Genomic DNA, 71,322 nt, shown 5'->3' on the forward strand with positions numbered 1-71,322 from the left:
TTTGGCTAGCAAAATATCCTAAGCAAACACCACATGTTGGAGGATCCATAGCAATATAACTTCTATGCAAATATACACAACCATAACTCATTACGTTCTCTTCCTTGTCCAACTTCAAATAATTTGCTCAAGTTTGAAAATAATTAATGGGTATTCAAAATCATAAAAAGATGTCCAAGATAATATATTTGTATGTGAAAGTTCTCTTCCTTATACTAATCATTCATGAATTGCTTGTATGACCAATATTGTGATTGTCAAGCTTCAATAGATTTCACTTTCTAACCCAATGTGAAGCTACTACTAGGCATGGTATGAACATATCACTTCAACTTCATGATATTCAATTCATTCAACAATTTACTCATACGATATAAGTGAAGCACAAGAGTAAATGACAAACTACTCCAAAAAGATATAAGTGAAGATCAAGCGAGTACTTAAGTAAGAGTAGCTATTTGAGGACTCTCTCTCATTAAAAAGACTTTCAGATCTACGTATTTTATTAAAACAGCAAACAAAACAAAATAAAATGGCATTCCAAGAATAGCACACATCATGTGAAGAAGCAAAAACTTAGGCTCAACCGATACTAACCGATAATTGTTGATGAAGAAAGATGGGATGCCTACCGGGGCATCCCCAAGCTTAGATGCTTCAGACATCTTGAAATATTATCTTGGGATGCCTTGGGAATCCCCAAGCTTGAGCTTTTGTCTCTCCTTAATTCCTTTTATATCACGGTTTCCCTAAATCTTAAAAACTTCATCCACACCAAACTCAACAAGAACTCGTGAGATAAGTTAGTATAAATCAATGCAATAACCTTATCATTCTCTACTGTAGCAAATCACTAAAATTATAATGTAACATTGCATACTAAATGCCTCTTCACATTTAATACTCCTATCCTCAAATAGAATCATTAAACAAGCAAACATATGCAAACAATGCAAACATAACAGCAATCTGTCAAAACAAGATAGTTTGTAAAGGATGCAAGAAGATTCATACTTCTTTAACTCCAAAAATTCTGAAAAGTTACCACACTGTAGAAAATTAGTTGTAGCTTATTGTGTAAAAATTTCAATATTTTATCACGTTCTGACTTTTCTGAAGAATTCAGACAATGATAGAAAACTTTCCGTTTTCAAACAACAACATGTAGACTTGCAACATAAGCATGGTAAAGGCTATACTTGACATTTTTATTGAAGTAAAAGATATAAAACAATATTCTAAATAATAGCAAGCAAATCCTATCAAAATAAAATGACGCTCCAAGCAGGACCATATTGGTTCCTACATATTCCACGAAGATCTTTATCGGTTGAACCTTTATGACAACATACGTAGTTCCCTTTGTCTGTCGGTATATTACTTGCCCGAGATTCGATCATCGGTATCTCCATATCTAGTTCAATCTTGTTACCGACAAGTCTCTTTACTCGTTCTGTAATACATCATCCTGTAACTAACTCCTTAGTCACTTTGCTTGCAAGCTTCTTGCGATGCTGTATTACCGAGAGGGCCCACAGACACCTCTCCGTCATACGGAGTGACAAATCCCAGTCTCAATCCATGCCAACTCAACAGACACCTTCAGAGATACCTGTAGAGCACCTTTATGATCACCCAGTTACGTTGTGACGTTGGATGGCACACAAGGCATTCCTCTGGAGTCCGGGAGTTACATGATCTCATGGTCGAAGAAACATGTATTTGACATTAAGAAAGCAGTAGCAATAAACTGAACGATCATATGCTATGCTAACGGTCGGGTCTTATCCATCACATCATTCTCCTAATGATGTGATCCCGTTATCAAGTGACAACACATGTCTATGGTTAGGAAACCTTAACCATCTTTTGATCAACGAGCTAGTCTAGTAGAGGCTCACTAGGGACACGGTGTTGTCTATGTATCCACACATATATCCGAGTTTCCGATCAATACAATTCTAGCATGGATAATAGACGTTTATCATGAACAGAGAAATATGATAATAACCAGTTTATTATTGCCTCTAGGGCATATTTCCAACAAATACTTATCTCTACTTTGCTGCATCACCCTTTCCTCTTCAAGGGAAAAACCAACGCAAGCTCAAGAAGTAGCAATGATCGGTTCTCCATACCTAGTTCAATCTCGTTACCGACAAGTCTCTTTACTCGTTCCGCAATACAAGATCTCGTGACTAACTCATTAGCCACATTGCTTGTAAGCTCTTTACGATGTTGTATTACCGAGAGGGCCCAAAGATATCTCTTCGTCACACGGAGTGACAAATCCCAGTCTTGATCCTTGCCAACCCAACAGACACCTTCGAGATACCTATAGAGCATCTTTATGATCACCCAGTTATGAAGTGACGTTTGATAGCACACAAGGTATTCCTCCGGTATCTGGGAGTTGCATGATCTCATGGTCTTAGGAATAGATACTTGACATGAAGAAAGCTATAGCAATAAACTCAAGTGATACGATCAAATGCTAAGCTTACGGTTGGGTCTTGTCCATCACATCATTCTCCTAAAGATGTGATCCCGTTATCAAATGACAACTCATGCCTATGGTTAGGAAACCTTAACCATCTTTGATCAACGAGCCAGTCTAGTAGAGGCTCACTAGGGACATAGTATTTGTTTATGTATTCACACTTGTATTTAAGTTTTCAGTCAATATAATTCTAGCATGAATAATAAACCTTCATCATGAACAAGGAAATATGATAATAACCAATTTATTATTACCTCTAGGGCATATTTCCAACACCTCGCCCATCACCCGTTGCAGCTCCTCCCCCCTTAGATCGCAGCTTCCCCTGCTCCTAGGCCGGTGCCCTCGCCATCACCAGTTACATATTTCCTCGCCTAAGGTCGCAACCCCCGCCATCATCGGTTGCAGCCTTTCCCGCCTCTGGACGCAACTGAAAGGATCGGTATGGTCGACTAGAGGAGGGGGGGGGGGGTGATTAGGCGACTAACAAAATTGTATCATCTTTTACAAATTTTAGGCTTAAAATAAAAGTAGGTTGTCTAGATATGCAACAAGGTGGACAGCCTATATGACAAACAACACAAGTAACAAGTGCAAGTAAGGGTAAAAAAGAGATATAAATTTGCACAAAGTAAAGGAACAAAATAACCGAGTGGAGTCGATGGAGACGAGGATATGTTGCCAACGTTCCCTCCTTTGGGGGAGGTACATCTCCGTTGGAAGGGTGTGGAGGCACGATGCACTCCAAGTGTCCCAAGGACTCACCCTATTCTCCTCACGCCCTCGCATAATGCAAGATGTCATGAATCCACTAGCGGTGCCCTTGAAGGTGGCAACCGGAACCTTTACAAACAAGGTTGGAGCTCTCTCGACAACTTAATTGGAGGATCCCAGCACCACCACGGAGCTTCACCACAATGGAATGTGACTCCGAGATGACTCTTCCGTCTAGGGTGCCCAAACACCCAAGAGTAACAAGATCCACATAAATGAATGAGGGAATCAAATTTCCTTTGGTGGAAATGTAGATCTAGGTCTCCTCCCTCAATCCTTATCAAATCAACAAGTTTGGTTGTCTAGAGAAGGACATCGAGCAAGAAAAAACTTCGGGAATTAATGGAGGAGAGAAAGAAAGAGGCAAGAAGTAGGTGGGAGGTGGTCTTATATAGTGGTTCCCCAAATTCAACTATCATGTGCAGAAACACACAAGGGCGATACAATTGTTGGGGCAATGGTACAACCACCCTAGGCATAAAACACACTACTACAAGACCAGAGCGGTACAACCGCCGGGCATCCCGGTTGTACCGGTAATTAAATTAACTACCAGAACAACCGTTCAACCCCGCCTAGTACCGCATCCAGACCCGAGCGAAATCACTCGACTCGCGGTAGTTGAGGCGGTACAAGTGCTGGTTCAACTGCCCAGAAGTGGCCTCTGGTAGTTGCTAAGTCCCTGACGGTACAACCGTCCTGAACCCCTGTTGTACTGGTATATAAACCATACACCGAAATTACGGGGCAGCAACCGCCGGCTATCGCACGCCATACCCGAGGCAAATCACCTCTCGGGCGGTGGTTGGACCGGTGCAAGGGCCAGTAGCACCGCTTGAAACTCGAACCGTCATGGCAGTGACAACGTGACCACTCCACAACGACGCAATACAACTACTGGCACCTGCGGTACAATCACTTTAGACATGTTTCTCTGCATAGGTTAGATAAGAGACTCTCCTCGAAACGGAATGCAATATGGTAGGTGCAATATGTATTTATGTACGTGTTTCATTCCACCCGTACCTTATGATGCAGACCCACTCTTAATAGTACAAATTTCCTCCAACCAAAGAAATAAAACGCATCAGAAATCCGTCGTCGCTTTTCCATCTGAAGGGGTGTCCAACCGTCTTGTGCCATATAAGGTATACCTGAGTAGCTTAGGCACACGATTAGTCCGTGAATTGCATTGTCATCAACACCAAAACACATGACGTGGAAAATGCCCTATCACCAACCCTCGTCGACATCGGCTGCATGACCACCACATCGAGCAATGCCTGGCGTTTCCTCATAGAATTGACGCCCGACTTGCTTGTAGGCTTGTAGCAGCCACTGTCGCCGCTCGCGTCAGCCCGTGTGGAGTGGAGGCTCGCAACTCGGTGTCTTCTCCCTTGCAAGCACCGGTTGTCGCCCGTAGCAGTGGGGGCACGACCGCTTGCATCAGCCCCGAGCAAAACCAGGTGAGAAGGCGGCGGGGCTCCGGCTTGCAAAATAGCGCGACAGGGTTCCTGAGGGGGCGCCCAACACGGGAGGCAGGAAGAGCGAATGAGAAGAGGTGGATTCATGGAGTTTGTTGTCCGAATGGGATCCTGACCCGTTTGTGGAGAAAGCAGAAGATGAAGAAAGCTTTGTGGAGGCAGGAAGAGAGCTTTGTGGAGGCAGGAAGAGAGCTTTGTTCGAGGAAGGAGGATGAAGAAAGGGGGCAAGAGTGCGTGTCGTGTGCGGTGTATACGAGGAAACCTAATTGCTCCCAAGCCGACACGAACGAGGACTGCACGTGGGCCAGAGGAGTGCGTCAATCGATGCGAGCGCGCAATCGGTTGGCCGATTGTAATCGCTTCCCATGTATTTTGTCCGTATTTTTTGAACACAGTACAGACATAGGCATTCATATATACACACACATACACTCACCCTTATAAAGGCATACACGCACATCTGCGAGAGACTGAGCCATCATATCATATTAAGAGTTTACGAAGTCACCGTAGACGCCTCGTAGTCAATGAAAACGCCTCCTCCCTCTAAACGCACATCGCCGAAAATCCTGAAATAAATATGAGATAAATACAAGCACCAAGACTTGAACCTTGACGAGTTAAGTATACCATTATCCTTCTAACCATCCGTTGTATTTTGTCCACATTTAACACATCAACATCGTACTAGCAGCTCCATTTGCATCGACAAAAGACCCTCACTTTGCATCGTTAATGTTTTCTTTGTTGGAAGCTCAAACTGGAACCCGACACGCTCCGGATCCGGCACTTTTTATCCGATAGGCGGAGGTGCGTAAACACCCAGGCCCATTTCCGTCCCTCGGTGGGCCCATTCCTCCGTCGCCCACGGTTTCGCATCAGGGCCCTCCCGTCAGTTTCTTCCTTCTCCTCCACTTCCACTCCCACTCCCACCGTGGCTGCCTCCGCCGTCGCCTCCTCCTCCCTTCCCCAATGGCAGGCGCCAGCCTCAGGCAGCTCTGACCGCCGCGCGGGGCCTTGATCCGGCGCCAGGCGGGCGGGAATCGCGCGGGTGCCCCGTTCAATTCGGCGCGGACTCCAGCTGGGAGGTCGGAGTAGCGGAGATCCGGTCGCCGGACTTACCTCCAATCCGCTGGTCGCCGTCGTCTCCGGGAGACAATTCGAGGTTAGTTTAACGTTCCTTGCGCGTTCGTCCCGTATGTGCTCGTGCTTTCCTTCCCAAGTTACTCTGTTCATGAACGGGTGTGCGATTCTGTCTGATGCAAACATGCTACTGTCTCATAGGAGGTTCGTTCGCCGGCGCGTGCTGTGCGCGGTCTCGTGGATCTGTGGCTCGGCGACTTGTGACCGGGTCTTTGCCGGAGGAAAGGGGGCTGCTTTGGACACCGTTGTTCCCTAGGTGTTTGTCCCCATAGGGGCGACCAGTCCAAGAGAGCGCTTGTTCATGATTCAGGCAATGGCGTCGCAGTCGCAGGCAGGAGGCGGCGGTGGCGGCGGCTATGCCGGCCCAGGGCAGCATGGGCAGGCGCAGGGCCTGGCGAGGCAAGGTTCCCTGTACAGCCTTACCCTCGATGAGGTGCAGAGCCAGCTGACAGAGCCTTTGCTTAGTATGAACCTCGACGAGCTGCTCAAGAGCGTGTTTCCAGACGGCGTGGATCCTGTCGGTGGCGTCGCCGGCCAGTCTGAGCCGGCCCTGGGCCTGCATCGCCAGGGGAGCATCACAATGCCTCCGGAGCTGAGCAAGAAGACGGTGGACGAGGTGTGGAAGGGCATCCAAGATTCGCCGAAGAGAAGTGGTGAGGAGGGTAGTCAGCGGAGGCGGGAGAGGCAGCCGACCTTTGGGGAGATGACACTTGAGGATTTCCTGGTGAAAGCTGGAGTTGTCGCTGAAGGGCATTTGAAGGATCTGATTGACTTGCCAGCTAACATGGGTGCGGTTGGGAGAAGTGTAATTGAGGCTGCTGCGCCCCCCAGTTTGAACCCCGGAGCGCATTGGTTACAGCAGTACCTGGAGCCCCAGCATCCGAGCATGGCAGGTCCTTTCATGGCAAGTCATTTGGGTCCTCAGCCATTGTCTGTTGCTACAGGTGCTATCATGGAACCAATTTACCCGGATGGCCAGATTACGTCACCAATGCTCGATGCACTTTCTGATCCTCAGACACCTAGGCGCAAGCGTGGTGCCTCAGATGGTGTAACTGATAAAGTCGTAGAAAGAAGGCAGAAGAGAATGATAAAAAACAGGGAATCAGCCGCACGCTCCAGAGCGAGGAAGCAGGTCTACAGCTATTGTCCTGTCTATTCCTGTTTTCCTACGCATTGGTTATGTCCTGTTATAATGTTCTGATTGCAGCATCAAAGCTTTGTGAAAAGTTATTGTTGAATCTTGAATGTATTGATTTAGGCATTTCTGTTACACTTTTTAGCCTCAAATTGCAAGAATATCATTAGGTACTCCCTTCCGTTTCTTTTACTTCGCATATAAGATTTGTTTGAAGTCAAACTTCATAAAGTTTGAGCAAATTTATATTAAAAATATCAACATCTACAACACTAAAGTTATACAATATGAAAATTAATTTCATGATGCCTCTAATGATATTGATTTCGTATTGCGAATGTTGATATTTTTTTCCTATAAAGTTGGTCAAACTTTATAAAGTTTGACTTCAGACAAAACTTATATGCAGAGTAAAAAGAAACGACTATGCCACTGGAGTAGCCTATTGACTTATTCTCATTCCATGTCATTCTACTCTATTAATAAAAATATAGCAATAACCTAGTGCATTCTACTTGGCAGGCTTACACTAATGAGCTTGAAAACAAGGTGTCTCGTCTAGAAGAGGAGAACGAGAGGTTGAAGAAGCAGAAGGTACTTTGTCTTCTGTTACTGTAACACTGTTACTTTTCGCCCCTTCTCTTCTTTTTGGTGGAGGGGATATTTAACTACAGCATTCCACTATGCATTGTAGTGAACCCAGGTTATTGTAACTATGTTTTTATTCAGGTAGTAAGCTATTTTGTTTCACACTAGTCGATCGTTCAACTTCTTTTTACTTAGGCTCAATAATATCATGTGTAACAAGTGCACTATACTGATGTGATCATGTTAGTTAATTCCATAGTACAACCACCCACACAACTCATTTAGTATGATTTGCAGACCTGTATCTATATTGTCACTGCTGAACCCCATATGATCATTGCTACTTTTTTTTGTCAAGTATTGTTGAGAAAACTATGTTAGTTACCATGCTGACAGACACATGCAGAGATCTCATTGTTTGTTTTTGATGTTCAAATATCTATTGGAGGCTATGTAATGAAAGTGGAGTCTCAAAGTTATTTTTCTTGCTTACACTAACTAAGTTTTGGCATTGACTTTGTGCTACACTTTTTTTACAAGGCCAAACATACCATAATGTATATAAACCAACTGAATGGGGCTAATTTTTGTTAACTTGAACTTAGTAATTTTTGGAAATATAAGCAGCTGTTCATTCGAATTTAGAGGAAACTCTTATGAAGTTCTTGAGCATCTTATTTAATTGAATATACCCTACTGAATGTATTGACCGATGTACTTAGGCTATGCTTCTCAATATTTTGCATGGTGAAGTTGATATGTGCATGGCTACAACAATTTTAATGATATGGAAGCAGAAAAACTGCTATTTAATGACTTGTAGTGGGGTTTGTCTATATAAGATATATAGTTGCAAGCCCATATGTTGTACTCTATTGTTTCGGTTGCTTCTTAGTAGTTCTTATTAGTTAACAATGCGAGTGATTTCAGCACTACATGCTATTCCTAATAATCAGTTTGTACGAAGAACTGCAGCATTAATTCATAGAACTTCATTGCCCTTCTCTACAGTGTAGCAATTCAGTAAGATGCTTGGCGCCCTTACGGCATTTGCTTTGGTTGATCAAAACTAAGTTGCTGCTGAGAATTGAATATATAGATAGGTTATCTTGATGGACTTTTGTTTGAATCAATGAATCATGTCTCTATACTTGGCGAGTTAGCAGTGTAATAGAATTGCTTCCCCGTAGTCCTTTATACAATTGACAAACCTGGAGTTACCCAACAGATTGCAGTCCTTCATGAAAGTAAAATAAACACATATCATGAACATTGACAGGAACCACACTTAACAAACAGATCACCATTGGAAATGAATACATTAGACTTTGTACTCACTAAATCGTAATCACGCGTGAAGCAACAGAGCACCGGGCAAAAGAAAACCACAGAGAGCATCTATGCTTGTGTTTTCTGTATTTTGGGTGCAATTCCATTTGGTCCTTGCAATGGGTGCCTGCCATTTATCTGTTAAGACCACATCACCTGAAGATGATGCTGGTGATATTAATCATATCTAGCAATATTTGCAGTCCTATTCTTTTTTAGCCTAACACAATGATACTGAGATTTCATTGGTCATTACTTTATGGCTGTAAATAATTTTTTGTCAGCATGATGTAATTGACTCTTGTTCTTCAATGCAACAAACATTATCCTCACACTTCTTTTGGATGCTAAGTAGCTTATATTATGTTATATTCATGTCATGTCTGACGCCTTCCATTTCATGATAATTTCAGGAGTTGGACATGATGATAACCTCCGCGCCTCCCCCAGAACCCAAGTATCAACTCCGGAGAACAAGTTCTGCTCCTGTTTGACCTCGATAGTAAATTTTGTAGATTACACCGCTCATATGTTTTCCGTGGTTGTGGTAGAAACAGTTGGTAGCCTGAGGTGTTGTAGCTTGTCCCAGCCCGGTGGTTCAGAGTTTGTAGATGAGTAGCAGCCCTAGGCCCTTAGCATGTCCCAGATGATCTGTCTGTTCCGAGGCTTTGTCAGTGTGTGTAAATCTGCCAGGTACATGTTTTAATTTTATCAGAGCTCCTTCTTTGTACTCCCTCCGTTCCGAAATATAGGTCGTTGGGGACCTTGTTCCGACCAGGTGAAAAGCTGTGAAATGACGTTAATACCCTGGTTCTAGTCTTCTACCTCCACCCCCATCTCTGCCCCGCCCTCCACCTCCGCCCCCGCCCCGCCCCCGCCTCCGGCCAGGCGCTCCAGTCCACCTCCATCTGCGTCCTCGCACGCCCAGGCGCTCCTCCTCCACGCCCAGGGGCTCCTCCTGGCCCGCGCGCGCCCAGGTGGAGGCGACCTGGTGCTGGGCTCTTCCTCGCCCGCGCCCAGGTTGAGGCTCGGCTGCTGCCCAGGTTCATCTCCTCTCTCTGCTGAAACTAACTCCAGGAGATCACTGCAAGCACAAACAATTTGATGATCATAGACTGAAACACTGCAAGCACAAACAATATGGTCATCTCCTCTCTCTGTTGTTTAGGATAAAGAAATTTTTTGAATCATAATCTGATTTTAAGATAAAGAAAATTCTGATTCGATCTACTGATGGAGCAATACTGTTTTGAGAGCTGTTTAAAATAAAGAAAATTCTGAAAGAACCTGCTGTCATCTTGAAGCACAAATCGATTCTGTAAATTTTGAAAGAACCTCTGCCATCCTGTTGACACGCCGATTTACTTTAAATAAAATTCTGAAAGAACCTCTGCCTGGAGTACTTAGACTGAAAATGTTGTCATCTGGAGTACACATGTTCTTTTTCTCATTAAAGGATCATCAGAGACAGCTACTGAAAACAGACTTTTTTTTTACCTAAACTGAAAAATCATAGACTGAAAAATGGCTCCTGCTTTTTTTTTACCTTCTCAAGTGTGCAACGAATTCCTGCCTTGTCATGCTTTACATCTCCTCCGCCTCTCGATAATTTTCCACTAATCTGGAGTACTTTACATTAAGAAAATGCACATCGACAGTTTTAGTTTCCATGAACCAAGTCATGTTGTCATGCATACCGGGAAATTGGTGTGCGTCGATGGCCCCCCAATATTTCAGAGCAGACAGATCATAAGCCCTGGCAACCTTGTCTTCATTGTCATAACCACCTAGCCCACATTAAGAAAATGTCAGGAAATTGGAGTAGGACACAGCTTGATACAAGTGCTGCAGCAAAGTACTCCTATATATGAAGCCAATTTTAGCTAGATAAACTGCAAGATACACCCATAAGGTCAAAATATGCTTCGTGTATCTGCCTGACCTTATGAACCATCTCCTTTTCAGTAATACACCAATGATATTTTTGGGAGTATATCCAAAAAATATGCTTCACCCATGTTCAAGGAAGACAGGCTGCAGCTGCATAATCACAACAAGCGGATTATTACTGACCTAACTGCAAAATGCTGATCGATCAAAGTTAGCTGACCAATGTGGCAGCCCATAATATTAGCCATGTTCTCTGAAGAACATACATGGCACTTGAACAAAGTGATGGGCATGATGAACTATCTCTGCATCTCATCGTGTCTGCTGCTCCTCTTCCTCTACTACAAGAGAAGAAGAGAGAGCAAGTGCTATACTACTCCAGTTAATTCAAATCTAAGGAATTGGTACTGGAATTGCTACTGGAAATCACTTGCTTACTACTCCTAATTAACTGAAAAAGTTTCAGTTAATACTCTAAAACAAAGTACTCCTGCTGCAGTGCTATACTACTGTTGTCCTCCCTAATTAACAGAAAAGGTTTCAGTTCATTTTAATTAACTAGAAAAGCTTCAGTTAATTTAAATTAACTGAAAAGTTATTTTTACTCCATTTGTATGATCATTTTTGTTTGAAAAGGTTTCATTATTGCAGCTACTGGATTTAGGGCTACTGCTGCACTTGCTACTCCTAATGCAAGCACTCCATTTACAGTACTCCTAATGCTTGGAGTAGTTCAAGCAGTACTGCAGTAAAACTACTCCTAATGCTACAACAGTTAACAGCAAGCAAGTTTATGTAATTAATGCACACTCGAGTACAGTACTTCACTGAATTTCTGCAAATAATTCATGATTGGAGTACTCCAAGATGTCCAGTTAATTACTCCAAGCAAAGTAAGAGTACATGTTCAGAACACTTGCAATATCTTCAGTAAGAGTACATGTTCAGAACAAACACTTGCAATATCTTCAGTAAGAGTACATGTTCAGAACAAACACTTGCAATATCTACTGAAAGAAATTGTTTACTCCTGCAGATTTTCTTGCATGTTCAGAATCTGGAAACATTCAGAAGCATGTTCAGAACACTTGCATGTACAGAATACTTACTGAAAAATACTGTTAAATGTTGACAAGTTAAATCTTGTTAAATACTCCAAGCAATCTTGTTGGAGTAACTTTGACTATGTACTGTTGGAGTAGCTTTGACTATGTACTGTACAGAGCAAGATGGAGTACTTAACAGAGCAAGATGGAGTAATCCAAGAAAATTAACAGAGCAAGCAAATGTACTCCAAATGGTAGTTCACCAGAGATTTTCAAGTTAAAAATACTCCCAGGGGTAAACAACAATGACATGGACAGAGTAAAGGATGGATGTTGTAAATCAATCCAGTAATTAACAGAGCAAGAAAATTAACAGTATTTTTCACCCTCCAGACACTGCCTAGAGCACTTACAAGATGACAAAGTTAGTTTTGCATAACACATATGGATTCTTATCTTCTTCAGTAAGGGGGGGCACATTTACAGCTAATTAAGCACGATGAAATGGACCAACCAATTAAATTCATTCTTCTTCTTCTTCTTCTTCTTCTTCCCATGAGAAAGAAATTACAGTAATTAAGCAGGAGCAAGTTCATCATCCAAAACAGTGGAAGGAAGGGGATGGGTAAGAAACAAAGGAGTCACCTTCAGATACTCTTGTGCGGCTGCTGCTCCTCTTCAGCAACCTTGGGCCCTTCCCATTGTCCTCCTCTGCTTCCCCTCCATTGACATGGCCATGTCCATTCCCATTCTCGCGGGCATGGACCAGCAGTCTCTTCTTGATCTCCACCTCCTCCCGCAGCTCCCCTCCATGATCCCCACCTCCTCCTTGAACTGGTCCCACACCGCCGGCTGCGGACTCGCCACTGCCACCGCCAACTCCGTACGGGGGGTAGGCGGACTGTGGCGTCGGGGTTGTCGGAGGGAAGCAGGGCGACGGGCTCGACGCTCGAGCCGCCGGCCGCTGCAGTAGCACCGGCGCACGCAGAACCAGCGGCTCCGCCGCCCAGAAGCTCGTCGCCGGCGCCTAAAATATCGTGTTCGGGGGCGCCGCTACACTCCGGTAAAAGAAGCGAAGGATCCAGCCCTGCCGCTTGCAGATCCGCCGCCCATGGCCAGAAAAATCTGACCTTGGCCTCACCTACTGAGGTGGTAGCGCGGCAGTGGAATAGAGGAGGGATATAGGGCGTGCGGGAGCAGGGCGGCGGCGGCAGCGACGTGGTGGGGCGCAGTGAGGAAGACGCCGACGGCGGTGGATACGAGAGGAAGAAGGCGAGCGAGGAAGAGGGTGAGCTGTCTGCGACCCGTCAGAGGTGATCTGTTCGTGTCGCGAGCGAGGGCAAATTTGGAAACTCCGGAAATTTCGTAGCCTAAATTTTTTTGACTAGGATTTCGTTTAACGACTTATATTTCGGAACAGAGGGAGTACATGATAAGTTATGTCTGCCTCTATCTCACCATATTGGTCATGTATGTGGGGCCATGCCCAAAGAAAGTGTCTTTTCGTTGCTGTTTTTGCCAGACTGACGAACACCTCTGTTTTAGCTGAGATATCTGGGTGAGAATTTGACAGCCAATTCCTATACTTGAAATCAGCACGAAGTTTGATCGTCATTGTTGTTCCATCGAAGAAATGGTGCAGTGTGTGACGGCAGTTGTACTGCACCATTAGATTGTTGATCCATCAAAGAAATGGTGCGGTGTGTGACAGCAGTTGTACTGCATCATTAGAACTGCGAAGAACTACAAAGGCGCTGATCACAGCAAACAAAACATGCATGAAAACACTTGTGCGCAATTCTGGTTTGCTCCTTCAATAATGCGGAAAATCTACAACCGATTCCAAGTCATTTAAAATCCCATATCCACAATCAATTCAAATGGAACAATGCCTGAATGAAGAAGTCGAATGATCCCAAACGAATCAGATCAACTTCGAAGACAAAAGCTAACTAAATGAAGATACACCTACAATACTTTCTAACGACACAGTCAAACATATTGGACCACTATCAACACTGCCTTTGCACCCCCAATACAGAGAACATCTCCCATTACTATCACCGAGTCTTCCCACCCTATGATGCAGAAAACGTCTTCCAGAAGTATCACCAAAGCCTCCTCCCACCGATACGCCTCGCGAGCTGTATGTCCTTTTGCACTGTAGCAGCAAAAAAAAGTCAGGTTAACAGGAACATGCTAGTCCATACATCTTCATACATAGTTCCATTTGTTCAGGAGCATCCGTTTTATTTGTTAGAATAGCAACAGCCATGATGATGATCATGATTCTAGTGGGCATCTATTTCTCACAGTAAAACAGTTTCCAAGTTTTATGAGTAAACAAAAAATGCAACTTACAAATAAAATTCTGATTTGATACAATGTTTATCCTTCAGATAAGAAATAAAGTAATCAACCCTGAACTTCCTGCTGTAGTAACCAGGTTTGATATCCAATATGCAGTGCATATACTGTTTGTTTGACATCTTCATTTTTTAATGAATTGTTTGACATGTTTGTTCGTCAGATACGAGGAGCTGCAGAGATATAACAATTGTGGATCCTATCATTAATCATTAGAATTCTTGAACCTTGAAACAACATCAAAACTAGATACCACATCAAATGAAAGCAAAGGTGATCTTGTAATTGAAACTCTTTCATAACTGGCATGTTTCCTTCTGCATAATATTGTAAAAGAAAGGAAGTTTTCATTCAGTGAGAACTTACTGACGGTAACACGCTTTGCATGGATGGCACAGTGATTTGCCCTTTCAAATACGTCGACGAGGTGATACTCTGCAGCCTGCAGAGGGAAAAGAAAAGGGAATTATGTGTCAATTCAAAGCAAATACACAGGCCAGTAACTGAAAGTACAATTAGGCCACACTGAGCATAATCAACTTTATGTTATTTTTGCTCATTGTGCAGAAGGAGGCATTTCTGGCAAGAGGCGACTAAAGTAAGTCTATTGTGCAAACAACAATCTTGAATAAATGCACAATAACTTGAATGGTTCGGACACATAAGCATGTACTGGATATAGAGATAATCATTTGGGGGTTCGGACACATAAGCATGTACTGGATATAGAGATAATCATTTGGCCTTCGGACACATAACCATAACATGCAATTTTCTGGATCGCAAGATCCTCTTCCTGAATCAAAATTGAACGTAGCTCTGGTCACTGCCACCTGCTCACCTCTCAGTTACACCCTAAATTCCATAAGCAAAATGGAATCTAACCAATAGTTCAGTTTTGAGTGTGTGGGCAGGATCATGTTGCAAGACTGTATATCTTGACCAAACAACCAGATGTGCACAGAAAAGACAATTGATACCATTTTGCTCGTAATCACATTTCAGTTTTGAATTACCAGCCACCAAAACAATACCATGCAGCTAAATAAATATATCAAACTGAATTAATACCAGAGCATTCAGAAACTATGAATTAAGGCGATACATGCATCTACCCCACAGTTCATGGTTTTCAGATCTTGAATTCATCTGCATTGTAGTACTCTAATCAAACCATCAGATCTAATAGTACATGCCAGGTTTGAGCACTGACCTCTTGAATCGCGACGAGCGCTTGGGGAGTCCAGCGGCTGATTTCAGGACAGAAGAAGTCGGTGACCTCCTTGATCTGCAAATTTGTCAGGAACAAAAGATTCCAGTTTACACCCCGCACTCCAGATTGTTGGTAGAGAGAGCGAGAGGATATGACAGACAGAGGTACCCACCAGACGGACAAATGGTGCAAACGGGATGAGAAAGTCGACCGACTTCTGGTACCTCCTGATCTCCCGCAGTGCCACCGTGCCTGGCCTGAACCGGTGTGGCTTCCTCTGCTTGGGTTGCCCAGTTGCCCCTGCTCCCACAAGAATAGATACGAGTCAGTCACAGACGAAAAATAACAACTACACCTCGAAGAGCGCAACCCACAAACTGAGAACTTTGTGTCACATACATCATCTTGCTACTGTAAAGATAAACTAAAATCTGGACCAGGGAAGCGAAGAAAACTGCCGATCCACTCCACTCTAAGGGCAAAGGACAATACCGGGAAATGCATAAAAGTTGCTCCAAAGAAATGTCCGGAACAAGGAAGGGGAAAGAAAAAACAAGTCCCCATCCATCATCTTGCTACTGTACTACTACAAGATAAACTAAAATCTGGAGCAAGGAAGCGAAGAAACTGCCGATCCAGCCCTCCCTAAGGCCAAAGAAGAACTGCAACCGCTCCTGGAAGCATTCCCGAGAAATGTGCGCAACAACGAAGGGAGGAGGAAAAAAATCAAGCCCCCGCCCCACCCACCCCCAAACAAGACGGAAATGGCCCTAAACACGCGGCGGAAAACCGAAAAGCGCAAAGAAGGCCGCACCTTCAGCGCCCCCTGGGGCCGCCGCCCGCCCGGCTCGCCTCTGCATTCCGTCGAACAGGTGACGAGCAAGTCAGACCAAAAAACAGAAAACAAGACGAAACAAAAGGAAGCGACCCGGGAAGACCCGCGCACCGGTGTCGCCGACGTGCCCGCGCCATCTGCAAAGGAGAGGAAGAACCTGTTAGCATCACGGACGGGCACCTCTGTACCGCAACAAACAAGGCGGCGGCGTTCGGTCGAGAGGCGGGAGACGGGGGGGGAAGGAAGGGAGGAGCGACGGGCGGGCGGGCTGACCTGTCTCCTGCCGCCGCTGCGCGGGACGGGGCCCGAGCTGCTTCTTGGGCGGCGCCTTGGTCTTCCTGACGGCCGGGTGCTTGGTACGGGCCATCGCGTCGGGGCGCGCTGTCGACGGCGGCGGGTCGGCGCGGAGGAGTTTCCTTTTTTTCGCGGATGGGGACCCTGCCGATTGTTTGTTTTACTGCGGCGCGTGGTGCGGGAGGCGCGGTTACTACTACTACTACTGAGTACTTACTACTCCAGCGAGTCGAACGTTGGGCGCGTGGGCCCCGGGTGCCAGTGGCGAGCGGGGTGGGGGCGGAGCGGTTCCCGGAGACACGCGATGCAACTTGCCACATTTCCTCCCGATTCGTCTAGTGTTACCGTTGGAACAGTGCCTCGCGTTCGGCACAAGTTTCAGACATCAGACATGTCGAAAACGAAGGAACTTTTTTCAAAATAAAATAAGATTATAGTGGTAATACTTTATACTAATATACTACTTCCTCCGTCCAAAATAAGTATCTCAACTTTATATTAACTTTAGTGTAAAATTATACTAGCATTAAGACACACACTTATTTTAAGACGGAGAGAATACGTACTATATAAGCTAATAAAAAAATTACTTTTCACCAACCTTGCCTATATTCCCTACATTTTGTTTATCCGTTTTCCCAATTCTAGTTTTCTCCATCGGTTTACCCCGACAACCACCACATTGCCCTACCTATTAGTATTTACTTACCAAATAAAATTTATTTTCTTTGGTAAGTCAATAAATGTTTACCAAATAAGATATGTATTTTACGTACTCACATTAATATGGGCTGGTAATCACATGCAAATCTACTAGAATACTTATACACACGAATGTATAGATACTCGTATAAAGGATGATGGAGTAGTCATCCTCGCTCGCGCGCCTTGCGCAGATGCCTGCCTAGCATCCTCCCCGCGCTCGATCCGGCCCGGGCATTCCTCATTGAGTCGGTGTCCGCGAGGTCCACGACGCGGGGCCGCTCGTATGCCGCCAGTTGCCCTCGACCTGCGTGTGTCGTTTCATTCGCCTGTGTGGCGGCGTCTGCCCAGTTGTGCCTGCGCATGTCGGGTTGCCCGTGTGTCTTTCTTGGACCCTACCCGGATGGTTCTTCGGGCTGGCGCGTTGGGAGACGTTGCGGAGACGGTGTCTTGCTGGTCGGATAAGAGCAAGTACAATAAAGCTGAGTCAGCGGGCTATAAGGATTAAACTAATATATTTCTGCTTAATTGGAGGAAAGAGAAGAGGAGAGAGAAGGTAAACGGGCTCTTCATGAAGAGCCAGCTCTAGCACATGCTCCTAAGCACTTTGTGATAATGAAAGGTGGACCACATAATAAAAAAGTAGTACACTCTTTTGATCTACTATTGTATATGTTGCCTATAAGATGAGCTGTAGATGATATGGCACTGGCTTATAGCCAGCAGCTGGCTATATTATTAATCATGCTCTAAGGTGGGTTCATTCCTTTTGGTTCGTGCCCGGCTATTTTCATTTGGTTCCTGCCTACCCGTCCGGCTAGTTCTATTGGGTCAGTGCCTGCGTGGAGCTGTATTTGTTCTGTCTTGTTGGTTTTGTCCGTCTCGTGTCCGCATGAAGCTGTGTTTGTTCCGTACTTCTCTGGGGTAGACGGTTTGTATGCTTTGGGGGTGTTTCGCTGGGTAAGAGCATCTCTAGCAGATCCCGCATTCTGCTGGCCCGCAAAATGCGTTTGCAGTCTACGGAAAAACGGTTTTGCGGGCCGGCGTGGACGGCCGCAGAGGTAGACTCCCCAAACGGAACCGTATAAAAGGATATTTGCGAAATATACTTTTTTACGGGTCGGCTTTGCAGGGTCTGCTCTTGCGCCGCTGCATCCCGCATCTCGCCGGCCCGCAAATATCAATACCACATCACAAAAATAAATAGTTATTCAATACCAACACAACACAACAATCATCCATATTACAAATAATTATTCAAATCACCGAAGCAAACTAAATAATGCAATACAAAACTTGTCCCGAACACAAATACAAATGAATAGAAAAATGAGTTTGTTACTGTCCAACCCTTTGCCAATGGTGCTCAATGAGATCCTCCTGAAGTTGAAAGCGGGCGTTTGCATTTTCAATCTCTTTGTAGGTCTGAAGAAAAGCTCTAATGCGATTAGGGTCTCTAGCTGGTTTGACACGGCTACCCACATTCTCGTAGAAGAACTCCAAGTTCATTTCTCTCTTATCTTCGAGAATCATATTGTGAAGGATAACACAACATGTCATGATATTTTTCAAAATCCTCTTGTCCCAAAAACGACCAGGACCATGAACAATGGCAAACCTAGATTGCAAAACCCCCAATGCTCTTTCAATGTCTTTTCGGGCTGCCTCTTGTACCCTTGCGAATTCACACTGTTTTCTAGTTTTGGGATCATTGATGCTCTTGACAAAGGTGCACCAAGGAGGGTATATACCATCTGCAAGATAATACCCCTTCATGTATTCATGCCCATCAACAAGATTTTTTGATATGCACTAAATCCCTTTAAGCCCGCAGCATTTCTTCTTTAAGTAAAATACCGACAATTTGCCTCGCAAGCTTGAACAATTTTCACAAAGAGGGATCGGCGCATTCGGTACCTTCTCCGGAAGAGGTGCGGTGGATATGTTGGATTCTCCGCGAAGTAGTCTTGCATCAACATCTCGCTCCCGAGATGGCGATTCCGAGGAATGCAAAGACGCCCGACGGTCGATCCTCGCCGCCTCTTCCGGTTCTCGTCTTCGTGCTCCTTCACGGCAAGTGTCATCACTAATGTCTGCTGTCGAAAGGTCGCAAGCATTGTCTCAACATCCGAGTCGTCCGAATCGGAGAGCAAGAACTTCTCGCACGGGCTCAATTCCATATACATGGACAAGAATCGCACGCCGCATCAATCAACTAAGCATAACAGTCGGCACAAAGCACAAAACAAACACTAACCGGCGGCTCATGTGGCGGGTGATCCCGAGCGGCGAAGAGGGGCGGGCTTGAGGGCGGGCGATCCCCGGCGGTGACAGCGACGAGGGGCGGCTCTTCTCGCCGGATCGGGGGGTGGTACAGCGAATCGGTGCTGGAGGGTGGGGGACGCCCCCGCGGCGCGATTCCGTCCGCAGATTTGGCCGAAGAGGGACGGGCGGAACCAAGGGCGGGCGGCGGCAAAAGGAGATGGGGAAAGGGCGCGGGCTGAAATGTCCCTCCCACCAACTGCTTCACTGCGATACGGGGCGCCGTAGGGGCGAGGCGGAAACCCGCGTATTCGCGGGTTGGGGCTGAGATTTTGCCGCGCCCCTAAAAATTTTTGCAGACCGGCCGCGGTTGATGGGTCTGTTCGGGCAGGATTTTTCACGCTGACCCGCATTTTGGCAGTTATTTTACGGATCGGGGTTTTTTGCAGGGTCTGCTAGAGTTGCTCTAACGTACCCGCTGGCTGTCGTGTTTGAACTGTGTGGCTCCCTCCTTGTGTACCTGACGTTGTGTGACGGTGCTCCCCAGTTGGTGCATGTGGCTTGGGTTAGCGGTGAGAGCGGGCGAGTCAATTGGCTGGTAAACCTACGACGCTTGCTCCACTAGGTAAATTATACTCTCGCCTTGGCACGTGATCTTTTGATACGGAAGCACTACCGCGTATATTGTGCAACCTTACCTATACTCCCTACATTTTTTTATCTGTTTTGATTTTATTTTCTCCCAATTCTAGTTTTCTCGAGCGGTTTCCCCTAACAACCATCTCATTGCCCTGCCTATTATTTACTTACCAAATAAAATTTAGTTTTCTTTGATAAGTCAATAAATGTTTACTAAATAAGACATTTTACGTAACCACATTAATATGGGCTGATGAAGGAAGGTTGATGATGACGACGGCGACGGATTCCCCTCTCCGGAGCCCCAAACGGACTCCAGATCAGCCCTCCCGAGAGAGTTTAGGGCTTGGTGGCGGCTCCGTATCGTAAAACGCGATGAATCTTTCTCTCTGATTTTTTTCTCCCCGAACACGAATATATGGAGTTGGAGTTGAGGTCGGTGGAGCTCAAGGGGGCCCATGAGGCAGGGGGGCGCGCCCCCACCCTCGTGGACAGGTGGTGGCCCCCCTGGCCTTGATTCTTTCGCCAATATTTTTAATATTTTCCAAAAATAAGTTCCGTGGAGTTTCAGGTCATTCAGAGAACTTTTGTTTCTGCACATAAATAACACCATGGCAATTCTGCTCAAAACGGCGTCAGTCCGGGTTAGTTCCATTCAAATCATGCAAGTTAGAGTCCAAAACAAGGGCAAAAGTGTTTGGAAAAGTAGATACGACGGAGACGTATCAACTCCCCCAAGCTTAAACCTTTGCTTGTTCTCAAGCAATTCAGTTGATAAACTGAAAGTGATAAAGAAAAACTTTTACAAACTCTGTTTGCTCTTGTTGTTGTAAATATGTAAAGCCAGCATTCAAGTTTTCAGCAAAGATTATAACTAACCATACTCACAATAACACTTAGGTCTCATGTTTACTCATATCAATGGCATAATCAACTAGCGAGCAATAATGATAAATCTCGGATGACAACACTTTCTCAAAACAATCATGATATGATACAACAAGATGGTATCTCGTTAGCCCTTTCTGAGACCGCAAAACATAAATGCAGAGCACCTTTAAAGATCAAGGACTGACTAAACATTGTAATTCATGGTAAAAGAGATCCAGTCATAGTCATACCCAATATAAACTAACAGTAATGCATGCAAACGACAGCGGTGCTCTCCAGCTGGTGCTTTTTAATAAGAGGGTGATGACTCAACATAAAAGTAAATAGATAGGCCCTTCGCAGAGGGAAGCAGGGATTTGTAGAGGTGCCAGAGCTCGGTTTTTGAAATAGAGATAAATAATATTTTGAGTGACATACTTTCATTGTCAACATAACAACCAAGAGATGGCGATATCTTCCATGCTACACACATTATAGGCAGTTCCCAAACAGAATGGTAAAGTTTATACCCCCCTCCACCAATCAAGCATCAATCCATGGCTTGCTCGAAACAACGAGTGCCTCCAACTAACAACAGTCCCCGGGGGAGTTTTGTTTGCAATTATTTTGATTTGCTTTGCATAAAGCATGGGACTCGGCATCCCGGTGACCAGCCATTTTCTCGTGAGTGAGGAGCGGAGTCCACTCCTCTTGAGAATAACCCGCCTAGCATGGAAGATAAGGACAGCCCTAGTTGATACATGAGCTATTCGAGCATACAAAACATAATTTCATTTGAAGGTTTAGAGTTTGGCACATACAAATTTACTTGGAACGGCAGGTAGATACCGCATATAGGAAGGTATAGTGGACTCATATGGAATAACTTTGGGGTTTAAGGGATTGGATGCACAATCAGTATTCCCGCTTAGTACAAGTGAAGGCTAGCAAAAGACTGGGAAGCGACCAACTAGAGAGCGACAATAGTCATGAACATGCATTAAAATTAATGAACATTGAGTGCAAGCATGAATAGGATATAATCCACCATGAACATAAATATCGTGAAGGCTATGTTGATTTGTTTCAACTACATGTGTGAACATGTGCCAAGTCAAGTTACTTGAATCATTCAAAGGAGGATACCACCCCATCATACCACATCACAACCATTTTAATAGCATGTTGGCACGCAAGGTAAACCATTATAAACTCCTAGCTAATTAAGCATGACATAAGCAACTATAATCTCTAATTGTCATTGCAAACATGTTTATTCATAATAGGCGGAATCAGGAACGATAAACTAATCATATTTACAAAAACAAGAGAGGTCGAGTTCATACCAGCTTTTCTCATCTCAATCAATCCATCATATATCGTCATAATTACCTTTCACTTGCACGACCGAACGATGTGAATAATAATAATAGTGCACGTGCATTGGACTAAGCTGGAATCTGCGAGCATTTAATAAACAGGAGAAGACAAGGCAATATGGGCTCTTGGTTAAATCAACAATAATGCATATAAGAGCCACTTAAAAAATTTCATTATGGTCTTCTCCTATCGACCCCCAAAGAAAAGAAATAAAACTATTTACACGGGAAAGCTCCCAACAAGCAAAAGAAGAACGGGAAATATTTTTGGGTTTTCCTTTTAATTATTACTACTACAGCAAGAAAGTAAACTAGCTAAAAGCTATTACTAATTTTTTTGTTTTTCTTAAGGTTTATCAAACACACAAGAAGAAAGCAGGAAAATGGAAAATAAACTAGCATGGATAATACAGTGAAAGAGTATGAGCACCGACATCTAGCAATGAGTGTGTGAACATGAATGTAATGTCGGTGAGAATTACGTACTCCCCCAAGCTTAGGCTTTTGGCCTAAGTTGGTTTATTGCCACGGATGGCCTGGCGGATATCCAAAGTTATAGTTGGGGTCGTACTGAGATGCATCAGTCATTGCATCATGGGCTGCAGCTTGGAGGCGAGCTATCTCAGCCCTCCTCTTATACTCTTCCGCCTCCTCTCCGGTTATAAAATATCTCCCTTTTGCTTGAAAGTCAAAGAAAGTAGAAGCAGGGAGAGCGACGTGATAGGTGTGTCGTCTGTCAAAGATTAGTTGGTACTGGAGGAACTGATCGTTCCTCTCAACAAAATGATGACGAACCATAGCCTCATAATCCAAATAAGCAGGAGGCAACTCAATATCATCCTCACGTATGGTTACACCAAGAAAATTAGCTATACGGGTTGCATAAATTCCACCAAAGAAATCTCCATTAAATCTATTATGATGCAACCTACGTGCAACAATGGCTCCCAAATTATAAGATTTATCTCCTAACACAGCACTCCTAAGAATACTAAGGTCAGGGACACACATGTGACATGCTTCATCCTTACCATTTATGCACCTACCTATGAAGAGAGCAAAATAATGTATAGCAGGAAAATGAATCCTCCCTATGGTAGCTGGTGCTATGTCTCTAGATTCCCCCACTGTTATACTAGCAAGAAAATCTCTAAATTCAGATTTGCGAGGTTCACTAGCACTACCCCATTGTGGAAGTTTGCAAGCAGTGGTAAAATCCTCTAAGTCCATAGTATAAGAATTTTCATAAAGATCAAACAGGATAGTTTGAGAATTGCGTGAAGATGAAAATTCAAACCTCCTCACAAAGGAACTAGTGAGATAGTGGTACTGGCGGCACTTTTCTGCCTCGAAGCTCACAAGATCAGCGTTACGCAAATATGCGTTAAATTCTTCCTTGATTCCTGCTCGATCCATGAAGTCCTCTGAAGGCCATTCACAAGGCCGCACTGGAGCGTCCCTTGGTGGTTCCTCATCAGCATCACGCATTGCAAGCCTGGGTCCTTGCTTCCTTGAAGAACCACCTTGGTACATTTTCCTAAACATATTTCTTCCTCTGCAAAATTTCTGAAATTTTTAGTAACTTCAAACAAAAGTGAACCAAGCTCAACAAAATTGATAGCAACTACTCCTACAAATGCCTAGAGCCTATATCATGCATTAGAACTACTTGGAACCATATAAATTTGACATGCAAGCTCAGGAACATGGTCATCTAGGCAGCACAAATTTGCAATGAATAAAGCACTAGAACAAAAACTAATTAGACCAATGGAGGAGTCACATACCAAAGAACAATCCCCCAAAGCAGTTTTGTGAGAGGTGCTTTGAGCAAGGAGATCGAAAATCACAGCAAAATGAGCTAGAACTCGTGCTTGAGCTGGATGGTGATTTTTTTGGGAGGAAGAAGAAGGGTGTGGGTGCAGGAATAAGTGGAGAGGAGCCACCGTGGGCCCACGAGGTAGGGGGCGCGCGCTGGACCCTCGTGGCCAGGTGCTTGCTCCCCCTGCTGTGTTCTCAGTGCTAGATATTCTCAAATATTCCAAAAAAAATCATATTTCAATTTCGGGGCATTTGGAGAACTTTTATTTTTGGGGTATTTTTATATTGCACGGATAATTCAGAAAACTGATAGAAAATACTATTTTTACTTTATTTCAACTAAATAATAGAAAGTAGAGAGAGGGTACAGAAGGTTGTGCTTCTAATTTCATCCATCTCATGCTCATCAAAAGGAATCCACTAATAAGGTTGATCAAGTCTTGTTAACAAACTCATTCCGAATAACATGGAACCAGAGAAATTTCGATTAACACTATGTCACCTCAATGGGGATATGCACATCCCCAATAATAAGAATATCATATTTCTTCTTGACAGTAGGTAGAGGAAATTCAAAACCTCCAAAAATAATCGATGGAATTTTTCCAATAGAATTGATGCTGTGAACTTGAGGTTGTTTCCTCGGAAAGTGTACCGTGTGCTCATTACCATTAACATGAAAAGTGACATTGCCTTTGTTGCAATCAATAACAGCCCCTGCAGTATTCAAAAAAGGTCTTCCAAGAATAATAGACATACTATCGTCCTCGGGAATATCAAGAATAACAAAGTCCGTTAAAATAGTAACGTTTGCAACCACAACAGGCACATCCTCACAAATACCGACAGGTATGGCAGTTGATTTATCAGCCATTTGCAATGATATTTCAGTAGGTGTCAACTTATTCAAATCAAGTCTACGATATAAAGAGAGAGGCGTAACACTAACACCGGCTCCAAGATCACATAAAGCAGTTTTAACATAGTTTCTTTTAATGGAGCATGGTATAGTTGGTACTCCTGGATCTCCAAGTTTCTTAGGTATTCCACCCTTAAAAGTATAATTAGCAAGCATGGTGGAAATCTCAGCTTCTGGTATCTTTCTTTTATTAGTAACAATTTCTTTCATATACTTAGAATAAGGATTCATTTTAAGCATATCAGTCAAACGCATACGTAAAAAGATAGGTCTAATCATTTCAGCAAAGCGCTCAAAATCCTCATCATCCTTTTTCTTGGATGGTTTAGGAGGAAAGGGCATGGGTTTCTGAACCCATGGCTCTCTTTCTTTACCGTGCTTCCTAGCAACAACGTCTCTCTTATCATAACGTTGATTCTTTGATTGTGGGTTATCAAGATCAACAGCAGGTTCAATTTCTACATCATTATCATTACTAGGTTGAGCATCAACATGAACATCATCATTAACATTGTCACTAGGTTCATGTTCAGTACCAGATTGTGTTTCAGCATCAGAGATAGAAATATCATTTGGATTCTCAGGTGTTTCAGCAATAGGTTGACTAGAAGCATCCAAAGTCCTATCATTTTTCTTTTTCTTCTTTTTAGAAGGACTAGGTGCATCTAAATTATTTCTCTGAGAATCTTGCTCAATTCTCATAGGATGGCCTTCAGGATACAAAGGTTCCTGAGTCATTTTACCAGTTCTAGTAGCCACTCTAACAGCATAATCATTATTCTTACTATTCAATTCATTGAGGAAATCATTTTGAGCCTTAAGTACTTGTTCTACTTGAGTGGTAACCATAGACGCATGTTTACTAATAAGTTTAAGTTCACCTTTAACTCTAGACATATAATCACCCAAGTGTTCAATCATATAAGCATTTTGTTTTAATTGTCTACCAAAATAAGCATTAAAATCTTCTTGCTTAAGCATAAAGTTATCAAACTCATCCAGACAATGGCTAGCAAACTTAGTAGGAGGGATTTCAGCTTTATCATATCTATAGAGAGAATTTACCTTTACTACCTGTGTCGGGTTATCAAGACCATGAGTTTCTTCAATAGGTGATGAATTAAGACCATATATTTCCTCAACAGGCGGTAAATTAAGACCATGTATTTCTTCAATAGGAGGTAAATTCTTAACATCTTCAGTTTTAATACCCTTTTCCTTCATAGATTTCTTTGCCTCTTGCATATCTTCAGGACTGAGAAATAGAACACCTCTTTTCTTCAGAGTTGGTTTAAGAATAGGTTCAGGAGTTGGCTCAGGAAGTGTCCAATTATTTTCATTTGTCAACATATTATTCAATAGAATTTTAGCTTCATCCGGTGTTCTTTCCCTGAAAACAGAACCAGCACAACTATCCAGGTAATCTCTGGAAGCATCGGTTAGTCCATTATAAAAGATATCAAGTATTTCATTTTTCTTAAGAGGATGATCAGGTAAAGCATTAAGTAATTGGAGAAGCCTCCCCCAAGCTTGTGGGAGACTCTCTTCTTCAAGTTGCACAAAATTATATATTTCCCTTAAAGCAACTTGTTTCTTATGAGCAGGGAAATATTTAGCAGAGAAGTAATAAATCATATCCTGGGGACTACGCACACAACCAGGATCAAGAGAATTAAACCATATCTTAGCATCACCCTTTAATGAGAACGGAAATATTTTAAGGATATAAAAGTAGCGAGTTCTCTCATCATTAGTGAATAGGGTGGCTATATCATTTAATTTAGTAAGATGTGCCACAACAGTTTCAGATTCATAGCCATAGAAGGGATCAGATTCAACCAAAGTAATTATATCAGGATCAATGGAGAATTCATAATCCTTATCAGTAACAAAGATAGGTGAAGTAGCATAAGCAGGATCATATTTCATTCTAGCATTCAGAGTTTTTTGTTTAAGCTTAGCTAATAATTTCTTAAGATCACTTCTATCATTGCAAGCAAGAAAGTCTCTTTTAGTTTCTTCATCCATAACATAGCCCTCAGGCACAACAGGCAATTCATATTTATTGGGAGAGCCTTCATCATCACTTTCTTCAATATTATCAGTTTCAATAATTTCATTCTCTCTAGCCCTAGCAAGTTGTTCATCAAGAAATTCACCAAGTGGCACAGTAGTATCACGCATAGAAGTAGTTTCATCATAAGTATCATGCATAGCAGAAGTGGCATCATCAATAACATGCGACATATCAGAATTAATAGCAGAAGCAGGTTTAGGTGTCGCAAGCTTACTCAAAACAGAAGGTGAATCAAGTGCAGAGCTAGATGGCAGTTCCTTACCTCCCCTCATAGTTGAGGGATAAATTTTTGTTTTCGCGTCTTTCAAGTTCTTCATAGTGACTAGCAGATATAAATGCCAAGTGACTCAAAGAATAGAGCTATGCTCCCCGCCAACGGCGCCAGAAAATAGTCTTGATAACCCACAAGTATAGGGGATCGCAACAGTTTTCGATGGTAGAGTATTCAACCCAAATTTATTGATTCGACACAAGGGGAGCCAAAGAATATTCTCAAGTATTAGCAGTTGAGTTGTCAATTCAACCACACCTGGATAATTTAGTATCTGCAGCAAAGTATTTAGTAGCAAAGTAATACGGAAAAAAGGTAACGGTAGCAAAAGTAATATTTTTGGGTTTTGTAATGATTGTAACAATAGCAACGGTAGAGTAAATAAGCGGAGAACAATATGTGAAAAGCTCGTAGGCATTGGATCGGTGATGGAGAATTATGCCGGATGCGGTTCATCATGTAACAATCATAACATAGGGTGACATAGAACTAGCTCCAATTCATCAATGTAATGTAGGCATGTATTCCGAATATAGTCATACGTGCTTATGGAAAAGAACTTGCATGACATCTTTTGTCCTACCCTCCCGTGGCAGCGGGGTCCTAACGGAAACTAAGGGATATTAAGGCCTCCTTTTAATAGAGTACCGGACCAAAGCATTAACACATAGTGAATACATGAACTCCTCAAACTACGGTCATCACCAGGAGTGGTCCCGATTATTGTCACTTCGGGGTTGCCGGATCATAACACATAGTAGGTGACTATAGACTTGCAAGATAGGATCAAGAACTCACATATATTCATGAAAACATAATAGGTTCAGATCTGAAATCATGGCACTCGGGCCCTAGTGACAAGCATTAAGCATAGCAAAGTCATAGCAACATCAATCTCAGAACATAGTGGATACTAGGGAACAAACCCTAACAAAACTAACTCGATTAAATGATAAATCTCATCCAACCCATCACCGTCCAGCAAGCCTACGATGGAATTACTCACGCACAGCGGTGAGCATCATGAAATTGGTGATGGAGGAAGGTTGATGATGACGACGGCGACGGATTCCCCTCTCCGGAGCCCCGAACGGACTCCAGATCAGCCCTCCCGAGAGAGTTTAGGGCTTGGCGGCGGCTCCGTATCGTAAAACGCGATGAATCTTTCTCTCTGATTTTTTTCTCCCCGAACACGAATATATGGAGTTGGAGTTGAGGTCGGTGGAGCTCCAGGGGGCCCACGAGGCAGGGGGCGCGCCCCCACCCTCGTGGACAGGTGGTGGGCCCCCTGGCCTTGATTCTTTCGCCAATATTTTTAATATTTTCCAAAAATAAGTTCCGTGGAGTTTCAGGTCATTCCGAGAACTTTTGTTTCTGCACATAAATAACACCATGGCAATTCTGTTGAAAACAGCGTCAGTCCGGATTAGTTCCATTCAAATCATGCAAGTTAGAGTCCAAAAAAAGGGCAAAAGTGTTTGGAAAAGTAGATACGATGGAGACGTATCAGCCACCCCCTTCCTTCCCTCTCTCCTCCCCTTCCTTCTCTCCTACTCCTACTACTTGGAAGGGGGGAATCCTACTCCCGGTGGGAGTAGGACTCCCCAGGGCATGCCATAGTAGAGGGCCGGCCCTCCCCCTCCTCCACTCCTTTATATATGGGGGAGGGGGCACCCCATAGACACACAAGTTGATCATTGATCTTTTAGCCGTGTGCGGTGCCCCCCTCCACCATAATCCACCTCGGCCATATCGTTGCAGTGCTTAGGCGAAGCCCTGTGCCGATAGCTTCATCATCACCATCATCACGCCATCGTGCTGACGAAGCTCTCCCTCGACACTCTGCTGGATTGTGAGTTCGTAGGACGTTACCGAGCCGAACGTGTGCAGATCGCGGAGGTGCCATACTTTCGGTACTAGGATCGGTCGATCGTGAAGACATACGACTACATCAACCGCGTTGTCATAACGCTTCCGCTTTCAGTCTACAAGGATACATGGAAAACACTCTCCCCTCTCGTTGCTATGCATCACTATGATCTTTCGTGTCCGTAGGAATTTTTTTGAAATTACTATGTTCCCCAACAGTGGCATCCGAGCTAGGTTTATGCGTAGATGTTATATGCACGAGTAGAACACAAGTGAGTTGTGGGCGATAATAGTCATACTGCTTACCAGCATGTCATACTTTGATTCGGCAGTATTGTTGGATGAAGCGGCCCGGACCGACATTACGCGTACGCTTACGCGTGACTGGTTCTACCGACGTGCTTCGCACACAGGTGGCTGGCGGGTGTCAGTTTCTCCAACTTTAGTTGAATCGAGTGTGGCTACGCCCGGTCCTTGTTGAAGGTTAAAACAACACATACTTGACGAAAAATTGTTGTGGTTTTGATGCTTAGGTAAGAACGATTCTTGCTCAGCCCGTAGCAGCCACGTAAAACTTGCAACAACGAAGTAGAGGACGTCTAACTTGTTTTTGTAGGGCATGTTGTGATGTGACATGGTCAAGACATGATTCTAAATTTTATTATATGAGATGATCATGTTTTGTAACGGAGTTATCGGCAACTGGCAGGAGCCATATGGTTTTCGCTTTATTGTATGAAATGCAATTGCCATGTAATTACTTTACTTTATCACTAAGCGGTAGCGATAGTCGTAGAAGCAATAGTTGGCGAGACGACAACGATGCTACGATGGAGATCAAGGTGTCGCGCCGGTGATGATGGTGATCATGACGGTGCTTTGGAGATGGAGATCAAAGGCACAAGATGATGATGGCCATATCATATCACTTATATTGATTGCATGTGATGTTTATCCTTTATGCATCTTATTTTGCTTAGTTCGACGGTAGCATTATAAGATGATCTCTCACTAAATTTCAAGGTACAAGTGTTCTCCCTGAGTATGCACCGTTGCGAAAGTTCGTCGTGCCGAGACACCACGTGATGATCGGGTGTGATAATCTCTACGTTCACATACAACGGGTGCAAGCCAGTTTTGCACACGCTGAATACTCGGGTTAAACTTGATGAGCCTAGCATATGCAGATATGGCCTCGGAACACTGAGACCGAAAGGTCAAGCGTGAATCATATAGTAGATATGATCAACATAGTGATGTTCACCATTGAAAACTACTCCATCTCACGTGATGATCGGGCATTGTTTAGTTGATTTGGATCACATGATCACTTAGATGATTAGAGGGATGTCTATCTAAGTGGGAGTTCTTAAGTAATTTGATTAATTGAACTTTAATTTATCATGAACTTAGTACCTGATAGTATTTTGCATGTCTATGTTGTTGTAGATAGATGGCCCGTGTTGTTGTTCCGTTGAATTTTAATGCGTTCCTAGAGAAAGCTAAGTTGAAAGTGAAGGAAATATGCCCTAGAGGAAATAATAAAGTTATTATTTATTTCCTCATATCATGATAAATGTTTATTATTCATGCTAGAATTGTATTAACCGGAAATATAATACATGTGTGAATACATAGACAAACATAGTGTCACTAGTATGCCTCTACTTGACTAGCTCGTTAATCAAAGATGGTTAAGTTTCCTAACCATAGACATGAGTTGTCATTTGATTAATGGGATCACATCATTAGGAGAATGATGTGATTGACTTGACCCATTCCGTTAGCTTAGCACTTGATCGTTTAGTTTACTGCTATTGCTTTCGTCATGACTTATACATGTTCCTATGACTATGAGATTATGCAACTCCCGATTACCGGAGGAACACTTTGTGTGCTACCAAACGTCACAACGTAACTGGGTGATTATAAAGGTGCTCTACAGGTGTCTCCGATTGTACTTGTTGAGTTGGCATAGATCGAGACTAGGATTTGTCACTCCGATTGTCGGAGAGGTATCTCTGGGCCCTCTCGGTAATGCACATCACAATAAGCCTTGCAAGCAGTGTGACTAATGAGTTAGTTGCAGGATGATGCATTACGTAATGAGTAAAGAGACTTGCCGGTAATGAGATTGAGCTAGGTATTGAGATACCGACGATCGAATCTCGGGCAAGTAACATACCGATAACAAAGGGAACAACGTATGTTGTTATGCGGTTTGACCGATAAAGATCTTCGTAGAATATGTGGGAACCAATATGAGCATCCAGGTTCCGCTATTGGTTATTGACCAGAGACGTGTCTCGGTCATGTCTACATAGTTCTCGAACCCATAGGGTCTGCACGCTTAAAGTTCGGTGACGATCGGTATTATGAGTTTTTGTGTTTTGATGTACCCTAGGTAGTTCGGAGTCCCATATATGATCACGGACATGACGAGGAGTCTCTAAATGGTCGAAACGTAAAGATCAATATATTGGACGACTATATTCGGACACCGGAAGTGTTCCGGGTGGTTTCGGAGAAAACCGGAGTGCCGGAGGGTTACCGGAACCCCCCCGGGAGAAATAGTGGGCCTTATGGGCCTTAGTGGAGAGAGAGAGAGGGCTGGCCTAGGGCAGGCCGCGCGCCCCTCCCCCTCTGGTCCGAATTGGACTAGGAGAGGGGAGGCGGCGCCCCCCTTTCCTTCTCCCTCTCCCCCTTCCTTTCCCCCTCCTTTTAGGAGTAGGAAAGAGGGGAGTCCTACTCCTACTAGGAGGAGGACTCCTCCTCCTGGCACGCCTACAGGGGCCGGCCGGCCTCCCCCTTGCTCCTTTATATACGGGGGCAGGGGGCACCTCTAGACACACAAGTTGATCTGTTGATCTCTCCCAGCCGTGTGCGGTGCCCCCCTCCACCATAATCCACCTCGATCATATCGTTGCGGTGCTTAAGTGAAGCCCTGCGTCGGTACCATCATCATCACCGTCATCACGCCATCGTGCTGACGAAACTCTCCGGCGAAGCTTTGCTGGATCGGAGCTCGCGGGACGTCATCGAGCTGAACGTGTGCTGAACTCGAAGGTGCCGTGCGTTCGGTACTTGGATCGGTCGGATCGTGAAGACGTATGACTACATCAACCGCGTTGTGCTAACGCTTCCGCTTTCGGTCTACGAGGGTACGTGGACACACTCTCCCCTCTCGTTGCTATGCATCACCATGATCCTATGTGTGCGTAGGAATTTTTTTTGAAATTACTACATTCCCCAACAGTGGCATCCGAGCCAGGTTTATGTGTAGATGTTATATGCACGAGTAGAACACAAGTGAGTTGTGGGCGATACAAGTCATACTACTTACCAGCATGTCATACTTTGGTTCGGCGGTATTGTTGGATGAAGCGGCCCGGACCGACATTACGCGTACGCTTACGCGAGACTGGTTCTACCGACGTGCTTTGCACATAGGTGGCTAGCGGGTGTCAGTTTCTCCAACTTTAGTTGAACCAAGTATGGCTACGCCCAGTCCTTGAGAAGGTTAAAACAGCACTAACTTGATGAACTATCATTGTGGTTTTGATGCGTAGGTAAGAACGGTTCTTGCTCAGCCCGTAGCAGCCACGTAAAACTTGCAACAACAAAGTAGAGGACGTCTAAATTGTTTTTGCAGGGCATGTTGTGATGTGATATGATCAAGACATGATATGAGATGATCATGTTTTGTAACGGAGTTATCGGCAACTGGCAGGAGCCATATGGTTGTCGCTTTATTGTATGCAATGCAATCGCCCTGTAATTGCTTAATTTATCACTAAGCGGTAGCGATAGTCATAGAAGCAATAGTTGGCGAGAACGACAACATGCTACGATGGAGATCAAGGTGTCGCGCCGGTGACGATGGTGATCATGACGGTGCTTTGGAGATGGAGATCAAAGGCACAAGATGATGATGGCCATATCATATCACTTATATTGATTGCATGTGATGTTTATCCTTTATGCATCTTATTCTGCTTTGTTTGACGGTAGCATTATAAGATGATCTCTCACTAAATTTCAAGGTAAAAGTGTTCTTCCTGAGTATGCACCGTTGCCAAAGTTCGTCGTGCCGAGACACCACGTGATGATCGGGTGTGGTAAGTTCAACGTTCATCTACAACGGGTGTAAGACAATTTTACACACGCAGAATACTCGGGTTAAACTTGACGAGCCTAGCATATGCAGATATGGCCTCGGAACACTGAGACCGAAAGGTCGAGCGTGAATCATATAGTAGATATGATCAACATAGTGATGTTCACCATTGAAAACTACTCCATTTCACGTGATGATCGGTTATGGTTTAGTTGATATGGATCACGTGATCACTTAGATGATTAGAGGGATGTCTATCTTGTTGGGATCGTAGCAGAAATTAAAAAAAATTCTACGCATCACCAAGATCAACCTATGGAGTTTACTAGCAACGAGAGGGGAGGAGTGCATCTACATACCCTTGTAGATCGCGAGCGGAAGCGTTCAAGAGAACGGGGTTGATGGAGTCGTACTCGTCGTGATCCAAATCACCGATGATCCAAGCGCCGAACGGACAGCACCTCCGCGTTGAACACACGTACGGAGCGGTGACGTCTCCCACGCCTTGATCCAGCAAGGAGGGGGGAGAGGTTGAGGAAGAAGGCTCCAACAGCAGCACGACGGCGTGGTGGTGGTGGAGTGACAGTTCTCCGGCAGGGCTTCGCCAAGCTCGCGTGGAGGAGAGGTGTTGGGGAGGGGTGGGGCTACGCCTTGGATGTGGTGTTGCAGCCCTCTCCTCACCCCTCTATTTATAGGGAGAAGGAGGAAGGGGGCCGGCCCCTCTAGATGGGATCTAGAGGGGGGCGGCGGCGGCCAAGGGGGAGGTGGCTTGCCCCCCCAAGCAAGGGGGGCGCCCCCTTTAGGGTTCCCCCAAACCCTAGGCGCATGGGCCCTAGGGGGTTTGGCGCCTCAGCCCACTTAGGGGCTGGTTCCCTTCCACCTACAGCCCATAAGGCCCTCCGGGGCAGGTGGACCCTCCCGGTGGACCCCCGGACCCCCTTCGGTGGTCCCGGTACAATACCGGCATACCCCCGAACACTTCCGGTGACCGTATGGTGACTTCCATATATAAATCTTTACCTCCGGACCATTCCGGAACTCCTCGTGACGTCCGGAATCTCATCCGGGACTCCGAACAACATTCGGTAATCACATACAAACCTTCCTTATAACCCTAGCGTCATCGAACCTTAAGTGTGTAGACCCTACGGGTTCGGGAATCATGCAGACATGACCGAGACACCTCTCTAGCCAATAACCAACAGCGGGATCTGGATGCCCATGTTGGCTCCCACATGTTCCACGATGATCTCATCGGATGAACCACGATGTCGAGGATTCAAGCAATCCCGTATACAATTCCCTTTATCAATCGGTACGTTACTTGCCCGAGATTCGATCGTCGGTATCCCAATACCTCATTCAATCTCGTTACCGGCAAGTCACTTTACTCGTTCCGTAATGCATGATCCCGTGACTAACTACTTAGTCACATTGAGCTCATTATGATGATGCAATACCGAGTGGGCCCAGAGATACCTCTCCGTCATACGGAGTGACAAATCCCAGTCTCGATCCATGCCAACCCAACAGACACTTTCGGAGATACCTGTAGTGCACCTTTATAGCCACCCAGTTACGTTGTGACGTTTGGTACACCCAAAGCATTCCTACGGTATCCGGGAGTTGCACGATCTCATGGTCTAAGGAAATGATACTTGACATTAGAAAAGCTTCGGCAAACGAACTACACGATCTAGTGCTATGCTTAGGATTGGGTCTTGTCCATCACATCATTCTCCTAATGATGTAATCCCATTATCAATGACATCCAATGTCCATGGTCAGGAAACCGTAACCATCTATTGATCAACGAGCTAGTCAACTAGAGGCTCACTAGGGACATGTTATGGTCTATGTGTTCACACATGTATTACGATTTCCGGGTAACACAATTATAGCATGAACAATAGACAATTATCATGAACAAGGAAATATAATAATAACCATTTTATTATTGCCTCTAGGGCATATTTCCAACATATCTAAGTGGGAGTTCTTAAGTAATATGATTAATTGAACTTAAATTTATCATGAACTTAGTACCTGATAGTATTTTGCTTGTCTATGTTGTTGTAGATAGATGGCCCGTGCTGTTGTTCCATTGAATTTTAATGCGTTCCTAGAGAAAGCAAAGTTGAAAGATGATGGTAGCAATTACACGGACTGGGTCTGTAACTTGAGGATTATCCTCATTGCTGCACAGAAGAATTACGTCCTGGAAGCACCGCTGGGTGCCAGGCCTGCTACAGATGCAACTGACGACGTTAAGAACGTCTGGCAGAGCAAAGCTGATGACTACTCGATAGTTCAGTGTGCCATGCTTTACGGCTTAGAACCGGGGCTTCAACGACGTTTTGAACGTCATGAAGCATATGAGATGTTCCAAGAGTTGAAGCTAATATTTCAAGCAAATGCCCGGATAGAGAGATATGAAGTCTCCAATAAGTTCTACAGCTGCAAAATGGAGGAGAATAGTTCTGTCAATGAACATATACTCAAAATGTCCGGGTATAACAATCACTTGATTCAACTGTGAGTTAATCTTCCGGATGATAGTGTCATTGACAGAATTCTTCAATCACTGCCACCAAGCTACAAGAGCTTCGTGATGAACTATAATATGCAAGGGATGGATAAGACAATTCCCGAGCTCTTCGCAATGCTAAAGGCTGCGGAGGTAGAAATCAAGAAGGAGCATCAAGTGTTGATGGTCAACAAGACCACCAGTTTCAAGAAAAAGGGTAAAGGGAAGAAGAAGGGGGACTTCAAGAAGAACAACAAACAAGTTGCTGCTCAAGAGAAGAAACCCAAGTCTGGACCTAAGCCTGAAACTGAGTGCTTCTACTGCAAACAGACTGGTCACTGGAAGCGGAACTGCCCCAAGTATTTGGCGGATAAGAAGGATGGCAAGGTGAACAAAGGTATATGTGATATACATGTTATTGATGTGTACCTTACTAGAGCTCGCAGTAGCACCTGGGTATTTGATACTAGTGCTGTTGCTAATATTTGCAACTCGAAACAGGGACTACGGATTAAGCGAAGACTGTCTAAGGATGAGGTGACGATGCGCGTGGGAAATGGTTCCAAAGTCGATGTGATCGCCGTCGGCATGCTACCTCTACATCTACCTTCGGGATTAGTTTTAGACCTAAATAATTGTTATTTGGTGCCAGCGTTAAGCATGAACATTATATCTAGATCTTGTTTGATGCAAGACGGTTATTCATTTAAATCTGAGAATAATGGTTGTTCTATTTATATGAGTAATATCTTTTATGGTCATGCACCCTCGAAGAGTGGTCTATTTGTGATGAATCTCGATAGTATTGATACACATATTCATAATGTTGAAGCCAAAAGATGCAGAGTTGATAATGATAGTGCAACTTATTTGTGGCAATGCCATTTGGGTCATATTGGTGTAAAGCACATGAAGAAACTCCATACTGATGGACTTTTGGAATCACTTGATTATGAATCACTTGGTACTTGCGAACCATGCATCATGGGCAAGATGACTAAAACGCCGTTCTCCGGAACAATGGAGCGAGCAACAGATTTGTTGGAAATCATACATACTGATGTATGTGGTCCGATGAATATCGAGGCTCGCGGCGGGTATCGTTATTTTCTCACCTTCATAGATGATTTGAGCAGATATGGATATATCTACTTAATGAAACATAACTCTGAAACATTTGAAAAGTTCAAAGAATTTCAGAGTGAAGTGGAAAATCATCGTAACAAGAAAATAAAATTTCTACGATCTGATCGTGGAGGAGAATATTTGAGTTACGAGTTTGGTCTACATTTGAAACAATGCGGAATAGTTTCGCAACTCACACCACCCGGAACACCACAACGTAATGGTGTGTCCGAACGTCGTAATCGTACTTTACTAGATATGATGCGATCTATGATGTCTCTTACTGATTTACCGCTATCGTCTTGGGGTTATGCTTTAGAGATGGCTGCATTCACGTTAAATAGGGCACCATCTAAATCCGTTGAGACGACACCTTATGAACTGTGGTTTGGCAAGAAACCCAAGTTGTCGTTTCTTAAAGTTTGGGGCTGCGATACTTATGTGGAAAGTTTCAACCTAATAAGCTCGAACCCAAAACGGAGAAATGTGTCTTCACAGGATACCCAAAGGAGACTGTTAGGTACACCTTCTATCACAGATCCGAAGGCAAGACATTCGTTGCTAAGAATGGATCCTTTCTAGAGAAGGGGTTTCTCTCGAAAGAAGTGAGTGGGAGGAAAGTAGAACTTGATGAGGTAACTATACCTGCTCCCTTATTGGAAAGTAGTTCATCACAGAAACCTGTTCCTGTGACTCCTACACCAACTAGTGAGGAAGCTAATGATGATGATCATGTAACTTCAGATCAAGTTACTACCGAACCTCATAGGTCAACCAGAGTAAGATCCGCACCAGAGTGGTACGGTAATCCTGTTCCGGAGGTCATGTTACTTGACCCGATGAACCTACGAACTATGAGGTGCTACCTCTTGAGCATGCGTTGCTTTTCCCTTGAAGAGGAAAGGGTGATGCAGCAAAGTAGCGTAAGTATTTCCCTCAGTTTTTGAGAACCAAGGTATCAATCCAGTAGGAGGCCACACGCAAGTCCCTCGTACCTACACAAACAAATAAGAACCTTGCAACCAACGCGATAAAGGGGTTATCAATCCCTTCACGGCCACTTGCAAAAGTGAGATCTGATAGAGATGATAAGATAATATTTTTGGTATTTTTATGATAAAGATTAAAAGTAAAGATTGCAAAATAAACGGCAAAGAAATAGCTAGTTGACAGAAGATTAATATGATGGAAGATAGACCCAGGGGCCATAGGTTTCACTAGTGGCTTCTCTCAAGATAGCATAAGTATTACGGTGGGTGAACAAATTACTGTCGAGCAATTGATAGAAAAGTGCATAATTATGAGAATACCTAGGCATGATCATGTATATAGGCATCACGTCCGCGATAAGTAGACCGCAACGATTCTGCATCTACTACTATTACTCCACACATCGACCGCTATCCAGCATGCATCTAGAGTATTAAGTTCATAAGAACAGAGTAACGCATTAGGCAAGATGACATGATGTAGAGGGATAAACTCAAGCAATATGATATAAACCCCATATTTTTATCCTCGATGGCAACAATACAATACGTGTCGTTTCTCCTTCTGTCACTGGGATCGAGCAACGCAAGATTGAACCCAAAGCTAAGCACTTCTCCCATTGCAAGAAAGATCAATCTAGTAGGCCAAACCAAACTGATAATTCGAAGAGACTTGCAAAGATAACAAATCATACATAAAAGAATTCAGAGGAGATTCAAATATTGTTCATAGATAATCTTGATCATAAACCCACAATTCATCGGATCTCGACAAACACACCGCAAAAAGAGTTACATCGAATAGATCTCCAAGAAGATCGAGGAGAACTTTGTATTGAGATCCAAAGAGAGAGAAGAAGCCATCTAGCTAATAACTATGGACCCGAAGGTCGGTGGTAAACTACTCACACATCATCAGAGAGGTTATGGTGTTGATGTAGAAGCCCTCCGTGATCGATTCCCCCTCCGGCGGAGCGCCAGAAAAGGCCCCAAGATGGGATCTCACGGGTACAGAAGGTTGCGGCGGTGGAAATAGGGTTTCGTGGTGCTCCTGGTTGGTTTCGAGGTATATGGGTATATATAGGAGGAAAAAGTAGGTCAGTGGAGCTGCGAGGGACCCACGAGGGTGGGGGCGCGCCCAAGGGGGGCAGGCGCGCCTCCCTGCCTCGTGGCCTCCTCGATTGTTTCTTGACGTCCACTCCAAGTCCTCTGGATCATGTTTGTTCCAAAAATCACTCTCCCGAAGGTTTCATTCCGTTTGGACTCCGTTTGATATTCCTTTTCTGCTAAACACTGAAATAGGCAAAAAAACAGCAATTTGCACTGGGCCTTGGGTTAGTAGGTTAGTCACAAAAATAATATAAAAGTGTATAATAAAGCCCATTAAACATCCAAAACAGATAATATAATAGCATGGAACAATAAAAAATTATAGATACGTTGGAGATGTATCAAGCATCCCCAAGCTTAATTCCTACCCGTCCTCGAGTAGGTAAATGATAAAAACAGAATTTTTGATGTGGAATGCTACCTAGCATATTCTTCAATGTAATTTTAGTTATTGTGGCATGAATGTTCAGATCCGAAAGATTCAAGATAAAAGTTTAATATTGACATAAAACTAATAATACTTCAAGCATACTAACTAAGCAATCATGTCTTCTCAAAATAACATGGCCAAAGAAAGTTCATCCCTACAAAATCATATAGTTTGGTCATGCTCCATTTTCGTCACACAAGAATGTTGTCATCATGCACAACCCCGATGACAAGCCAAGCAATTGTTTCATACTTTAGTAATCTCAAACTTTTTTCAATTTTCACGCAATACATGAGCGTGAGCCATGGATATAGCACTATGGGTGGAATAGAATATAATGATGGGGGTTATGTGGAGAAGACAAAAAAGGAGAAAGTCTCACATTGACGCGGCTAATCAACGGGCTAGGGAGATGCCCATCAATTGATGTCAATGCAAGGAGCAGGGATTGTCATGCAACGGATGCACTAGAGCTATAAATGTATGAAAGCTCAACAAAAGAAACTAAGTGGGTGTGCATCCAACTTGCTTGCTCACGAAGACCTAGGGCATTTGAGGAAGCCCATTGTTGGAATACACAAGCCAAGTTCTATAAAGAAAAATTCCCACTAGTATATGAAAGTGACAAAACAAGAGACTCTCTATCATAAAGATCATGGTGCTACTTTGAAGCACAAGTGTGGGAAAAGGATAGTAGCATTGTCCCTTTTTTTTCTCTTTTTTTCTTTTTCTTTTTTTTCTGGGCCTTCCTTTTTTTGGCCTTTCTATTTTTTTATTTGGGACAATGCTCTATTAATGATGATCATCACACTTCTGTTTATTTACAACTCAATGATTACAACTCAATACTAGAACAAAATATGAGTCTATATGAATACCTCTGGCGGTGTACCGGGATGGGCAATGAATCAAGAGTGACATGTATGAAATAATATGAATGGTGGCTTTGCCACAAATACGATGTCAACTACATGATCATGCAAGGCAATATGACAATGATGAAGCGCGTCATAATAAACGGAACGGTGGAAAGTTGCATGGCAATATATCTCGGAATGGCTATGGAAATGCCGTAATAGGTAGGTATGGTGGCGGTTTTGAGGAAGATATAAGGAGGTTTATGTGTGATAGAGCGTATCGTATCATGGGGTTTGGATGCACCGGCGAAGTTTGCACCAACTCTCAAGGTGAGAAAGGGCAATGCACGGTACCGAAGAGGCTAGCAATGATGGAAAGGTGAGAGTGCGTATAATCCATGGACTCAACATTGGTCATAAAGAACTCACATACTTATTGCAAAAATCTATAAGTCATCAAAAACCAAGCACTACGCGCATGCTCCTAGGGGGATAGATTGGTAGGAAAAGACCATCGCTCGTCCCCGACCGCCACTCATAAGGATGACAATCAAAGAACACCTCATGTTTCAAATTTGTTACACAACGTTTACCATACATGCATGCTACGGGACTTGCAAACTTCAACACAAGTATTTCTCAAATTCACAACTACTCAACTAGCACAACTTTAATATCACTATCTCTATATCTCAAAACAATCATCAAGTATCAAACTTCTCTTAGTATTCAATGCACTTTATATGATAGTTTTTATTATATCCATCTTGGATGCCTATCATATTAGGACTAATTTTATAGCCAAAGAAAATTACCATGCTGTTCTAAAGGACTCTCAAAATAATATAAGTGAAGCATGAGAGATCAATAATTTCTATAAAATAAAACCACCAGCGTGCTCTAAAAGATATAAGTGAAGCACTAGAGCAAAATTATTTAGCTCAAAAGATATAAGTGAAGCACATAGAGTATTCTAATAAGTTCCGATTAATGTGTGTCTCTCCCAAAAGGTGTGTACAACAGGGATAATTGTGGTGAACTAAAAAAGAAAAGACTCAAATCATACAAGACGCTCCGAGCAAAAGACATATCATGTGGTGAATAAAAATATAGCTCCAAGTAAAGTTACCGATGGACGAAGACAAAAGAGGGGATGCCTTCCGGGGCATCCCCAAGCTTAGGATTTTTGGTTGTCCTTGGATTTTACCTTGGGGTGCCTTGGGCATCCCCAAGCTTAGGCTCTTGCCACTCCTTGTTCCATAATCCATCAAATCTTTACCCAAAACTTGAAAACTTCACAACACAAAACTTAACAGAAAATCTCATGAGCTCCGTTAGCGAAAAAAACAAAACACCACTTCAAGGTACTGTAATGAACTCACTCTTTATTTATATTGGTGTTAAACCAACTGTATTCCAACTTCTCTATGGTTCATAACCTCCGATACTAGCCATAGATTCATCAAAATAAGCAAACAACACATGAAAAACAGAATCTGTCAAAAACAGGACAGTCTGTAGTAATCTGTATCAAACGCATACTTCTGGAACTCCGAAAATTCTAAAATAAGTTGCTGGACATGAGGAATTTATCTATTAATCATCTTCAAAAAGAATCAACTAAATAGCACTCTCCAATAAACAGTTGTAGCTAATCTCGTGAGCGCTAAAGTTTCTGGTTTTTTACAGCAAGATTAAAAAGATTTCACCCAAGTCTTCCCAAAGGTTCTACTTGGCACAAACACTAATTAAAACATGAAAGCACATCTAAAACAAAGTCTAGATGAATTATTTATTACTAAACAGAACCAAAAAGCAAGAAACAAAAATAAAATTGGGTTGCCTCCCAACAAGCGCTATCGTTTAACGCCCCTAGCTAGGCATAAAGGCAAGGGTAGATCTAGGTATTATCATCTTTGGCATGCAATCCATAAGTATCTCTCCTAATAGTTTCATAAGGTAATTTAATTTTCTTTCTAGGAAAGTGTTCCATGCCTTTCCTTAATGGAAATTGGAATCTAATATTCCCTTCTTTCATATCAATAATTGCACCAATCGTTCTAAGGAAAGGTCTACCAAGAATAATAGGACATGAAGGATTGCAATCTATATCAAGGACAATGAAATCTACGGGCACATAATTCCTATTTGCAAAAATAAGAACATCATTAATTCTTCCCATAGGTTTCTTAATGGTGGAATCCGCAAGGTGCAAGTTTAAAGAACAATCATCAAATTCACAGAAACCTAACATATCACACAAAGTTTTTGGAATCATGGAAACACTAGCACCCAAATCACACAAAGCATAGAATTCATGATCTTTAATTTTAATTTTAATAGTAGGTTCCCACTCATCATAAAGTTTTCTAGGGATAGAAACTTCCAATTCAAGCTTTTCTTCATAAGATTGCATTAGAGCGTCAACGATATGTTTGGTAAAAGCCTTATTTTGACTATAAGCATGCGGAGAATTTAGCACGGATTGCAACAAGGAAATACAATCTATTAAAGAACAATTATCATAATTAAATTCCTTGAAATCCAAAATAGTGGGTTCATTGCTATGTAAAGTTTTGACCTCTTCAATCCCACTTTTACCAATTTTTGCATCAAGATCTAAAAACTCCGAATCATTGGGACACCTTTTAACTAAAGTTGACTCATATCCAGTCCCATCATTATCAAGATTCATATTGAAAAACAAAGATTTAGGGGACACATCAATCACTTTTAGATCTTCATCCTTATTATCATGAAAACTAGAAGAACACGCTTTCACAAAGCAATCTTTTTTAGCACGCATCCTAGTGGTTCTTTCTTTGCACTCATCAATGCAAATTCTCATAGCCTTGAGAGACTCATTGATATCATGCTTAGGTGGAATGTATCTAAGTTTCAAAGAATCAACATCAAGAGAAATTCTATCCATGTTCCTAGCCAACTCATCAATCTTAGGCAATTTTTCTTCAAGCAAAGCATTGAAATTATTTTGAGAAATCATAAATTCTTTAACACTAGTCTCAAAATCAGAGGGCATATTATTAAAATTTTCATAAGAATTGTTGTAGGAATTACCATGATTATTAGAGGAATTACTAGGATACGACCTAGGATTAAAGTTTCCTCTATAAGCGTTGTTACCAAAATTGTTTCTACCAACAAAATTCACATCCATAGATTCATTATTATTCTCAATCAAAGTGGACAAAGGCATATCATTAGGATTAGAAGAAACACTCTTATTAGCAAACAATTTCATAAGTTCATCCATCTTTCCACTCAAAACATTAATCTCTTCAATTGCATGCACCTTTTTACTAGTAGATCTTTCACTGTGCCATTGAGAATAATTAACCATAATATTATCTAGGAGTTTAGTAGCTTCTCCTAAACTGATTTCCATAAAAGTGCCTCCCGAGGCCGAATCTAAAAGATTTCTAGAAGCAAAATTCAATCCGGCATAATTTTTTTGTATAATCATCCATAGATTCAAGCCATGTGCAGGGCAATTACGTATCATTAATTTCATTCTCTCCCAAGCTTGTGCAACATGTTCATGATCAAGTTGCTTAAAATTCATAATATTGTTTCTAAGAGAGATGATCTTAGCGGGAGGAAAATACTTAGAGATAAAAGCATCTTTGCACTTATTCCAAGAATCAATACTATTTTTAGGCAAAGACGAAACCAGGTTTTAGCACGATCTCTAAGCGAAAAAGGAAATAGCTTCAATTTAACAATATCATTATCCACATCTTTCTTCTTTTGCATATCACACAAATCAACAAAGCTGTTTAGATAGGTAGCGGCATCTTCACTAGGAAGGCCGGCGAATTGATCTTTCATGACAAGATTCAACAAAGCAACATTGATTTCACAAGATTCAGCATCGGTAATAGGAGCAATCGGGGTGCTAAGAAAATCATTGTTGTTGGTATTGGAAAAGTCACACAATTTAGTATTATCTTGAGCCATCGTGACAAGCAAGCAATCCAACACACAAGCAAGCAAGAAGCAAGCGAAAAAGAGGCGGACGGAAAGAGAGGGCGAATAAAACGGCAAGGGTGAAGTGGGGGAGAGGAAAACGAGAGGCAAATGGCAAATAATGTAATGCGAGGGATAAGAGTTTGTGATGGGTACTTGGTATGTCTTGACTTGTGCATAGACTCCCCGACAACAGCGCCAGAAATCCTTCTTGCTACCTCTTGAGCATGCGTTGGTTTTCCCTTGAAGAGGAAAGAGTGATGCAGCAAAGTAGCGTAAGTATTTCCCTCAGTTTTTGAGAACCAAGGTATCAATCCAGTAGGAGGCCACACGTAAGTCCCTCGTACCTACACAAACAAATAAGAACCTTGCAACCAACGCGATAAAGGGGTTGTCAATCCCTTCACGACCACTTGCAAAAGTGAGATCTGATAGAGATGATAAGATAATATTTTTGGTATTTTTATGATAAAGATTAAAAGTAAAGATTGCAAAATAAACGGCGAATGAAATAGCTAGTTGACGGAAGATTAATATGATGGAAGATAGACCCAGGGGCCATAGGTTTCACTAGTGGCTTCTCTCAAGATAGCATAAGTATTACGGTGGGTGAACAAATTACTGTCGAGCAATTGATAGAAAAGTGCATAATTATGAGAATATCTAGGCAAGATCATGTATATAGGCATCACGTCCGCGATAAGTAGACCGAAACGATTCTGCATCTACTACTATTACTCCACACATCGACCGCTATCCAGCATGCATCTAGAGTATTAAGTTCATAAGAACAGAGTAACGCATTAGGCAAGATGACATGATGTAGAGGGATAAACTCAAGCAATATGATATAAACCCCATCTTTTTATCCTCGATGGCAACAATACAATACGTGTCGTTTCCCCTTCTGTCACTGGGATCGAGCAACGCAAGATTGAACCCAAAGCTAAGCACTTCTCCCATTGCAAGAAAGATCAATCTAGTAGGCCAAACCAAACTGATAATTCGAAGAGACTTGCAAAGATAACAAATCATACATAAAAGAATTCAGAGGAGATTCAAATATTGTTCATAGATAATCTTGATCATAAACCCACAATTCATCGGATCTCGACAAACACACCGCAAAAAGAGTTACATCGAATAGATCTCCAAGAAGATCGAGGAGAACTTTGTATTGAGATCCAAAGAGAGAGAAGAAGCCATCTAGCTAATAACTATGGACCCGAAGGTCTGTGGTAAACTACTCACACATCATCGGAGAGGCTATGGTGTTGATGTAGAATCCCTCCGTGATCGATTCCTGATACGTCTCCAACGTATCTATAATTTATGAAGTATTCATGCTATTATATTATCTATTTTGGATGTTTATGGGCTTTATTATACACTTTTATATTATTTTTTGGGACTAACCTATTAACCGGAGGCCCAACCCAAATTGTTGTTTTCTTGCCTATTTCAGTGTTTCGAAGAAAAGGAATATCAAACGGAGTCCAAACGGAATGAAACCTTCGGGAGAGTTATTTTTTGAACGGAAGCAATCCAGGAGACTTAGAGTAGACGTCAGGGAAGCTTCGAGGAAGCCACGAGGCAGGGAGGCGCGCCCTACCCCCTGGGCGCGCCCCCACCCTCGTGGGCCCCTCGTGGCTCCCCTGACCGACTTCTTTCGCCTATATATGTCCATATACCCTAAAAACATCGGAGAACAGAATAGATCGGGAGTTCCGCCGCCGCAAGCCTCTGTAGCCACAAAAAAACAATCGGGACCCTGTTCTGGCACCCTGCCGGAGGGGGGATCCCTCACCGGTGGCCATCTTCATCATCCCGACGCTCTCCATGACGAGGAGCGAGTAGTTCACCCTCGGGGCTGAGGGTATGTACCAGTAGCTATGTGTTTGATCTCTCTCTCTCGTGTTCTTGAGGTGGTACGATCTTGATGTATCGCGAGCTTTGCTATTATAGTTGGATCTTATGATGTTTCTCCCCCTCTACTCTCTTGTAATGGATTGAGTTTTCCCTTTGAAGTTATCTTATCGGATTGAGTCTTTAAGGATTTGAGAACACTTGATGTATGTCTTGCATGTGCTTATCAGTGGTGACAATGGGATATCACGTGATCCACTTGATGTATGTTTTGGTGATCAACTTGCGGGTTCCGCTCGTGAACTTATGCATAGGGGTTGGCACACGTTTTCGTCTTGACTCTCCGGTAGAAACTTTGGGGCACTCTTTGAAGTTCTTTGTGTTGGTTGAATAGATGAATCTGAGATTGTGTGATGCATATCATATAATCGTACCCACGGATACTTGAGGTGACATTGGAGTATCTAGGTGACATTAGGGTTTTGGTTGATTTGTGTCTTAAGGTGTTATTCTAGTACGAACTCTATGATAGATCGAACGGAAAGAATAGCTTCATGTTATTTTACTACGGACTCTTGAATAGATCGATCAGAAAGGAGAACTTTGAGGTGGTTTCGTACCCTACAATAATCTCTTCGTTTGTTCTTCGCTATTAGTGACTTTGGAGTAACTCTTTGTTCCATGTTGAGGGATAGTTATATGATCCAATTATGTTATTATTGATGAGAGAACTTGCACTAGTGAAAGTATGAACCCTAGGCCTTGTTTCAACGCATTGCAATACCGTTTGTGCTCACTTTTATCATTAGTTACCTTGCTGTTTTTATATTTTCAGATTACAAAAACCTATATCTACCATCCATATTGCACTTGTATCACCATCTCTTCGCCGAACTAGTGCACCTATACAAATTACCATTGTATTGGGTGTGTTGGGGACACAAGACTCTTTGTTATTTGGTTGCAGGGTTGCTTGAGAGAGACCATCTTCATTCTACGCCTCCCACGGATTGATAAACCTTAGGTCATCCACTTGAGGGAAATTTGCTACTGTCCTACAAACCTCTGCACTTGGAGGCCCAACAACGTCTACAAGAAGAAGGTTGCGTGGTAGACATCAAGCTCTTTTCTGGCGCCGTTGCCGGGGAGGTGAGTGCTTGAAGGTATATCTTTATATCTTGCAATCGAATCTTTTAGTTTCTTGTTTTATCACTAGTTTAGTCTATAAAAGAAAACTACAAAAAATGGAATTAAGGGTGCCTCATATGCTTCATCTTTTTAATGTCTTTCGTGAAAATGATGGGAAGGAAAATTGTGCTGAAGTACTAGAAGAAGAATTACATAGAATGCTTGGCATACAATATGTGAATGATGAGCATGGTTGCAATGTTGTTAGTATGAATTCTATGAATATCCATGATGCTAATGATATTCAAAACCACAAGCTTGGGGATGCTATGTTTGATGAAGATGATATGTTTAGTCCCCCAAGTTTTGATGAACAAATTTATTATGATGAAAGCATGCCTCCTTTTTATGATGATTATTATGATGACACGTATGCTATAAAGAATAAAGATAACCATGAAACTTTTCATCATGATTTTAATTTTCAATTGGATTATGCTTCACATGATAGTTATTTTGTTGAGTTTGCTCCCACTACTATTGATGAGAATAAATTTGCTTATGTGGAGAGTAGTAAAATTTCTATGCAAGTAGATCATGAAAAGAATGCTTTATGTGCTGGTTATATGGTTGAATTCATTCATGATGCTACTGAAAATTATTATGAGAGAGGATCACATGCTTCTACATATTGCAATAATATCAAGTTTCCTCTCTATGTGTTGAAATTTTTGAAGTTATGCTTGTTTTGCCTTCCTATGCTAGTTGATTATCGTTCCCATAAGTTGTTTGCTCACAAAATCCCTATGCATAGGAAGTGGGTTAGACTTAAATGTGCTAGTCATATTCTTCATGATGCTCTCTTTATGTTTCAATTCTTATCTTTTATGTGAGCATCATTGAAATCATCATGCCTAGCTAGGGGCGTTAAATGTTAGCGCTTGTTGGGAGGCAAACCAATTTTATTTATTTTTATTGCTTTTTGGTTCTGTTTAGTAATAAATAATTCATCTAGCCTCTGTTTAGATGTGTTTTTATGTTTTAATTAGTGTTTGTGCCAAGTAGAACCTTTGGGAAGACTTGGGTGGAAGTTAAGGTGATCTTGCTGTAAAAAACAGAAACTTTGCGCTCACGAGATTAGCTGCCATGTTTTACTGGAGAGTGATTTTAGGTTGATTCTTTTTTAATATTATTAATAGACAAATTCCTCAGGTCCTCCAATTTATTTCAGAATTTTTGGAGTTACAGAAGTATACGTTTGATACAGATTACTACAGACTGTTCTGTTTTTGACAGATTCTGTTTTCTATGTGTTGTTTGCTTATTTTGATGAATCTATGAGTAGTATCGGAGGGTATGAACCATACATAAGTTGGAATACAGTATATATTACACCAATATGAATTTATAATGAGTTCACAACAGTACCTAAGTGGTGGTTTTATTTTCTTATACTAGCGGAGCTTACGAGTTTTCTGTTAAGTTTTGTGTTGTGAAGTTTTCAAGTTTTGGGTAAAGATTCGATGGACTATGGAATAAGGAGTGGCAAGAGCCTAAGATTGGGGATGCCCAAGGCATCCCAAGATAATATTTCAAGAAGTCTCAAGCGTCTAAGCTTGGGGATGCTCCGGTTGGCATCCCACCTTTCTTCTTCAACAACTATCGGTTAGTTTCGGTTGATCCTAAGTCTTTGCTTCTTCACGTGATGTTTGCTATTCTTAGAATGTCATTTTATTTTGTTTCGCTTGCTGTTTGAATAAAATACCAAGATCTGAAATTCTTAAATGAGAGAGAGTCTTCACATAGCTACATAATTATTTAACTACTCATTGATCTTCACTTATATCTTTTTGGAGTAGTTTGTCATTTACTCGTGTGCTTCACTTATATCCTATGAGTAAATGGTTGAATGATTTGAATATAATAAATCTGAAATTATATATGTTTCATATGCTTATCCCATGGGGAGTAATGACTTCACATATAAGAAGTAGAGGTGGTAAATTTATTAAAGGTTAGCAAACATTGTATTGGTCACTTGAACAATTCATGAAAGAATATTGAGGGAAGAGAGATTTCACATATAAATATACTATCTTGGACATCTTTTGTAATTGTGAGCACTCATTAAAATATGACATGTTAAAAGGTTGATGTTGGACAAGGAAGAGAACGTAATGGGTTATGTTTTCTTATATCTGAAATAAAGTATATTGTCATGGATCATCCAACATGCTGAGCTTGCCTTTCCCCCTCACGCTAGCCAAATTCTTTGCACCAAGTAGAGATACTACTTGTGCTTCCAAACATCCCTTAAACCAGTATTGCCATGAGAGTCCACCATACCTACCTATGGATTGAGTAAGATCCTTCAAGTAAGTTGTCATTAGTGCATGCAATAAAAATTGCTCTCTAAATATGTATGATCTATTAGTGTAGAGAAAATAAGCTTTATACGATCTTGTGATGTGGAAGCAATAAAAGCGACGGACTGCATAATAAAGGTCCCTATCACAAGTGGCAATACAAAGTGACGTTCTTTCGCACTAAGATTTTGTGCATCCAACTATAAAAGCGCATCACAACCTCTGCTTCCCTCTGCGAAGGGCCTATCTTTTATTCTTGTCATATACCTTATGCAAGAGTCATGATGATCTTCACCTTTCCTTTTTACATTTTATCCTTTGGCAAGCACATTGTGTTGGAAAGATCCTGATATATATATATATATATATATATATATATATATATATATATATATATATATATATATATATATATATATATATCCAATTGGATGTAAGGCATCATGAACTATTATTTTTGACATTACCCTTGAGGTAAAAGGTTGGGAGGCGAATCTATAAGCCCCTATCTTTCTCTGTGTCTGATTAAAACTTTGAACCCATAAATATCACGTGAGTGTTAGCAATTGTGAAAGACTAAATGATAGTTGAGTATGTGAAGTTTGCTGAATCAAAGCTCTGACATAGACCCTTCCTGAAAATAAGATGAATTGTAATTGTTTGATGACTGATGACATATGAATAGCTTGTTACTTGATCATGAGAAGTTTTATGATATGAGCCACTGTTATGATATATAATGATGCTAGAAAAGGTGATTGAAATTATCATTGATCAAGCTTGTGCACCTGCTAACATTCACACTTCATAAATTATTTCTTTTATCATTTACCTACTCGAGGACAAGCAGGAATTAAGCTTGGGGATGCTGATACGTCTCCAATGTATCTATAATTTATGAAGTATTCATGCTATTATATTATCTGTTTTGGATGTTTATGGGCTTTATTATACACTTTTATATTATTTTTTGGGACTAACCTATTAACCGGAGGCCCAACCCAAATTGTTGTTTTCTTGCCTATTTCAGTGTTTCGAAGAAAAGGAATATCAAACGGAGTCCAAACGGAATGAAACCTTCGGGAGAGTTATTTTTGGAACGGAAGCAATCCAGGAGACTTGGAGTAGACGTCAGGGAAGCTTCGAGGAAGCCATGAGGCAGGGAGGCGCGCCCTACCCCCTGGGCGCGCCCCCCACCCTTGTGGGCCCCTCGTGGCTCCCCTGACCGACTTCTTTCGCCTATATATGTCCATATACCCTAAAAACATCGAAGAACAGAATAGATCGGGAGTTCAGCCGCTGCAAGCCTCTGTAGCCACAAAAAACAATCGGGACCCTGTTCCGGCACCCTGCCGGAGGGGGGATCCCTCACCGGTGGCCATCTTCATCATCCCGGCGCTCTCCATGATGAGGAGGGAGTAGTTCACCCTCGGGGCTGAGGGTATGTACCAGTAGCTATGTGTTTGATCTCTCTCTCTCTCTCGTGTTCTTGAGGTGGTACGATCTTGATGTATCGCGAGCTTTGCTATTATAGTTGGATCTTATGATGTTTCTCCCCCTCTACTCTCTTGTAATGGATTGAGTTTTCCCTTTGAAGTTATCCTATCGGATTAAGTCTTTAAGGATTTGAGAACACTTGATTTATGTCTTGCATGTGCTTATCAGTGGTGACAATGGGATATCACGTGATCCACTTGATGTATGTTTTGGTGATCAACTTGCGGGTTCCGCTCGTGAACTTATGCATAGGGGTTGGCACACGTTTTCGTCTTGACTCTCCGGTAGAAACTTTGGGGCACTCTTTGAAGTTCTTTGTGTTGGTTGAATAGATGAATCTGAGATTGTGTGATGCATATCATATAATCATACCCACGGATACTTGAGGTGACATTGCAGTATCTAGGTGACATTAGGGTTTTGGTTGATTTGTGTCTTAAGGTGTTATTCTAGTACGAACTCTATGATAGATCGAACGGAAAGAATAGCTTCATGTTATTTTACTACGGACTCTTGAATAGATCGATCAGATAGGAGAACTTTGAGGTAGTTTTGTACCCTACAATAATCTCTTCGTTTGTTCTCCGCTATTAGTGACTTTGGAGTGACTCTTTGTTGCATGTTGAGGGATAGTTATATGATCCAATTATGTTATTATTGATGAGAGAACTTGCACTAGTGAAAGTATGAACCCTAGGCCTTGTTTCAACGCATTGCAATACCATTTGTGCTCACTTTTATCACTAGTTACCATGCTGTTTTTATATTTTTAGATTACAAAAACCTATATCTACCATCCATATTGCACTTGTATCACTATCTCTTCGCCGAACTAGTGCACCTATACAAATTACCATTGTATTGGGTGTGTTGGGGACACAAGAGACTCTTTGTTATTTGGTTGCAGGGTTGCTTGAGAGAGACCATCTTCATCCTACGCCTCCCACAGATTGATAAACCTTAGGTCATCCACTTGAGGGAAATTTGCTACTGTCCTACAAACCTCTGCACTTGGAGGCCCAACAATGTCTACAAGAAGAAGGTTGCGTGGTAGAAATCAATTCCCCCTCCGGCGGAGCGCCGGAAAAGGCCCCAAGATGGGATCTCACAGGTACAGAAGGTTGCGGCGGTGGAGATAGGGTTTCGTGGTATATGGGTACATATAGGAGGAAGAAGTAGGTCGGTGGATCTATGAGGGGCCCACGAGGGTGGGGGCGCTCCTACGTGCCTCGTGGCTTCCTCGATTGTTTCTTGACGTCCACTCCAAGTCCTCTGGATCATGTTTGTTCCAAAAATCACTCCCCCGAAGGTTTCATTCCGTTTGGACTCCGTTTGATATTCCTTTTCTGCGAAACACTGAAATAGGCAAAAAAACAGCAATTTGCACTGGGCCTTGGGTTAGTAGGTTAGTCCCAAAAATAATATAAAAGTGTATAATAAAGCCCATTAAACATCCAAAACAAATAATATAATAGCATGGAACAATCAAAAATTATAGATACGTTGGAGACGTATCATGAGGAAGCGATGATGAGCCCAGATTCCGCGAAATGGCTTGAGGCCATGAAATCTGAGATGGGATCCATGTATGAGAACAAAGTGTGGACTTTGGTTGGCTTGCCCGATGATCGGCAAGCCATCGAGAATAAATGGATCTTCAAGAAGAAGACTGATGCTGACGGTAATGTTACTGTCTACAAAGCTCGACTTGTTGCGAAAGGTTTTCGACAAGTTCAAGGAGTTGACTAGGATGAAACCTTCTCACCCATAGCGATGCTTAAGTCGGTCCGAATTATGTTAGCAATTGTTGCATTTTATGATTATGAAATTTGGCAAATGGATGTAAAGACTGCATTCCTAAATGGATTTCTGGAAGAAGAGTTGTATATGATGCAACCTGAAGGTTTTATCGATCGAAAGGATGCTAACAAAGTGTGCAAGCTCGAGCGATCCATTTATGGACTGGTGCAAGCATCTCGGAGTTGGAATAAACGTTTTGATAGTGTGATCAAAGCATATGGTTTTATACAGACTTTTGGAGAAGCCTGTATTTACAAGAAAGTGAGTGGGAGCTCTATAGCATTTCTAATATTATATGTGGATGACATATTGTTGATTGGAAATGATATAGAATTTCTGGATAGCATAAAAGGATACTTGAACAAGAGTTTTTCAATGAAAGACCTCGGTGAAGCTGCTTATATATTGGGCATCAAAATCTATAGAGATAGATCAAGATGCTTAATTGGACTTTCACAAAGCACATACCTTGATAAAGTTTTGAAGAAGTTCAAAATGGATCAAGCAAAGAAAGGGTTCTTGCCTGTGTTACAAGGTGTGAAGTTGAGTCAGACTCAATGCCCGACCACTACAAAAGATAGAGAGAAAATGAAAGGTGTTCCCTATGCTTCAGCCATAGGCTCTATCATGTATGCAATGCTGTGTACCAGACCTGATGTGTGCCTTGCTATTAGTTTAGCAGGGAGGTACCAAAGTAATTCAGGAGTGGATCACTGGACAACAGTCAAGAACATCCTGAAATACCTGAAAAGGACTAAGGATATGTTTCTCGTTTATGGAGGTGACAAAGAGCTCGTCGTAAATGGTTACGTCGATGCAAGCTTTGACACTGATCCGTATGACTCTAATTCACAAAACAATACGTGTTTATATTGAACGGTGGAGCTGTCAGTTGGTGCAGTTCTAAGCAAAGCGTCGTGGCGGGATCTACGTGTGAAGCGGAGTACATAGCTTCTTCGGAAGCAGCAAATGAAGGAGTCTGGATGAAGTAGTTCATATCCGATCTAGGTGTCATACCTAGTGCATCGGGTCCAATGAAAATCTTTTGTGACAATACTGGTGCAATTGCCTTGGCAAAGAAATCCAGATTTCACAAGAGAACCAAGCACATCAAGAGATGGTTCAATTCCATCCGCAATCAAGTCAAGGAGGGAGACATAGAGATTTGCAAGATACATACGGATCTGAATGTTCCAGACCCGTTGAGTAAGCCTCTCTCACGAGCAAAACATGATCAGCACCAAGACTCCATGGGTGTTAGAATCATTATTGTGTAATCTAGATTATTAACTCTAGTGCAAGTGGGAGACTGAAGGAAATATGCCCTAGAGGCAATAATAAAGTTGTTATTTATATTTCCTTATATCATGATAAATGTTTATTATTCATGCTATAATTGTATTAACCGGAAACTTAGTACATGTGTGAATACATAGACAAACATAGTGTCACTAGTATGCCTCTACTTGACTAGCTCGTTGAATCAAAGATGGTTAAGTTTCCTAGCCATAGACATGAGTTGTCATTTAATTAACGGGATCACATCATTAGAGAATGATGTGATTGACTTGACCCATTCCGTTAGCTTAGCACTTGATCGTTTAGTATATTGCTATTGCTTTCTTCATGACTTATACATGTTCCTATGACTATGAGATTATGCAACTCCCGAATACCGGAGAAACACTTTGTGTGCTACCAAACGTCACAACATATATGGGTGATTATAAAGGTGCTCTACAGGTGTCTCCAATGGTACTTGTTGGGTTTGCATAGATCGAGATTAGGATTTGTCACTCCGATTGTCGGAGAGGTATCTCTAGGCCCTCTCGGTAATGCACATCACTATAAGCCTTGCAAGCAATGTGACTAATGAGTTAGTTGCGGGATGATGCATTACGGAACGAGTAAAGAGACTTGCCGGTAACGAGATTGAACTAGGTATTGAGATACCGACGATCAAATCTCGGGCAAGTAACATACCGATGACAAAGGGAACAACATATGTTGTTATGCGGTTTGACCGATAAAGATCTTCGTAGAATATGTAGGAACCAATATGAGCATCCAGGTTCCGCTATTGGTTATTGACCGGAGATGAGTCTCGGTCATGTCTACATAGTTCTCGAACCCGTAGGGTCCGCACGCTTAACGTTCGGTGACGATCGGTATTATGAGTTTATGTGTTTTGATGTACCGAAGGTAGTTCGGAGTCCCAGATATGATCACAGACATGACGAGGAGTCTCCAAATGTCGAGACGTAAAGATCGATATATTGGAAGCATATGTTTGGACATCGGAATGGTTCCAGATGAGTTCGAGCATTTACCGGAGTACCGGGAGGTTACCGGAACCCCCCGGGGAGTATATGGGCCTTATTGGGCCTTAGTGGAATCGAGGAGAGGAAGGGAAAAGGTGGAGGGTGCGCCCCCCTTCCTTCCCTCTCTCCTCCCCTTCCTTCTCTCCTACTCCTACTACTTGGAAGGGGGGAATCCTACTCCCGGTGGGAGTAAGACTCCCCAGGGCGCGCCATAGGAGAGGGCCGGCCCTCCCCCTCCTCCACTCCTTTATATACGGGGGAGGGGGCACCCCATAGATACACAAGTTGATCATTGATCTTTCAGCCGTGTGTGGTGCCCCCCTTTACCATAATCCACCTCGGTCATATTGTTGCAGTGCTTAGGCGAAGCCCTGTGCCGGTAGATTCATCATCACCGTCATCACGCCGTCGTGCTGACGAAGCTCTCCGTCGACACTGCTGGATCGTGAGTTCATGGGACGTCACCGAGCCGAACGTGTGCAGATCGCGGAGGTGCCGTACTTTCGGTACTAGGATCGGTCGATCGTGAAGACGTACGACTACATCAACCGCGTTGTCATAACGCTTCCGCTTTCGGTCTACGAGGGTACGTGGACAACACTCTCCCCTCTCGTTGCTATGCATCACCATGATCTTGCGTATGAGTAGGATTTTTTTTGAAATTACTACGTTCCCCAACAGCCTCGGTGATAGCGCTTTTGCTGCCCTTTGGGGGCTTCGCCTAGATCCCTTCTTCGGCCATGGCTGAAGAAAACTGAAAGAGGAGCGGTGGGGTTTTTTCGGCTCGAGCGTTGGAAAGCTTGTTAGCACAGGAGCTCGGGGAAGAAGATGAGGGCTTGAAGATTGAGAGCGTAAACCTAGAGGGCTTGAAGATTGAGAGCGTAAACCTGGATCTCTCTCAGCCTTAGCCTTTGATAGGCGGATTAGAACACGAAACAGTTACAGGGTAAGATGCGTATTACGCTAGTTTACCAGACATCGCGTGTTTACTAGGTGCAAGAATCGAGGGTTTGATTAATTAAATTACCACATATATCGGGGCACGATATCCTTTACTGATGGGATATGCTAATAGTGGGGCCTCGAGCCACGCTCATACATAATGATGATCGCCTAAATGACGGCACGTCACCGTCGCGTGGGAGGACGAATGGAATTGGTCAGGGCTGTCAGAGAGCGACTGGTCCGTTAGCTTGGTCTTAGTACGGGAACACTTTGAGGCTAAGGCACCGCCGCCCGGGGAAAACTCTAACCCGAGTGAACACAATGAAGCGTCTAGTAAGGACCAAGGGAACTTGGACACGGCTCCTCGGATGCCTGGCGTGTGAAGTCTTTGAATACACCTCGGTGATCCTTGAGATCGAAGATGGGAAGATTTGTTGAACCAGCTTTCAAGACCAATGACTGAAGACGAGGAGCAGTTCAAAGAACCAAGGGAGCATCCCCGACTTGAAGACCAGCTCAGGGGCTACTGATGGTGTCGTGTATCAGGGTGTATTCATCATGTTGTCTCCCGGCCAGGTGGGCCGAGCCGAGGACCCCCATGACGGTTCACTAATGGGCCATATCTAGAAGACCCACAACGTGTACAAGGAAGGTTCCCAAAAACTTGGCTCATACTTCAAGACTTAGAAGTCGGCTACACCACGATCTATCATATATGTAGACGGCCTATCTCTAACCCTAGACCCGATGGTATCTATATAAACTAGAGGGTAGGGCACGTAGAGAATTATGGACAATCTCCTGGTAGACAAACCTATACTCTATACTCCATCCACAATCAATACAAACAAAAGCAGGACGTAGGGGATTATCTCTTCAAGAGAGCCTGAACTTGGGTAAAACCTCGCCTCTACTGTTATCATCGCATATAGGCTATCAGCTCGGGACCCCTACCCGAGATTCGCCGAATCGACTCCGTCAATCGGTGCTCTTGCTCACTACCCCCGCTTGAAGGGACACACCACAGACAGAGTAGAAACCAATTAACGCAAGCAATGAAAAATATAATTACATATGTGTGTTGTTTCTTCATAAGAAGCAAATTATCCTTGTGATAGAAGCAACTTTTATTTTAGTGGAAACTCATTCTAGTTCATTATAAGCTGTTGTCATGTTGAAAGTAATTAAAAGAAAAAAACAATCTTTTCGGAGGAAACAATTTACTATTTCGTTTGAAGTAAGTTCCCTAGTCCATGGAATCAATTTCATGATGCTTTTGAAGCAATATATCATACACTAAAATCTGTTATAACAAGAAAGCATAAATATGTTGTGTTGAAAGCATTCCACAAAATTCTATGAAATTGAAGATAACTTCATTAACTAGGGAAGCTCATTTTTCAGTCGACGGAAGCTTAAAGTTGTTGCATCGAGAACGAACATTGAAGCAAATTTGATTTTACTCTGATGCTCAAGCCTTGATAGTTGGAAACATAAATTTGTCGTGTGCCCATAAAACTATCTCAAAACAAATCTTGGTTTAAATTAGATAAAAACAAATTTCGGATCCATGCGAAGCAAACTGGAATTTCAGTGGAAGCAATTCATTTTCTTAACACAGCATAAACATAGACGCTCATACAGCCAACCCTATGTACATCCGATGGACTGAGTCGACATATCATCTTGAGATTGATGAAGTCGTCATAGACCCTTCGTAGTCAATAGGAACATCTCCTTCCATTGAACCCACATCGCTGGAAGGGCTGAACTTAATTCAGGAAAATGCAGGCACCGGTGTCAAGACTAGGAATTTTGTTTTTTTGAAACCCCCCTATATTAATTAATTAATAATATTATTACAATCATTCATTAAAAAAATTCGCCACGTAGGGCGGAACACTATTAATAAGAATCCCATCAGATTTATTTATAAAGCTAAACTTCGCAATTTCGTGAGCCACCTTATTGGCCTGCCGATTAATTTTCGCAATCTTAAAATTCTTGAGCATCCTCAATATACTCAAGGCTTCTTTCTTCAGATCAACGAGCGGAGACCTGTCAAGATTATCATTTGCAAGGAAAGAACGGACAAAAGCACAATCAGTCTCCAAAATAATGGACTGGTGAAGAGTAATACCTATATAAAGGCCTGCCAGACAAGCACGTAGCTCAGCTTCATTCACGCTGCAGCACTGACCCAAAAAGTCCCACAAAGAAATAATAACTTCACCAGATGAGTTCCTAACAACCACCCCCACACTAGCCGCACTAATACTCTCCACAAAGCTGGCATCGACATTGATCTTGATATAATCATCTCGTGGAGGCTTCCATCCCACCTGTTCTTGTGATGTTGCGAAAACTGGTGTAGCACCTCCCATTTTCCCTTTACCTTTGTTACTAGTAACAACCTCAACAGAGTCGTGACCGGACGTAAAAGAAGACCAATTGTTTACCACAAAAATTGCAGAATCAGCAATGGATTCCTTCCCTTTCCCAAAAATTAAATCATTTCTCAGGTGCCAGGCTCGCCAGAACAGAAACAAAACTTGCTCTCTCTGTTGCAAGCTCAAAAGATCCAACAAAATCAATAGCCAATCTGGTCCCGAGAATTTGAACCACTCTTCATCAGGAATATTCCACGATTCTCTCAAGGCCAATCGCAGGGCACGAGCCTTAGGACAAGGAGGGCATGAAAAGTGCTTTCCTCTTCTACTCCACAAATAGAGCACATACCTGAAGTAATCTGATGGTGCTTAACTCTATTAGTCTGGACCGCCAAACTATCGGTCATGGCCCTCCAAGCAAAAGTCCTTATCTTCTGAGGGATATTAGCCTTCCAAATTAAATTCCAGAGTCTTCTTTCTCAGCATGGATTGCCACTAGATTGACCCAATTTATCTTGACTATCCTTCAACTTAAGTGCTAAATTGTACGCACTTTTAACGGAAAATGTACCGTTATTCTCACAGTGCCACGCAATAAAATCCCCATCCCCATAAGCATGAATACAAATCTTAAGAACCTCCTCTGCATCATGGGGATAGAAAAGATACTTGATCAAATTTTCATCCCATGCCTTTCTCCCACTCAAGAACAAATCAGAGACCCACTTCAATCTAGTATTATGCCTTTTAGCTGAAATTTTAAGTCCAGTGCTCCTGGGTAACCAATTATCCCTCCAAATATTAATGCTAGATCCATCACCCACCCGCCAAATGACACCATTCTTAAGCAATTCTAGACCATGCATAATACCTTGCCAAGTCACTGATGCAGACTGAGGAAACACTGTATCAAGAATATGTCCATGAGGGTAATACTTTGCCTTCATCAACTTAGCACACAACGAATCCGGGTGAACCAATAACCTCCACGCTTGTTTGGCTAAGAGGGCTTGGTTAAATAATCTGAGATCCCGGAATCCCATACCTCCCTTACCTTTAGACCTTGTTAATTTGTCCCAAGCTAACCAATGTGTTTTTCTTCGATCTTCCCCATCTCCCCACCAAAAATTCCTGATAATCTGTGTTAACTCCTCACAAAGGGAAGCCGGGAACTTAAAAATACCCATAGCATATCACTATTTTGTGTCAAGACTAGGACTTAAACCCTGATGGCCTGAGAATATCACTATTCTCCTAACGATCCAACCACAGATTGGTTCACAGTGGGAGCATTTCATAAGGAGGCAAACTAATATACGAGAAAACTCGTTTTGAAGATAATTAGTTTCCTAACAACCAAAATTAGTTCCCTAAAAAGTAAAAAATATGGAAGAATCAAAGTAGGGTGTAGTGAATAATGAATCCCATGTAACTAGCTTTAATTGGTTTTAGTTTTCTTGTGCATGCTAGCCACTATCCTCATCTAACAACATATGTGCTTTCATCCAACGATCATCTACTCGTCTGATAGGATGATAGGGATCAGTAGTCCGATCGTTCTTATTCAAAAATCCGTGTATTTTTACTATTCTCTTTGATTTATATTATTTGTCTTAGATTTGTCTAGATACGACGAATCTAGAAGAATCTAAGACAAGTAATATGGATTGGAGAAAGTAAGTGGAATATGTTCTATAGGATTGTTTTCCTAGGGCGTCCTTTGGTATGTATCCAATTCCTACATTTTCCTATGCATGCCAAACACGACTTTAGGACTCCTTTGGTTTATGAGGTAGATAAATCATAGGAATAGAAAAGTCATGGAAAATGAGATAGGAATAGGAAAGGCGTCACATAAGATTTTTTTTTATTAGCGTAAGATGATGTTTATTTTCCTATGAGGTGTGGAGGATATGAAGAATTCCTTCATAGGAATATGATTATATTCCTATAAACCAAAGAGCTCTTAAGAATTTTTTTCTATAGAAATCTATATCTATTAATAATGTATGGTGCATTTTTTATTTTTTCATCCGTCCATCATCGAATTATTTTTTTATCCGAGGTGGTACTAAATTTTTATGCGCCTGTCTGCTACGAATTTCATACATGTGCCGCGTGCGCTGTGGCCCAACGAAGCCAGCCCACTTAATTTTTTTGCCCACGCAGCTGGCAAAAATCCTTTTTGCCGCACATAACCACAAATGAGGGCTCTTATATGGCGCCGTACGCGCCGGCACCCACGGGAGCCCGCACCCACCCCACTGCCCCGCGCGCTCTTATGAGGCGGCCCATGTGCGGGGGCGCGGAGCCCCTTGTCTTTTTTGTTCTTTTTTTTCTGCTTTCAGCTTTTTTATTTTATTAAAATAACTCGGGATTTCAGAAAAAGTTACAAAAATGTTGAATTGTTCGTGAGTTCAAAGATTGTCCGTGATTTGAAAAAACATTTAGGAAATGATAAATGCTCACGGATTCACAAAAATGTTCGCAATTTCAAAAATAATGTTCGGCTATTCAGTTTTTTACAATTTTAAAAATGTTCATAAATTTCTAGGAAAATGTTCAAAATATTAAAAAAATATTCTCAAATCTGAAAAAAATCTTCAGCAAATTCAGAAAATTTTGAAAAATGTTCACGTTTTCCAGAAAATATACACAATTTCTAGGAATGTTGGTGAATATGAAAAATGTTCATGAATTTAAAAATGTCTAAGATTTCAAAAAACAAATGTTCACGATTTCAAGAAAATCTTCATGATTTCGAAAAATGTTCACTTTTTCCGAAAATGCTCACGAATTTCTGAAAACTGTTCATCAATTCAAAAAATATGTTCGTGGATTTGTAAAAAAATGTTCCACTTTGAAAAATGTTCACAATTTGAGAAAAATTGTTCACAGATTTGAAACATGACAGAAAAAGAAGAAATAGGAAATGAGAAAAAAAGAAAAACAGAACATTAAAAGATTTTTGCAAAATAGAAAAACACAAGAATAAAAAATAAAAAATAAAAGAGAAAAAGAAAAAAAGAAAAGAAAGAAAAAACGAAATAAAACCAGAAATACCCGGTTCAAGGAAGGTCATAGAACCTTCCCAAAACCGGTTGGAGGTGAAACCTTGAAATGGGCCAGCCCATTGAAGCAGCAGCGCGCAAGGGGGTATGCACTATGTTGCTTTGCAGCGCGCAAGGGGGTATGCACTAGTTGAGAAGTACTCATTGTAAAAATTACTCCAACTCCCCAAGTTGCGACAAGTGGTGCACATGCAGCGCGTCACTTGTCGCAACCTGGGAATTTTCCCTTTTTTCGTAGATTCATTTATTTAAAACGTTTTATCTCTCAAACCGTGCGTCCAAATCTCGAACCGCTTTCACCGTTGGATTCCTCGCGTCGAGAGCTTCAAAACTAGATCCTATGTTGATAGGTTTCGGCGAACTTTTTTTCAAAAAAACCGAACGAAAAACCGAACCTGGAGCACGGGTTTTTTCCTTTCCGAAAGAGGCAAGCCCGTGCCTCTCACGAAATCACAACCGTGCCTCTTGTGGAAGCAAAACCGTAACTCTCGCGAAAAAAAGAAAAACACGTTTTTTTCTGTTTCCGAGAAGGCTCGGCCGTGACTCTCGCGAAAGCATAACCGTGCCTCACGCGGAAGCAAAACCGTGACTCTCGCGAAAAAAAGAAAAAACTGAAAACGTGTTTTCTTTCCGTTTTCCAAAAGGCACGGTCGTGATTCTCGTGAAAGCAAAACCGTGCTTCTCGCGGAAGCAAAACCGTGACTCTCGCAGAAGGAAAAAACAACAGAAAACGTATTTTTTCCCGTTTCTGAGAGGCACGGCCGTGACTCTCGCTAAAGCACAACCGTGCCTCTCGCGGAAGCAAAACCGTGACTCTCGCGAAAGAAAAAAAAAAGAAAACATGTTTTTTTTCGTTTTCGAGAGGCACGGCCGCGACTCTCGCGAAAGCACAACCGTGCCTCTCGTGAAAACAAAATCGTGACTCTCGCGAAAGGAAAAAAAAAACAGAAAACGTGTTTTTTTCCGTTTCCGAGAGGCACGGCCGTGACTCTCGCTAAAGCACAACCGTGCCTCTCGCGAAAGGAAAAAAACAGAAAACATGTTTTTTTTTCTGTTTTCGAGAGACACCGCCATGACTCTCGCGAAAGCAAAACCGTGCCCCTCGCGGAATCAAAACCGTGACTCTCGCGAAAGAAAAAAAAACTGAAAACACGTTTTTTTTCGTTTCCGAGACGCACGTCTTTGACTCTTGCGAAAGCAAAACCGTGACTCTCGCGAAAAAAAAACACGTTTTTTCACGCAATTTTTTTCGATTTTTTTATCGAAAAGCTAAGGAAGACCGGTGAAAAACCAAAACGTCGAAAAAACCGTTTAAAAAGCCAAAAACGCGTGCGGAAATATAAAAAAACAAAATCCGAAGGGAGCGCCCAGAGCGCGACACGTGCTGAGAGCGCGCCAAGTGGCGCTGATCGTTGCGAGGCTCCCGAAGGAGCGCTCGTTAACTAGTTGTTCTCGTTATATAGGAGCTGTGGAGGCAAATAGTTGGAGCTTAGCATAGGGCGCGAAAGACTGGGCTGGCCTGTTTTTTTTGTGTTACGTTTCTATTTTTTTTTCTTTTTCTGTTCCTTTCTCTTTTTCTTTCATGTTTTTTCCCTTCCAAGTTTGTTCTCTTAAATGCAAATTTTTTAAAAATGTTAGGAATTTCATTTTTGTTTAAATTTTAAAAAATATTCAGAATTTCAAAATTGTGACCACACAGCAACCCAAATGAGGAGGCAACCACAACCCCGAGATAGAGGTAGACCCAGAGTAGAAAAGGCACGAGTTGGATGATCGCCGCCACGCCGACCAACCCCACCATTATCAAGATCTCGCGGGCCAAACATGACCCGCGAGAAGAGCACAGCTTCGCACTCTGTCGCCCACCTCTGTGGAGACCGTTTTGATGGACACATATAGTTATCTCCCTCGTTGCTTCTTGCAAAAATAATATCTTTCCCGTTGCAACGCACGGGCATACATGTTGGTCCTATCTTATGAAATTTCTACAAAATTCCTCCAAACCGAAGGAGGTTAGTGTAGTGTTTACCATTTAGTACAAGAACATCTGGAAACTGTAATACTCCCTCCGTCCGGAATTACTTGTCGCGAAAATGGATGTATCTAGAACTAAAATTCGTCTAGATACATCCATTTCCCCGACAAGTATTTCCGGACGGAGGGAGTACTTTTCAAGCTATCTTCTTTTTGGCAGGATTTGAGAATTGACACCGATGCACTGGTTACCATACACATTTTTTTGCAATTGCCATTTCCCCCCTCAGATTTATGCCATACCATGCACATTTTCCCCCTCTAGAACTACTCACTTCATAATTTATGCCACGCATTGGACGGTGACGGTTGCGAGTCCCCTTGGCCTTGAGCCAGTTGAGTTTCCTAGGCCCGCTACACTCCCGTGATAAAGTTACTGGGATACTCCTGCTCAGTAGCACAAGCAGTAGTACTACTGCTCAGTGCACACCACCCAACTCACCCACACTTTCCCCGCGGCGATGGGTCGCACGAAGCACGCGGTGGCGGCGACGGCGACGACGACGACGACGGAGACGAAGAAGCGGCTCCGCTTCGAGCTCTCCCCGCGATGGAGGCCGCCGCCGCCGATGCGCCAGGTACCGCCGGAGCCGCAGCCGGAGAAGAAGAAGAAGCGGGCGTACCGGTTCCGGCCGGGCACGGTGGCGCTGCGGGAGGTCAGGAAGTACCAGAAGTCCACCGGGCCGCTCATCCCCTTCGCGCCCTTCGTCCGCCTGGTGAGTGTGGGTCGGGTACCCCGTACCCGTGCCCTCCTCCGCCCGCCCCGTCCTCCGATTTGTATCCCTATCACCGATTCAGGATGCGGGCACAGCGTGTGACGGAAGCTTGCTCGTCTTGTGCAAATTTGCAGGTTAAGGAGATCACCAACGACCTCACGAAGGGCGAGCTGAACCACTGGACTCCTCAGGCGCTATTCGCGCTGCAAGAGGTCGGTCAATGGTCAATGCAGAAACCTGCCGTGTACTAGTAGACCTGATGGTTCCCATTAAAGAAACCAGCAACTGCAGTAGTTCTGAGAATTGTGAGACAGATAAATTTACCACCATAATTCATAGTTTCTGAATCTGAATGCTCCGGTATTAATGCAGTTGATACATCTGTTTAGCAGCATGATTGTTTTTTGGTGGCCGGTAACTCCAAAACCACAATCAAACGTCTTTATGCCATACTAGTTCATAGCTTCTCGTTGTTTGGTCTAAGATACACACTGTGTCTTGCAACATAATCATGCCAGGAACGCAAAACTGAACTATTGTTCATATTACATTTTGCTTAAGGGTGTGACTGAGAAGTGAGGAAGAGGTAGTCCAAAAAGAAATTGAATTTTATCGTGTGATGGTTATGTGTCCAAACGCCAAGGATTTATCTGTATCCACTATCCAGTACAACGATACAAGTGCTTTTAGAACTATATACAAGATTGGTAGTGCATGGTAAACCAACACAAGTCGCCTCTTGCCAGAAATAATTTCTTCTGCATAACTAGCAAAATTAACATAGAGTTGACTATATTCCATATGTGGCCTATCAAATAAGTTGAATGTCCTAATTGTGCTTTCAGTCACTGTCCTGTATATTTGCTTTGAGTTTGCACATGATTTTCTTTTCCTTTCCCTCTGCAGGCTGCAGAGTATCACATAGTCGATGTATTTGAAAAGGCAAATCTATGTGCCATCCATGCTAAGCGTGTTACCATCAGTAAGTTATCACTGAATGAACACTTCCTTTCTTTTACAATATTGTGCAAAAGGAAACATGGCAGTTATTTGATGTGATATCTAGTTCCGATGTTATTTCAAGCTGCAAGAATTCAATGATTATTAATGATTAGAAGATCCACAATTATCAGATCTCAGCAGCTTATCGTATTTTTTGTTCTCAGTGAACATGTCACAAAACAAACAGCAGATACGCTAACAATTATGGCTTTTTTGCGGGAAAACAATTATAGCTTGCCACTTGTGAATGGGCCAGGGTTTTCTAATGATGCATTTTAGATATAAAATCTGGTTACTGTAGCAGGAAATTCAGGGTTGATTGCCCTGTTTATTACTTACCTCGGGGATATAAACATAGTATAAAATCAGAATGTTACTTGCAAGATATGTTTTATTTCCTCTTAAAGCTTGGGTACCGTTTTACCGTGACAAATAGGTGTCACTAGAATTATTATCATCAACAAGGTTGTTGTTTCTATTCTAATAACAAATAAATGTTTTCAGTTAGGGATGACTTCTTATGTATCTTTAAAAGGATGCTCCTGAACAAATTGGAACTATTTATGCAGAAAATACATGGATACATTAGCATGTTTTTGTTCACATGACCTTTTTTTGCCTCTACAGTGCAAAAGGACATACAGCTCGCGAGGCGTATCGGGGGGAGAAGGCTTTGGTGATACTAATGGAAGATGTTTTCTGCATCATAGGGATCAAAGACTGGTGATTTGGTGGTACTAATGGTAGATGTTTTCTGTATGAGGGGTGCGATGCAAAGGCGCTGATGGTAGTGGCCCAGTATGTTTGCGAGTGTATCGGTAGGAAGTAATTTAGGTGTATTTTCATTTAGTTAGCATGTCTTCGAAGTTGATCTGGTTCATTGCATGGTTGGGATCATCTGACCTCTCTGCTTTGCTCCATTTGAATTGATCTAATTCAGACAGCGTTTCTGGGAACATCCAAGGATATGGGTTGTCAAATGGCATGAAACTGTTGTGGATTTACGCACAAACGTTGGAAACTGTTTGCTGTAACCTAATCACTGCATTGTAAAAACTGCCTTCAATTTCCCCAACAGTCATCACTACCACCAAGAAAAAGTGAGTTTGAATTTTTTTTTTCGTGCTGAACTGCCTGAGATCAGCATGAGCTTGTGTCATCAGGAAGTTCAGGCTGGTGCTAAAACACAGCCTCCAAGATCACTCTTCAGATACTGTAAACAACGATGCTGATGGTCACGTGTGATAGCCGGGGCGGGTATGCCTATGGTATCACTTAAGGCTTTTAAATTAGGCGTATGGTGGTAATTGCCTGAGAGGCTGAGAGGCAGGACTTCGCATGAAATTAACAATTGGAGATATGATTTTTAGCCCCTGAAATTTCATCAGTGCCCATGAAAATGGGCAGATCCACATTCCCATATGTACATGCGATGATATTTGTTCCCATTTTCATTACATATGTAAGTACTTATTGTAACCGCACGGAATGGCAAATGTGTATATTGCATAGTCTTACATTTTGGTACGGAGGGAACACCTGTCACTTGTACTGACTTAAACCATGAGCGCACTTGTTGCCTTAAAGTTGTACAGCTACTTGATTTTCCATTGAAATAGCACACTCGTTTGTTTTCTTTTTTTCTTCTTCTTTTGTAGTCCTTGGCTGCTCTTGCAACCCTGAACTCGCCTACTGTACATTTGTTTCAGAGAGAATTTCAGTAATCTTCCAGACAGTCATCTTGCAAGTTTTTTTCTTTTGGAAGTTTACCATCATTCTTGTTTGATAAACCAATCCAATACTGTTACATGTCCTCATCGGACGAATAATCGTACAGGTGAAAAAAACACCCGCAGTAGCCCTTGTTTTGTTTCACACAACCCATGTCTGTTCCATACATCCCAAGCCCCGAAGGGAACAGGCATCGCCTCATATTCACTTCCCGGGGACGAAGTTGGTGGCGAATGCCCAGGCGTTGTTGTTCACGGGATCGGCGAGGTGGTCGGCAAGGTTCTCAAGGGGCCCCTTGCCGGTGACGATGGCCTGGACGAAGAAGCCAAACATGGAGAACATGGCGAGCCGGCCGTTCTTGATCTCCTTCACCTTGAGCTCCGCAAATGCCTCGGGGTCATCAGCCAACCCGAGGGGGTCGAAGCTACCGCCGGGGTAGAGGGGGTCGACGATCTCACCGAGTGGGCCACCAGCGACGCGGTACCCCTCGACGGCGCCCATGAGCACGACCTGGCAGGCCCAGATGGCGAGGATGCTCTGTGCATGGACAAGGCTGGGGTTGCCGAGGTAGTCCAGCCCACCCTCGCTGAAGATTTGAGAACCAGCTTTGAACCACACAGCCTCGCCGAACTTGACGCCGCTGCGAGCAAGAAGCTCTGGGAAGACGCAGCCAAGAGCACCGAGCATGGCCCACCGACAGTGGATCACCTCGAGCTCCCTGTTCTTCGCGAACGTCTCCGGGTCAGCCGAGAGCCCGGCCGTGTCCCAGCCATAGTCGCCAGGGAACTCGCCGGTGAGGTAGGACGGTGCATCACCGGAGAGTGGGCCGAGATAGAGGACACGGTCCGGGCCGTACCACGGGCTGCTGGAAGCGGCGGGCTTGGCCTTGGCCGCCGTCTTGCGCATTGTGATGCGGCCCTCACCAAACACGTTGGAGGAGATGATCTTGGCCGCAGCAAGACCCGGGGAGGAGAGTGCCATGGTGGACGCCGCCATTGCAGAGGAAGAATATTTGGTTGCTTGTCTTGTGCTTCTAAGCTGTAAGCTGTGGTGTGGAAAACAGGGAGCTGCATTGGAATTTAAATAGTACAGGAGACTGTGAGGGGCCTTGCTGGCACTGACGCTTTGCCTGGATGGATGGGCCTATCCCTTGTTATCCTCTGATTGGACAATTCGTCTCTGTGATTGTGTCTTAGCATGCCACCTGTGCTTGCTGTGCTTACGTGTAAAGTGCAGCCATCAGAGAGGGGCGCAACCAATTGGAAGATGCCATGTGGACATATCGATTCTCCATCTTGAAACGTTCGTGCAATCCTTAGATGCTGTGGTGTCAAATGACTGGATTTCATCAGAAATTAAAGCCAATTTGATCCATGGTAACAATTAAAGGCACGCAAAAGGAATTACTCTCAGGCACTTTGTTGAACATAATGGCAAAATGGCATACTTACTATTTGATGGTACAATATACAGTAGGTTGCTAATTTTCTGTTCTACTCCCTTTGTAAACAAATATAAGACGGACGTATATAACATGGGCGAAATTGGATATCTGAAACTTTGCAAGTTCGCAAAAACTATATGCTACATCCATAAAATTGTGTCAGAATTTTCAGAACTCAAATCCACTGAACACAAAAATCTGGCCACATTCAGCTTCTGCAGTTCTATTTATATCAACTCCAGTTCTATATATCAGCATGCTGCTGATGCATACACAACATCAAAGTATAGTAGAGAAATAATGATTTAATAAACCTAGTAGCACTTCTTCCCAACTTTCACAGTTCATGTGGGAACGAGGTCAGCAAAATATTCATCAAAAGTGCAGAGGAATTTACCCTTTCTATGCCACCTTACAGATATAAGTGTACCAAAGAATCGCATTCAATCTTCACACACTATTATTCAGAAGAATGAAATAACTTAAAATAAATGTAAGACAACAAATAACAATTGCGTGTAAAGAACAACTTCTATGAACCAAAGATGCATTATTCGCTGAAACTAGCAGAAACAAGGTTGCAAACACTCTGTTTGTATGCATTCATGAATCGCAAAGGAAGAAACTTAAGACAAAAGGCATGGAGGCCATCCGTTTTAACTAAAGCAAGTTGTATCATACATAAATATAGTAACTGCTGGTCCAACCAGCTTACAAAAAGCCAAACAGCAATAGAACATAAAATACATTACGCAAGTTTGGATTTGAAGCCTGAGCTTAGACACCACCCCCTTTGTCCTGGTACAATCCCGAGTAGGCCACAAAGCATTCCGTCGCTACGTCAAGTAGATCCGCATCCTTTCTTACAGCATCAGAAGGCTGGGACAACATATAGGCTAGAAATATAAGCTTGGGTTTTCAAAAGAAGGCAACTCAATTTTCAAGATGGGCATCAACTACACCCGAGAAAGGATTGGAGGCTTACTGACTAGCACCACCCATTGATGGTCTTGGCAGCCCAAGTTCTAATTAAACTTGGTATACACCATCTCCTAGACCCTTCTCTTTACACATATAGCATCCTCCGTAGGGCAAGTCAAAGGGGTCGTCCATTGACAGATCATGGGTATGCTTGTTGTGTGTGAAATCATCTTTAGTGCCACATCTCATCTCAATTCGAGCATCTGGAGAAGCTCTATTTCTGACTCGTAGCAGGCTGGATTGATTAGCAAACCATCCATGCTGGCGGTGGTAAGGCAATGTGATTTTCATTTCCTTTAGCACTTTTGCATTCAGAACAAAGAACTTGGCAAAGTTGATAGATGAATCTCTGGTGCCGTCATAATTCTTCAACACTACTTTTTTTAGATGAAGCTCAAGACATTCAATTGGGTCCAGTGGGTCATACTTCCGGACATTATTCATATCCTTGTATGAGGGTGACTGGAACTGGAGATAGAGAAACAATACAAAAGAAATCCAACAGGTTAGCAATACAATAGTTGGCTAGATTACACATCAATCAAATGCTCATATTGACATTTAAAGCAAGCAACTGTGTTTTATACTCACAATGACATACAACCTCTCCAAGCAAGGGAAGCACTTGAGGAAGTTCACAACTGCATCCAGATTAGGGCCAACAGAGCTGAGAACCAAAACCCTCATGGTGTGCATTTTGGTTGTTAAATTGACAGCAATCATTTTCTGCAAAACAAAGTGCAAATATAAGAATAGTAGCATGCACATAAGAATGTCAAATGCAATTGATGAAGGCTGCTGCTACCTGAAAAACTGAACTCCCAAGGTGGAATTCATATGTGTCTTCAGACAGCATACCCAATATCTCCAGTTTAGGTGCCGAGATTATCCGTATGCTCGCTGTGCCACCCTTTGGATTAAGTGGTAGCAATCTCTCAAGGCACGGGGCATCCTTGACGACTAACTCTTGCAAAAAGAGACCACCATCCCTTGAGTTAGCGCAAAAGCCTAAACTCTTAAGAGTTTGGGAGGTGATGCAGAGGCGACCAGTGCCCATGTTTTCCTTCAGCTCAAGGCTTTCCAAGGCAGTGCAGCCAGAGAGCAAGCTCTGGAGAGGGTCCTCCGAGATGGTGACCTTTTGCAGGGTCAATTGCTTGAGGCATGGAAACTTCAGGGACAGCTGCACAATTAAGTTGGGGAAATGGCAGCAGTGGAATTTGGCCACGCGGAGCGTGGATGAGAAGCGGTATGTCGACGAGTGCAGCAGGTACAACTCCCCCCGGTAGCCGTATGAGCACTTGGGGGTGAGCTCCAACTCCTCTAGGTTGTCCAGGGCAGCGGAACTAAGCCAGCCTTCAACCTTATCATAACAGTCTTCTATATAGATACTCCGGGTATAGGGACCAAGCCTGCCTTCGACGTAACAGTCCTCGATTGAGAAGCGGCGTGCGGGGCCACGATGCTCAGAGAGAATCTTT

General features: G+C 42.8%; 5 protein-coding genes and 1 long non-coding RNA gene across 9 annotated transcripts in view; 2 read left to right on the forward strand and 4 right to left on the reverse strand.

Moving 5' to 3' along the window:
* Positions 1 to 5,581: 5,581 nt before the first annotated feature.
* LOC109767092 (ABSCISIC ACID-INSENSITIVE 5-like protein 2) lies at positions 5,582 to 9,686 on the forward strand. Its single transcript, XM_020325852.4, has 4 exons — positions 5,582 to 5,923; positions 6,043 to 7,036; positions 7,562 to 7,633; positions 9,370 to 9,686. The coding sequence occupies exons 2-4, from the start codon at positions 6,203 to 6,205 to the stop codon at positions 9,448 to 9,450; spliced, it is 987 nt and encodes a 328-aa protein (XP_020181441.1). The 5' UTR covers positions 5,582 to 5,923; positions 6,043 to 6,202; the 3' UTR covers positions 9,451 to 9,686.
* Positions 9,213 to 13,233, reverse strand: LOC141023291 (uncharacterized). Of its 3 annotated transcripts, none has more exons than XR_012184123.1 (6): positions 12,538 to 12,816; positions 10,899 to 10,996; positions 10,654 to 10,743; positions 10,503 to 10,577; positions 10,244 to 10,301; positions 9,835 to 10,040 (listed from the first exon to the last, which is right to left on the reverse strand). It is a non-coding gene; the product is annotated as an uncharacterized lncRNA (long non-coding RNA). The 3 variants fall into 3 exon arrangements; XR_012184125.1 differs by having other exon boundaries at positions 9,859 to 10,040; positions 10,244 to 10,380; XR_012184121.1 differs by lacking the exon at positions 10,244 to 10,301 and having other exon boundaries at positions 9,213 to 10,040; positions 12,538 to 13,233.
* Positions 13,234 to 13,680: 447 nt separating this feature from the next.
* Positions 13,681 to 16,817, reverse strand: LOC109767104 (histone H3-like centromeric protein CENH3). 2 transcript variants are annotated; one of them, XM_020325860.4, is made up of 7 exons: positions 16,581 to 16,817; positions 16,419 to 16,444; positions 16,287 to 16,326; positions 15,645 to 15,772; positions 15,473 to 15,547; positions 14,626 to 14,701; positions 13,681 to 14,053 (listed from the first exon to the last, which is right to left on the reverse strand). In XM_020325860.4, exons 1-7 carry the CDS (start codon positions 16,672 to 16,674, stop codon positions 14,001 to 14,003), a joined length of 492 nt encoding a protein of 163 aa, XP_020181449.1. In that variant the 5' UTR covers positions 16,675 to 16,817; the 3' UTR covers positions 13,681 to 14,000. The 2 variants fall into 2 exon arrangements, with proteins under 2 accessions (XP_020181449.1, XP_040244404.1); XM_040388470.3 differs by lacking the exons at positions 16,287 to 16,326; positions 16,419 to 16,444 and having other exon boundaries at positions 16,581 to 16,795.
* Positions 16,818 to 64,347: 47,530 nt separating this feature from the next.
* On the forward strand, positions 64,348 to 66,644 carry LOC109767095 (histone H3-like centromeric protein CENH3). The gene is made up of 4 exons (XM_020325854.4): positions 64,348 to 64,686; positions 64,821 to 64,898; positions 65,593 to 65,668; positions 66,316 to 66,644. The coding sequence occupies exons 1-4, from the start codon at positions 64,432 to 64,434 to the stop codon at positions 66,366 to 66,368; spliced, it is 462 nt and encodes a 153-aa protein (XP_020181443.1). The 5' UTR covers positions 64,348 to 64,431; the 3' UTR covers positions 66,369 to 66,644.
* A 620-nt stretch (positions 66,645 to 67,264) lies between these two features.
* LOC109767094 (chlorophyll a-b binding protein 2, chloroplastic) lies at positions 67,265 to 68,484 on the reverse strand. Its single transcript, XM_020325853.4, has one exon. It carries the CDS (start codon positions 68,413 to 68,415, stop codon positions 67,624 to 67,626), a length of 792 nt encoding a protein of 263 aa, XP_020181442.1. The 5' UTR covers positions 68,416 to 68,484; the 3' UTR covers positions 67,265 to 67,623.
* Positions 68,485 to 69,489: 1,005 nt separating this feature from the next.
* Positions 69,490 to 71,322, reverse strand: part of LOC109767097 (F-box/FBD/LRR-repeat protein At3g26920) — a 2,663-nt gene continuing 830 nt past the window's right edge. The window contains exons 1-4 of the mRNA XM_045232258.2: positions 70,650 to 71,322; positions 70,436 to 70,570; positions 69,849 to 70,312; positions 69,490 to 69,742 (exon numbers count right to left, since the gene is read on the reverse strand). The exon at positions 70,650 to 71,322 is cut by the window's right edge and continues 830 nt beyond it. Coding sequence (XP_045088193.2) covers positions 69,893 to 70,312; positions 70,436 to 70,570; positions 70,650 to 71,322 — 1,228 coding nt within the window. The 3' untranslated portion in view covers positions 69,490 to 69,742; positions 69,849 to 69,892. The remainder of the gene's footprint in view (positions 69,743 to 69,848; positions 70,313 to 70,435; positions 70,571 to 70,649) is intronic.

The sequence above is a fragment of the Aegilops tauschii genome, chromosome 1 (assembly GCF_002575655.3).
Source record: "Aegilops tauschii subsp. strangulata cultivar AL8/78 chromosome 1, Aet v6.0, whole genome shotgun sequence".
NCBI lineage: Eukaryota > Viridiplantae > Streptophyta > Magnoliopsida > Poales > Poaceae > Aegilops > Aegilops tauschii.

Bases quoted from the DNA above. Each gene is read 5' to 3' on its own strand.
- LOC109767092 (XM_020325852.4), top strand. From the start codon at position 6,203: ATGATTCAGGCAATGGCGTCGCAGTCGCAGGCAGGAGGCGGCGGTGGC. The intron at 7,037-7,561 runs GTCTACAGCTAT...TCTACTTGGCAG, and splicing joins GCTCCAGAGCGAGGAAGCAG to GCTTACACTAATGAGCTTGA. The intron at 7,634-9,369 runs GTACTTTGTCTT...TGATAATTTCAG, and splicing joins AGAGGTTGAAGAAGCAGAAG to GAGTTGGACATGATGATAAC.
- LOC109767104 (XM_020325860.4), bottom strand. From the start codon at position 16,674: ATGGCCCGTACCAAGCACCCGGCCGTCAGGAAGACCAAGGCGCCGCCC. The intron at 15,773-16,286 runs GTGCGGCCTTCT...TTGTGGGAGCAG, and splicing joins GGCCCCAGGGGGCGCTGAAG to GGGCAACTGGGCAACCCAAG. The intron at 14,054-14,625 runs GTAAGTTCTCAC...TTGCTGCTACAG, and splicing joins TGCAAAGCGTGTTACCGTCA to TGCAAAAGGACATACAGCTC.
- LOC109767095 (XM_020325854.4), top strand. From the start codon at position 64,432: ATGGGTCGCACGAAGCACGCGGTGGCGGCGACGGCGACGACGACGACG. The intron at 64,687-64,820 runs GTGAGTGTGGGT...GCAAATTTGCAG, and splicing joins TCGCGCCCTTCGTCCGCCTG to GTTAAGGAGATCACCAACGA. The intron at 65,669-66,315 runs GTAAGTTATCAC...TTGCCTCTACAG, and splicing joins TGCTAAGCGTGTTACCATCA to TGCAAAAGGACATACAGCTC.
- LOC109767094 (XM_020325853.4), bottom strand. From the start codon at position 68,415: ATGGCGGCGTCCACCATGGCACTCTCCTCCCCGGGTCTTGCTGCGGCC.